Source organism: Malus domestica, chromosome 17, assembly GCF_042453785.1.
Source record: "Malus domestica chromosome 17, GDT2T_hap1".
Lineage (NCBI taxonomy): Eukaryota > Viridiplantae > Streptophyta > Magnoliopsida > Rosales > Rosaceae > Malus > Malus domestica.
This window is the reverse complement of record NC_091677.1, coordinates 16,161,507-16,230,567: the sequence shown is the minus strand read 5'-3', so window position 1 is coordinate 16,230,567 and position 69,061 is coordinate 16,161,507. Positions and strand designations below refer to the sequence as shown.

The window sequence follows — 69,061 nt, the reverse complement described above, 5'->3', positions numbered from 1 at the left end:
AGATGAGTACTTGAGAGCAATGTCAGGTAAGTAATCAGGTAAGGGGTTCCTGGCTGGAAGCTTGATTCCAAGTGCTGACTGATTGCTCTCTTTCTCCTTGTCTTGCAGGTAAGAACAAGGCCAAAGGAAAAGACAGGGAAAAAGCATGATATGGGATACTCTTGCTTTTAACCCTGATGATATGAGATATTCTTGCTCTAGTATAGCTTGTTTACAGAGGTATTATCGGGGGGAAAAAAAGCTGAATATTTCGAAAGGCTTCGTTAGGAGTACCCTCTCAGATAAGAGAAAGGGTTGAGCATTTTTGCAGGTCTGCTTGTCCGTTAGGGATGGAGGTCGACATATATAAGAGTCTCCCTAACATCAAGTAATAATGCTATTCCTTTACCCTGCTTGGTCATAGCACGGTAGTGGGAGCTGCCAGCTTCACATGTTTTAACTGTGTCAGAGCACTTTGAAAAAGTGGTCTGTGGTATCTGGAAAGCTGATGTTGCGTGTGAAGATTACAGACAAGCTTTATCCAAGGAGATCCAGCTCTTGAAGTTGGGAAAGTGGTGCCTCTTCGGTTTTCGAACAAGCAATCCTGTCGGGGATCTGGCTCTCGAGATTCGGAGAACGATGCCTTTTCGATGTTTGAGAAAGCAATCCTGCTGGGGGTTTGGCTCTCGAGATTCGGAGAGCGGTGTCTCTTCGATTTTTGAGAAAGTAATCATGTTGGGAGTCTGGCTCTCGAGATTCGGAGGGCAGTGCCTTTTCGATTTTGGAGCAAGCAATCTTGTTGGGAGTGTTTTCTCAAATGTGAGTAAAGGTTGGGCATGTTTGCTAGTCTACCTTGCCACGAAGCACAGAGGTTGACACACAGGGACTTTCCAATTATCCAGCAGTGGTACTGTTCCTTTACCCTCTTTTCGATTTTTGAGAAAGTAATCATGTTGGGAGTCTGGCTCTCGAGATTCGGAGGGCGGTGCCTCTTCGATTTTGGAGCAAGCAATCTTGTTGGGAGTGTTTTCTCGAATGTGAGTAAAGGTTGGACATATTTGCTAGTCTACCTTGCCACGAAGCACAAAGGTTGACACACAGGGACTTTCCAATTATCCAGCAGTGGTACTGTTCCTTTACCCTCTCTTCGATTTTTGAGAAAGTAATCATGTTGGGAGTCTGGCTCTCGAGATTCGGAGGGCGGTGCCTCTTCGATTTTGGAGCAAGCAATCCTGTTGGGTGTGTTTTCTCGAATGTGAGTAAAGGTTGGGCATGTTTGCTAGTTTACCTTGCCACGAAGCACAGAGGTTGACACACCGGGACTTTCCAATTATCCAGCAGTGGTACTGTTCCTTTACCCTTGTGGGTATTAATATGGTAGCTAGACCTTCAAAATTTATGTGTCTAAACTTTGTTAGTGTTGTTTCTTTGCAATTCTTTTACCCTTCTTGGTCAGAGCGATGTAGCGGGAGCTGCAAGCTTCACGTGTCTCAACTTTGTCAGAGAACTTTGGCAAAGTTATCTGTGGTACCCATGAGTTACTGTTGCGTGTGGGAAGTGGGTGATTGAACAGTACGATTCATGTGCTTTCTACTTCGCCAGAAATCTTCGACAGAATGCCCATAATTTCCGCAAAGCTGAGTATGCGTGTGACAGGTGCTGACAAGGCTGGAAAAGTAGGTGCCTCTTCGATTTCTGAGATCGGCCCCCGTGGTCTCTGAGCAGCCCAGCTTTTGAGAAAGCAAGCCTCTTCGATTTCTAAGATCGGCCTTCGTGGTCTTTGAGCAGCCCAGCTTTTGAGAAAGCAAACGCCTCTTCGATTTCTGAGATCGACCCTCGTGGTCTCTGAGCAGCCCAGCTTTTGAGAAAGCAAACGCCTCTTCGATTTCTGAGTAGGCGCCTCTTCGATTTCTGAAGCTTCGTCGAGTGTAGATTTTTATAGGGGCTAACATTAAGTTCCAAAGCACACTTGAATATCCACCAGTAGAAGCTCCATTCTTGCACTTCTAAGATCTTGATTTGTCCGACCTCTTCTCTCTTCAACACCTTTGAAAATGTCTGGCCCCTCCGACCGTCGTTTTGACTTGAACCTTGTTGAAGAGGCAGCCCCGCCTTCTCCAGACAACATATGGCGCCCATCCTTTGTTTCCCCTACTGGTCCTCTTACCGTTGGGGATTCCGTGATGAAGAATGATATGACCGCTGCGGTAGTGGCCAGGAACCTTCTCACTCCCAAAGATAACAGACTACTTTCCAAACGGTCTGATGAGTTGGCTGTTAAGGATTCTCGGCTCTCAGTGTTCAGTGTGCAGGTTCTGTGTCTAATATGGCCCAACGCCTATTTGCTCGAACCCGCCAAGTTGAATCATTGGCGGCTGAAGTGATGAGTCTCAAACAGGAGATTAGAGGGCTCAAGCATGAGAATAAACAGTTGCACCGGGTCGCACATGACTATGCTACAAACATGAAGAGGAAGCTTGACCAGATGAAGGAATCTGATGGTCAGGTTTTACTTGATCATTAGAGATTTGTGGGTTTGTTCCAAAGGCATTTATTGCCTTCGTCTTCTGGGGCTGTACCGCGTAATGAAGCTCCAAATGATCAACCTCTGATGCCTCTTCCTTCTAGGGTTTTGTCCAGTACTGAGGCTCCGAATGATCCCCCTCCGGTGCCTTCTCTTTCTGGGGCTCTACCGACTGCTGAGACTTCTCCTAAGCAACCTTTGTGAAGGCTCCCTCTTGTTTGTTTATTTTGACTCAAGTATATGTACATATTTGTAACTTATCGGGGATATCAATAAATAAGCTTTCCTTCATTTCAACGTATTGTGTTAAATACACAAAAGCCTTCTTTGCTAAGTTCTTTGAATTTTCTTTTGTTGAAGCTTGTATGTTGAAGCTTTGTGAGTGGAGCATGTAGGTTGAGGTAGTGTTCCCTTAATTTCCCGAGTGAGGAAAACTTCTCGGTTGGAGACTTGGAAAATCCAAGTCACTGAGTGGGATCGGCTATATGAATCTTAGAACGCCATTGTGTTCTGTCCTGTGTCATGTCCTCCGTTAGATCCAAGTACTCTAAGTCTTTTCTTAAGGTCTCTTCCAAAGTTTTCCTAGGTCTTCCTCTACCCCTTAAACCCTGAACCTCTGTCCCATAGTCGCATCTTCTAATCGGAGCGTCAGTAGGCCTTCTTTGCACATGTCCAAACCATCGTAACCGATTTTCTCTCATCTTTCCTTCAATTTCGGCTACTCCTACTTTACCCCGGATATCCTCATTCCTAATCTTATCCTTTCTCGTGTGCCCACACATCCAACGAAGCATCCTCATCTCCACTACACCCATTTTGTGTACGTGTTGATGCTTCACCGCCCAACATTCTGTGCCATACAGCATCGCCGGCCTTATTGCCGTCCTATAAAATTTTCCCTTGAGCTTTAGTGGCATACGGCGGTCACACAACACGCCGGATGCACTCTTCCACTTCATCCATCCAGCTTGTATTCTATGGTTGAGATCTCCATCTAATTCTCCGTTCTTTTGCAAGATAGATCCTAGGTAACGAAAACGGTCGCTCTTTGGTATTTCTTGATCTCCGATCCTCACCCCTAACTCGTTTTGGCCTCCATTTGCACTGAACTTGCACTCCATATATTCTGTCTTTGATCGGCTTAGGCGAAGACCTTTAGATTCCAACACTTCTCTCCAAAGGTTAAGCTTTGCATTTACCCCTTCCTGAGTTTCATCTATCAACACTATATCGTCTGCGAAAAGCATACACCAAGGAATATCATCTTGAATATGTCCTGTTAACTCATCCATTACCAACGCAAAAAGGTAAGGACTTAAGGATGAGCCTTGATGTAATCCTACAGTTATGGGAAAGCTTTCGGTTTGTCCTTCATGAGTTCTTACGGCAGTCTTTGCTCCTTCATACATATCCTGTATAGCTTGGATATATGCTACTCGTACTCCTTTCTTCTCTAAAATCCTCCAAAGAATGTCTCTTGGGACCCTATCATACGCTTTTTCCAAATCTATAAAGACCATGTGTAAATCCTTTTTCCCATCTCTATATCTTTCCATCAATCTTCGTAAGAGATAGATTGCCTCCATGGTTGAGCGCCCTGGCATGAACCCGAATTGGTTGTCCGAAACCCGTGTCTCTTGCCTCAATCTATGCTCAATAACTCTCTCCCAGAGCTTCATTGTATGACTCATTAGCTTAATACCCCTATAGTTCATGCAATTTTGTACATCGCCCTTATTCTTGTAGATAGGCACCAAAGTGCTCATTCGCCACTCATTTGGCATCTTCTTCGTTTTCAAAATCCTATTGAAAAGGTCAGTGAGCCATGTTATACCTGTCTCTCCCAAAACTTTCCACACTTCGATTGGTATATCGTCTGGGCCTACTGCTTTTCTATGCTTCATGTTCTTCAAAGCTATAACCACTTCTTCCTTCCGGATTCTACGATAAAAAGAGTAGTTTCTACACTCTTCTGAGTTACTCAACTCCCCTAAAGAAGCACTCCTTTCATGTCCTTCATTGAAAAGATTATGAAAATAACCTTTCCATCTGTCTTTAATCGCGTTCTCTGTAGCAAGAACCTTTCCATCCTCATCCTTGATGCACCTCACTTGGTTTAGGTCCCTTGTCTTCTTTTCCCTTGCTCTAGCTAGTTTATAGATATCCAACTCTCCTTCTTTGGTATCTAGTCGCTTATACATATCGTCATAAGCCGCTAACTTAGCTTCTTTCACAGCTTTCTTCGCCTCTTGCTTCGCTTTTCTATACCTTTCACCATTTTCATCGGTCCTATCCTTGTATAAGGCTTTACAACATTCCTTCTTAGCTTTCACCTTTGTTTGTACCTCCTCATTCCACCACCAAGATTCCTTTTGGTGTGGGGCAAAGCCCTTGGACTCTCATAATACCTCTTTTGCTACTTTTCGGATACAACTAGCCATGGAATCCCACATTTGGTTAGCTTCCCCCTCTCTATCCCACACACACTGGGTGATTATTTTCTCTTTGAAAATGGCTTGTTTTTCTTCTTTTAGATTCCACCATCTAGTCCTTGGGCACTTCCAAGTCTTGTTCTTTTTTCTCACTCTTTTGATATGTACATCCATCACCAACAAGCGATGTTGATTAGCCACGCTCTCTCCTGGTATAACTTTGCAATCCTTACAAGTTATACGATCCCCTTTCCTCATTAGAAGAAAATCTATTTGTGTTTTTGACGACCCACTCTTGTAGGTGATCACATGTTCTTCTCTCTTCTTAAAGAAGGTGTTGGCTAAGAAGAGATCATATGCAATTGCAAAATCCAAGATAGCTTCCCCATCCTCGTTTCTCTCCCCAAAACCATGGCCACCATGAAAACCTCCATAGTTGCCTGTCTCCCTGCCCACGTGTCCATTTAAATCTCCTCCTATAAATAACTTCTCTGTCTGAGCAATTCCTTGCACCAAGTCTCCAAGGTATTCCCAAAATTTCTCCTTCGAACTCGTATCCAACCCTACTTGAGGTGCGTACGCACTAATCACATTGATAAGTTCTTGTCCTATTACAATCTTGATTGCCATGATTCTATCTCCTACCCTCTTGACATCTACAACATCTTGTGTCAAGGTCTTGTCTACGATGATGCCAACACCGTTTCTCGTTCTATTTGTGCCCGAATACCATAGTTTAAACCCTGAGTTTTCTAGATCCTTTGCCTTACGACCAACCCACTTAGTTTCTTGTAGGCACATAATATTTATCCTTCTCCTCACCATAACTTCTACTACTTCCATAGATTTTCCCGTCAAGGTTCCTATATTCCACGTTCCTAAACGCATTTTGCTCTCTTGAACTCTACCCTTCTGTCCTAGCTTCTTCACCCTTCCCCGTCTAATAGGATCAAAGTACTTCTTTTGTGTGTCCCGTGTAAAGTTGATAGAAGCATATGCTCCCAAACAACTTTGAGTGGAGTCGTTCGAAAAGAAGTTTCTATAGCCCCCTTGCTCATTTAACACTGCATCCGGGTGCCGATGGAGATACAGCGACCCTTGCTCACTTATCACTGTGCTCGGGCCACACAGCGCGCCACTTACGGGTGACGCCCTAGCTTTAGCGCGATTTCGTTATGGATTCATTTTCATAAGGATTCGACGTGATCATGGAGTGCCGGCTGTTGACTACCTGACGCCCTCCCCCTCCTCCTTTATCCGGGCTTGGGACCGGCAATGTAAGATAAACTTACACGGCGGAGTTCTTCAATTCATCCGATCCGATGACCAAAAATTAAAAGAGTGTGAAAAGTAAAAAGAGATGTGGATATCACACCTCTGCAAGGAAATGAAAATAGAGATACGCTAGCAGGACTTGCCTCCTCTCCAACTATTTCTCCATTCGGTTGGGTTTTTTGGCCCAAGCACTTATTCGGTGAAAAGAAACTAATCCAATTTGAAGTTGATGTTTATACGGATTGATCTTAGAAGAAAAATTTTGATTTGTTCCATTCTGATTAAGCTTCCTTCCTTCCTATTAATCTGGAAGTTCTTCTCAGATACAAGGAAACGGTTCAGTTATAGAGCCAAAGGTCGTAGCTCTTGAACAAGCAATCGAAAAATACAACCAGTTGTTTAACAGCTGATCGCTCTACCATTGGGCTACTGATAAACAACGGACTTAAGGAAGTCGACTCATTCTTTTCACCAACCTATGAACAACTAAAAAAAATGGGTTCGTCACTCTTTTTCAAATACACCGGGAGAAGGGGTTAAGACAGCAAGCTCCTCCCTACTCGGATAGCCTCCAGGACAAGGGGGTGGCGACCTACCATACACTCTAGAGTCCCTTCACTTTCTTTCACCTATTATTTGGCAATATAATACGCTGCAATTTGGGCCCACTTCGAAACAATGGAGAAAACCAATTTTTACGCCAGATTCCGTGCATTAATGACATCAAAAGAGAACCCAAGAGCTGGACACTTCCGGTCAATCTGGAAACCAATCCGCCGCAGAATTGAGAGGCTGAGGGTGTTCTTTCTCATCCATTTAAAAATCTTAATCTTTTATGGAACAATGCTTGACTACTCAAAGATGAGTATGAATTCTTACTCAAAATTCTTCGTACTCGAATCACAAAACTTTGTGATTATGATCAAAACTGTTCATATTATGAATCACACTGTAAATATCATTTTCTGTAAAAAAAAAATTAATTAAAATTAAGGTCGTTTAATTAATCTATTCTAGCAAATACATAGGCGATTCATAATGATTTTACTAATTTCGTTCATTTGTTTTTATACAGTTCGACGACCAAATCACCTTAGTTTTAATTGATTTTTGGCAAAAGGGATATTTATAGAATGATTTATAATATAAATGATTCTAATTATAAAAATTGGGTTCTATAAATCAATTTATTTTGAGTAGGAACTACTACTTATTCTTTAAGTAGGCAAATATTGTTCTTTTTTATGTCTCATTTCTAATTAAATTGAATGAAATAAACATGTCAAAGAATAAATCAAGGGTGTTGCTATACACACACCATTTTTTACCTCTCATACATGTATTTCAATTTTCGAGTGCCATATCAAATGAATTAAAGTAATTCAGAGGATAAAAATCAATGTATGAAGTAAAAATAAGATTTGTGGAGCACCACTCTAAATCAAAGGTCCGATGAACATAATTTCATGGAAAACTAATACCATGGTCCATGGATCTCCAAGACCAAGAGGCAACACATCCTAAAGAGTTCCCATGCTTCAATACAGCCATAAATCATAGGGAAGTTCAACCTACTCCGCTTTGATGGATACGCAACTCTTCACCATGACTCTCTGTACACAAATCTTATTAAATTTTTGGGTGGTGGTTTTTATAGTCTCGTTATTTTTTTTCACGGCACCTTTTATTTTGTTGTTGTCTTGGAAAAAAAGAGGGAGAATGCAAAAATCACTCCCGTTCCTATATCAAAAGTTTGAGTTTTTTTTTTCCTTCCGTTACAAGAAAAAGAATACACTTTGAAGGGGGATTTGACCAAAAGATCAAACTTTGAGGGGCATTATTGTCATTTTCAGACGGTACCATTTCGAAATAAAGCTAACACGAAAGGGAGAGGTATTAACTTGGCTCATTCATTGTTGAGAAGGCTCATCTATTCATTTCATAGCCGATTCATAGAATTTCGACCTTATGATCGGAGTCATTAACATTATAAATCACTTTATTAATATCATTTTTGCAAAAAATTGATAAAATATGAGATAATTTATTCATCAAATTATACAAAAACAGATGGACGAGGTTCTGATCTTATTATCAGAGCTATTTATATTATAAACCACTTTGTAAATATCAAAACTTTGTCCATCTGTTTTTGTGTAGTTTGATGACTAAATGTTCTCAGATTTTATTAATTTTTTGCAAATATTATCTTTGTAGAGTGATTTATAACATTAACGATCTGATCAAAAGTTTGAAGTTTTATGAATCGACCACGAAGTCAATTGAGGAGCTTCCTCAACCATTGAGAAGGTGGTTGGGTATGTATAGAAAAAAAAAAAGGGTATTTTTTTGGTTTTATTTTTATTTTTTTCCTTAGAATAATTCTGGTTGTTGACTTTCAAGATTTTTTATGTTGGATACCCAATCAGTCCATTTATGTAGGGTGCAAGCCCAGACACAAGTTGCAAGGGCAGCTGAAAGGACCAAGCCCTTGGCCCAATTGCTCTCCATTTTTCCACTTGTAGACCACTTTTTTTTTTTGGAACCAAGGGCAATTTGACCTAATTTCCCGATCAATTGGGCAACCGATAGAGTTGGGGGTGGTTCGGACTTCGGATCGAGATCCTGATCCAAAAATGGTAACATGAATCTCGAACAAATCTCTCTTGGGACCAGATTCTGAAATTCTAAACCGAACCGAAATTTTATTAAAAGCATTATGAACCTTCTTGAAAAAAAAGAGGGAGATGAAGAAATTCTAAGCTCGTAATTCACACGGTAAAAAATAGATAGACGAATTTAGTAAACACATTATGAACCATCTATCTAGTTTTTTACGATTTATGCATTATTAACACGGAGTTTACTGAAAATTCTACTATACAACTGAGGACATATCACTCTTTTTATAGCTTTAATCACGTGATTTATTGATCACAAACTATATTATTGTTTTAATTTTTATTATAAAGAGAGAGAGAATGATTGAATCCGAGAAGCAATGGGTTTTGTTAATTGTTTTTCTCCAGACCTCCATTTTATATCTCCAGTCGGCGCACCCTCTTCCTCAGGTACTTGTCTGCTTTTGATTATATGTTGCGGCTGCTGCTTCCATGTTAAATGTGATGTGTTTATTTTATTCAGTATTTATTGTATGGGTGGTGGGTTGCAGGTGTATTTGGAGGCTTGGTTCCCAAATCCCGAAGGCCAAATGGGTTTTTATTCTTCAGCTAATTCATTCATACATGCTGCAGTAATCCAGGGTTTATGATGAGTGGCAAGCAGATGAAAGTAAGTACCCTTAATTTGATTTTTCCCTACATGTGTCTCTATCTGCTAAAACTTAGGAGCCGTTCTGGTCAGATATCAGTTTCATCACTTGAAACCTAAAATGCCAATACTCTAGGGCTCTTTTGGTGCCTAGTATTAGATTGCATTGCATTGCATTGCAGGAAAAGTTGAACTTTCATGGAAATAGTATGGAGATTTAGGTATTGTTTTCTACACAGAGGGCCAACCCAAATCATCAGAGCACTGCGCATGCTGCCTATCTGCCACTTTTCATCGCCAAAGATGTGTCCAACTAACAAAACCCAGGAAAATTTCCCGAAACTTTTTGACCGACAAACAAGTAAACTCAATCATCAAGATGTGCATTCCACTTTATTGAACTGCCCTTCTGATTTGATTGCACTGAGATTCTTCTTGTGGTGTGCCGGACAACATAATTTTTTTCACAATAAGATTGTGATTGATCACATGGTTGGTGTGATCAAGCGCGTGATGGAACAATACAGAACCGTTAAATTGGTTATTAGGGAACTAGAGAGCATGGGGTGTGTTGTAAAATCTCAAACATTTTTGCTGTTGTTGAGGATTTATTGGCGTGGCGAAATGTATACAATGGTCTTTGAGGCTATTGAGCTAATGGGTACTTATGGCTTTACTCCAAACACATTTGCTCGTAACATAATCATTGATGCGTTGTTCAAAATTGGGCATGTGAATTTAGCTATTAAGTTTCTGAAAGAGACCCGAAGGCCAAATTTTTTGACTTTTAACATTGCACTGTGTAATTTATGTAATATCAATGATTTATATCACATTGGAGATGTGTTTAGAATGATGTTGCAATGGGGATATAGCCCCAAAGTGGAGACATTTGAGATGATTTTGAGCTGTTTATGCAAAATGGGTAAAATAGTGGAGGCGCATCAAGTTTTGGGTCTATTGATTACTTTGGGTATTGCTGTGTCTGTAAATGTTTGGAGTATGTTGATGAATGGGTTTTGTCGGTTGCAGAGACTTGATGTGGCTGGTAAGTTATTGGAGAAGATGGTTGAGACTGGTTCTTCTCCTAGTATTGTAACGTACACGACTTTAATCAGGGGATTTTTAAAATCTAATATGGTTAGTGAAGCATTCAATATTCTAAATATTATGGAATCCAAAGGATATGCCCCTGACCTCGTTCTTTGTAATGTGTTAATAGACTCCTTTGCCAAAGCTGGGAGGTGTGATGATGCCATTAATGTTTTTGTTAGCATGCGATCACGGAACTTGGCTCCTGATTCTTGTACTGTCTCTTCATTATTATCTACCTTGTGTTTGTCTAGGAGGTTTGATATGTTACCCAAGTTGGTTCGTGGACTTGACATAGAAGCTGACTTATTGCTATGTAACTCACTTCTCTGTTATTTTTGTAAAGCCAAGTTTCCGTCTCTTGCTGTAAAGTTTTATAATGATATGCTTGATAATGGCCTTACCCCAGATAAGTATACTTTTGTTGGATTAGTAGATGGGTTATGCAAGGCAAAAAGAGTTGATGAAGCAGTTGATGCGTATCATGGGATTCTCCAGAGTTTCCCTGGACAGGATGCTTATATTCATACTGTGGTCATGGATGGGCTTATAAAGGTCCGTAAATTTAATGCGGCCATTAGAGTGTTTAGAAAAGCAGTTGAAGAGGGCTACACCCTTGATGTTGCAGCATACACAGTTGCCATTATAGGGCTCTTTATGGGTGGTAGAGCTGGAGAGGCTTGGTCACTCTATTGCCAGATGAAGGAAGTCGGCTTGGCTCTTACTGTACATACATACAATGTAATGGTCTCTGGTTTTGTTAAAGAAAGAGATCTTAATATGGTTAATTTACTGCTACAAGAGATGATAGAAGCAAAAGTAGAACTGAGCTCCAATACTTTCTTGAGATTATCAAAATTCCTCTGTAGACCATATCTTTCTAGTTCAGTTATTGAACTATGGATTGAGATGAGAAGTTTGGGTTTGATATCTTCTAAAGTAGTGCAAGAATTACTTTCTGATGAAGTTGCCAAAGGCATGAAAGTAGATGATGGCCTAATTGCAATTTCAGACGTTACTTCAGAAACTGATCGATCTGTGGAGGCATCTGGCTCTGAAGACGTTTATGATGTGGCTGCTTCAATGGCTTGAGATTTATAGTGGTTAAGATTTGCCTCTTCAATGTCTTCTCTTGGAATTGACAGTTTAAATGGCATTTCATCTAGCATGCTAAAGGTAATTCTTGTAACTTCAATTTCTTTCCTGTCTAATTGGTTATCTTTGAATTGCCTTTGGCCTTTGGGATTAATTCTTAAAACATTCAATTTGAATTTAAGAATTTATTTTGGATATTTGGGTTGCTGCTTGGTACCTTTTTTTTTCAAAAAAAAAGAAAAAAAAACTCATTTATCAAATGCGATAACCTTAAAGATGCTAGTTGTGATTTCTCCAAACAAAAGCTTGTTTCTCATTCCTAAAATCGTGTGGGTTTCACTTATTGTTTCAATTATTACTTATTAGGAGCACAAAATAGATTTGAACAGAATAATAATCTAACAACTAAAAGAGAAACTTGTTTATTTGTTTTCATTTTTTTCCCGAAAAGGGGAGCTTGTTTATTAGTAATTCGGGGAAAATGTACCATGCCTTATAATTTTACAAATTTATAACATTTAGAGGGGTACATCTCATTTATCTTGCACAATTTATTGGAGCAAATAAGGGAAGGGGCAAAACTCAGGAGTTTGTTTTTCATTCTTCACTTCTTTTAGTTGATGGTTCATATCACTATGATTCACTGTATGTTTGTCTCTGGCAGCTGGCTCCTATACTCGTCAGAGTTGCTTAGTTTGGGCTTATGTACGTGGTCAACAATCCTACAAATATCAGCATTAGTTTGCCCAGTTTATTAAAGTTGTGAGTTTTAATCATCAGATTTCTGCAAAGTTTCTGAAGGTGCTTTCTAGTTATCACCTTGCGATTTCCTCATTTTGAAGTATGCTTATCCCTTTGTGAATATTGATATATGTAGGTCATGACCTAGTTATTGTGGGGTTATGGATGCCCAATGAGAACGCGGGAGAACAGGGTTAACCATTTGACTTGAGCAGGTGCGTCGGCTTTTGGGGATAGACTTATACTCCCAACTTCATACCAATAGAGCAATTGGGCTTCATATCTATCTGCTTTGTGAGTGTCTCCACTTTTGATTAACACATTGATTACCCCTCGTCGTGTATCACTTTACAGAAAGACGATGTTGACCCCCCAATAATTCATTGAAACTCTTTTTCATCTTTGTTGTGGTACAGAGCAGTAATGACCTCCAGTTAAGGATTTGATACATATTCCCTAAAGATTATACTTTTGCATAATATGCTTGGTTTTATTGTTTTATAGATACCGTTGCTTTTCACTGAACTGCCAAAGTTCAATTCTTTCATAGAAGTTTTCGTATCTTCAATTCCTTCTAGATGATATACTTGGCAATGCTATTTAACATTTCTTTCTTTTTTTCTTTGCTGGAAAATATAATTAATACTCACTTGTTTACCTTTTTTTGTTTTCAGATTGGAAGATTTGTCTAGGTTTAACATCACATTATGTTTACATATGTAATTGCCAAATCCTGCCTTTCTTTTTTCCTAATTCCACTCATGTGTTGGTATAGGCATTTTCAAACTTTGGTTATAATTTGGTCTCTATACCTACAATGGTTCAATGTGGTACGCACTCTTAAGCCGATTATAAATTGAGTCTTCTGCTGGTGTTTTTGTTTTTTCTTTTGCAAATTCTTTGATGCTTTGTTGTATTTTTAAGTGGAAGCAATATCATACGGTATACTTGTTGGCAACAACATGCATGCTGTAAGCAAATATATAAGAATTGTTCTTTGTCGACGTACAATGTGTAACTTGATACTTTTACTATAGTATTGATTCATTTCCACCGAGATATGTGAAAACAAATATGATTCCCAAGCTATAAGCAAGAATTTAATGAGTGTGTCTCTAAGCATGTTTCTTGCCTTTATATCAAGCCTGCATGAAAATAAAGATGCTCTTAGAGAGTCTGTAACTTCCTTAGTAATAGGAACCTTGAAATCACAATAGTTCGATCATTTCAATTGCGACAAACAACTATTTCATCATTGATATATACCGTACTGTGTAGGTTAATATGGAACTTCTGAACATATAGAGTTCACTACAATAAGCTTCAGTCCATTGGTTCTCTGTGGCGTCACTGCCTTTCTCGGTTGCAGGCCATGTGGGAGAGGAAGGATGCGAATCAGTCTTGCACTCAAAACAAAACCACAAGAGGCCCAAAGGTTAGTAGTAAGGAAATGCAACTGTTGGTTTTGTATTTACATGTATGCTTGCTAACTATGAATAACTCTTGAATGTTGAAACAGTTTATTCTTTGTTTTTACAGGAAATGCAACTGGTTACTTGTTGGCAACAACGTGCATGCTGATTTGAGTCTTTTACATCTATGCTTGCTAACTATAAATGACTCTTGAATATTTGCAACTGGTTACTTGTTGGCGACAACTTGCATGCTGATTTGAGTCTGGATACTAATTCTTTTGAGGATACCATATTAAGATTGTGTTTTGTAAGAGAGTTGTAGATGTTATTTTTAATTACTTTAGTCTAAAGTAGAGTTCCGAATTGGCACTATTCATGTTGCCTATGGAATGGGGTCTCTATTTTGCTTTAATTACAAAGCTGCCATTGTGTGTGTGGGATGTGCTTCGGCCAAAACACCCCGATTGGGCCGCTACATTTGGGCCTGGGAAACGGCTCCTTTGGAAGAGAGAGAGAGAGAGAGAGCGCAGAGAGGAAGATGACGGAAATTGAGGAGGAGGCCCATGCCTGCAGAGAGTGAGTGAGATCTGACAGCTACCCACTAATTTAGGCTTCCAACTGTCGGTGATCGAGAGATTGCTGGGGTAGCTGATGGCCTGTTTCACATCGAATAGGTCAGTTCATCCAAATTTAGCAATTGACTCTCAAACTCTGAATCTGATTTCGTCTCCTTGCTGCTGTTCTCCTCCATTCCCCTCTTCTCTCTTTCTTCCATAAATTTAGTCAACTAATTCGATTATTCATTTTTTCTGATTGAATATCTGCGGCTCCACAAAAGATTCAGTTTTTGTCTGATCATTGTCAAACACTGTAGCAATTTTAAGTTAGTCAAAATTTATAGTTATGGTTATTGATTGCTGGAATTTTGGTCGTAGTGGTCCAGACTTACATGCTCATGGTCTTATCATTAATTTACTGTGAAAAGAAAAGATGGATAATTTAGTGCGAACTGTGCTTAATTCAATGGAGATTTGCTAGGTTTGAATACAATTAGGTTAATTGGATATTGGATATTGGATATTTTCTGTAAAGGGTTTTATCTCCTTCGGGTTACTTTATGTTTAGAATTTGTTGGATTTAGCATTCTTCACAAGCTTTGATAATTGTTTAATTTCTAAGTTTTGTTCCATGCATGGTTGATTTTTTTTTATAATTATTGAATCACTTCAATATTTGCTTGGTACTTAGGATCTGAAGCTTTTTGACTTTTGAAGAGCAGCTGCAGGGAAAGTATGAGGTACTCTTTTTATCTTTGTGTGTGTGTGTTTTATTTATTTATTTATTTATTTATTTTTATTTTTTATTTTTTTTAATTTCTATTTTTTCTGCAAGACATGAAATATATTGTAGGAATCAAATGTATGATTGTCTCGAAATGTGTATATCTTCTGTGGAATATTATTGGTGATTATGGTAATATCCAATGTATGGGTATGGTATTGCATAACTTTGTAGATTAAAATCCCGTAAAGGTGGTGTCGGTGAGGGAAAATATCAAGTGTGAATTTGTGTGATTAACACTCAATATTGAAAATAACAATACCAAGTACATCATAAATCCATTGTAACCTACTTGACCAAAAGTTCCAGACTATCTTTATACCAACTCCTGCAAAAAACACTATCTTTATACTAAGTGTTGCATAAAAACGATAGTTATCCCAGACTAACTTATCAGAATTTGTACAGCATTTAATGCTTATATTTTTTATTTTTGAAGCTCTTTATCTCATTGTTTCCTGACTAATTTTCTGGAAGTGAGGTTGATTACCAATTGGTGGTCTCTGGCTGAGATTTAATTCTTTTTAAACACTCCTCATAGGCCATTATGATTGATACTTTAATACGATAGCAGAGATGCCAAGTTGTGCTCCTTTAGTTTATGTCTATTAATTCGCTTTTAGAATTAACAATTACCATGCGTCCAATTCTAGGACTTTATGTTTACATGTAGGGAGTCGGGTTTTTTGATGCAGAATGTAAGTGACCCCACTTCACGTACTCTGAAAGTATCTAAGCTTGGTAATGATTTTGACGGGCATTTCTGATGCCTTCTTGGTATGATAGTTATATATGTCTGTTCTGTGTATGTTTTGTTTCTGTTTGTTCTTAGAGTGTACTCCTTATCCAGTGATGTGTAACAGAGACATAGCAAAAAAGAAGCTTGCATCGTTTTCGGTGAAAACGGATAAGAGGAAAAAAGTTTTTGCAGTTTCTATCTTCTGTATAGTTTCCCGATGGGTATGCAATATCTTTTAAATCCCACGGTGTGTTCGAAGTTAGAACTAAGTAGATTTGTTGCACATTCTTCGTTTGAAGATATCCTAAAGAGCCAGAATTATATTATGGGTGGGAGAAGCAAAATATATATGTGATGAATTTGGATTTTGCAGTCTCTAGATGAGGCAAGGCTCACGCCTCTTACTCTGGTGTTGTGGGATTTTTATTTAATTAATTTTTTGGTCATTTGCTTTGCCTTCCGTATAGTTTATATTGTGATGTGCAGCATTGGTGCACCAATGATATCGGGTGCTTTAGGATTGAGACTAACCTCTAAATTGATTGGTAAATCAATTATTGGATGCTAGCGTCAGCTAAATCCTCTCGAAAATTGGTTTAGTTAGTACATATTTGTATAATATTTTGATAGAAAATGTGTTATATTCTTTCTGTATTTGGTTTGCAAAGGGAGGGCAACATTTTTCAGGCTTTGGATATTAAAGACTAAAGATGATTTTACTTTGTTAATTAGTTTAATTAGCATGTGGTTTGGTGGGGTCTGGTACGTATTATGGAACTAAAGTGTGTGACAGAAGAATCACAGTTGGTATTATAGTTGACAGTGGATCTTTGTACGATAGACATCTTGCTGGATGAGTTGTGCTTTTACCAACCAACCCTAATAAAATTATATTTGAATCATGCTGTCTTTTGCCTATATATGCAAAAATCATTTCCAACTGGGTAAGTGTTTTGTGTTTGGTGTGTTTGGTGTGTGTGAGTGTGTGTGTGTGTGTGTGTGTTCATTGTAGGGAACTTAAAATGAAATAAAGGCTGAGTGGAGCAATTATTATTGAAATTTATGGGATTTGGAGAGAGAAAGTCTCTCCTTCTTCTTCGTTGAAACTAGAACAGCAGAAAAACATTTCAGAAAACTTGGGTTTTTAAGAAAAAAAACGCCAAGATCACCCTGAGTCGCTCCTCTGCCTCCTAGACGCGCTCCGGCAATGCCTCCGCCCACTCCTGCGAAACTAAGGCGGCAACTCTCACGCCCAGCCTCGGAGGCGCTCTGGGCTAGGTTCTTAAAACACTGGTGTTGATACCGAAAAAGAAGATGAATTTAAAAGAATATAGTTGCTTTAGGACCAACTGATGAAAAGGATTAGAGGCAAGGTTGTCGAATACACTCTTGGTCATGCATCTGTGATGTTGTGAGAGCTCTAAGACTATCGCTGTAACATGGAGAAAGGAAAAGTCCATGGAGGGTTTTGGTGCATTTTTGTTTCGTCTGAGTGTACATTGTTACATTTGATATCGAACTATACTCAAATGTATGAGACATTATAGGTTTCTGAAAAAACATAGTTGGGAAGTATAATACATCAATGAATTCTGTTTTTAACTTCATGTTACATGAACTATATAGAGCAACTCTGCTGAGTTGTTTGCGATAGAAATTTTCATTGGACACATCATACCATTAGGTTGAGTTGGCATTTCTGTTATGCACTGTCGACCGTCTGCCCCGGCTTAGGTGGTAACAGGATTAGGTGGTGTTGAGGTTGATTTTTGAGTCGAAGTTTAACCCATTAAAGATATATATTAGTGTCGCTAATAGCTTGAATTGACACAAGACCATATTCTTTGGTCATTACTTCTTATAAATGCTAATGCATACTAATACCTGCAATAAATAATGTTGAACCCTATCATTAGGTGTTTAATTAGTTGGTTGTTTCGTAATCAGATTGCTGAACAAAAAGTTTGTGTGATCAAGCATGTATCATTGCAATTGGAATTTGTGGCGTGATAGTGTTGTGTTGTTCATGCAGTGTTTAAATGAATAAATTTTCTATTTCATTTCCATTATAATTAGAAATTTAGAATCATACATGACATTAATTTCAAATAGCTCTTTAAAGTCTCTATTTTAGATTTGTGTATTTGTGATTTTGGATGACACTGAAATTATTAATGGGTTTGTTTTATTTAGTTGAAAATTAGACCTTTGATTGTAGGGTTTGTGTAACTGTTCTATTTATGTTTAGGTAAAATTGCTGTAATTAGTTTAGTTGCTTTGCAGGGTTGTTTAGTTGGACTTTTAATGGACGAATTCCAGTTTTCAGTGCTTTGGCCACCAACACTAGCAGCAGAATCATTTGGTTATAATTTTTGGAAAATTGAGCACTAGGTTATGTGTGTTTTTGCAAGAAAAGCTGGAACTTTTTTGTTGAGAAAGAAGATTGATACTGATTCATGGAAATAGTATGGAGATTTAGGTATTGTTTTGTGCCCAGAGGGCCAACCCAAATCATCAGAGCACTGCGCATGCTGCCTATCTGCCACTTTTCATCACCAAAGATGTGTCCAACTAACAAAACCCAAGAAAATTTCCCGAAACTTTTTGACCGACAAACAAGTAAACTCAATCATCAAGTTGTGCATTCCACTTTATTGAACTGCCCTTCTGATTTGATTGCATTGAGATTCTTCTTGTGGTGTGCCGGACAACATAATTTTTTTCACAGTAAGATTGTGATTGATCACATGGTTGGTGTGATCAAGCGCGTGATGGAACAATACAGAACCGTTAAATTGGTTATTAGGGAACTAGAGAGCATGGGGTGTGTTGTAAAATCTCAAACATTTTTGCTGTTGTTGAGGATTTATTGGCGTGGCGAAATGTATACAATGGTCTTTGAGGCTATTGAGCTAATGGGTACTTATGGCTTTACTCCAAACACATTTGCTCGTAACATAATCATTGATGCGTTGTTCAAAATTGGGCATGTGGATTTAGCTATTAAGTTTCTGAAAGAGACCCGAAGGCCAAATTTTTTGACTTTTAACATTGCACTGTGTAATTTATGTAATATCAATGATTTATATCACATTGGAGATGTGTTTAGAATGATGTTGCGATGGGGATATCACCCCAAAGTGGAGACATTTGAGATGATTTTGAGCTGTTTATGCAAAATGGGTAAAATAGTGGAGGCGCATCAAGTTTTGGGTCTATTGATTACTTTGGGTAGCGCTGTGTCTGTAAATGTTTGGAGTATGTTGATGAATGGGTTTTGTCGGTTGCAGAGACTTGATGTGGCTGGTAAGTTATTGGAGAAGATGGTTGAGACTGGTTCTTCACCTAGTATTGTAACGTACACAACTTTAATCAGGGGATTTTTAAAATCTAATATGGTTAGTGAAGCATTCAATATTCTAAATATTATGGAATCCAAAGGATATGCCCTTGACCTCGTTCTTTGTAATGTGTTAATAGATTCCTTTGCCAAAGCTGGGAGGTGTGATGATGCCATTGATGTTTTTGTTAGCATGCAATCACGGAACTTGGCTCCTGATTCTTGTACTGTCTCTTCATTATTATCCACCTTGTGTTTGTCTAGGAGGTTTGATATGTTACCCAAGTTGGTTCGTGGACTTGACATAGAAGCTGACTTATTGCTATGAAACTCACTTCTCTGTTATTTTTGTAAAGCCGGGTTTCCGTCTCTTGCTGTAAAGTTTTATAATGATATGCTTGATAAAGGCCTTACCCCAGATAAGTATACTTTTGTTGGATTAGTAGATGGGTTATGCAAGGCAAGAAGAGTTGACGAAGCAGTTGATGCGTATCATGGGATTCTCCAGAGTTTCCCTGGACAGGATGCTTATATTCATACTGTGGTCATGGATGGGCTTATAAAGGTCCGTAAATTTAATGCGGCCATTAGAGTGTTTAGAAAAGCAGTTGAAGAGGGCTACACCCTTGATGTTGCAGCATACACAGTTGCCATTATAGGGCTCTTTATGGGTGGTAGAGCTGGAGAGGCTTGGTCACTCTATTGCCATATGAAGGAGGTCGGCTTGGCTCTTACTGTACATACATACAATGTAATGGTCTCTGGTTTTGTTAAAGAAAGAGATCTTAATATGGTTAATTTAATGCTACAAGAGATGATAGAAGCAAAAGTAGAACTGAGCTCCAATACTTTCTTGAGATTATCAAAATTCCTCTGTAGACCATATCATTCTAATTCAGTTATTGAACTATGGATTGAGATGAGAAGTTTGGGTTTGATATCTTCTAAAGTAGTGCAAGAATTACTTTCTGATGAAGTTGCCGAAGGCATGAAAGTAGATGATGGCCTAATTGCATTTTCAGATGTTACTTCAGAAACTGATCGATTTGTGGAGACATCTGGCTCTGAAGATGTTTATGATGTGGCTGCTTCAATGGCTTGAGATTTATAGTGGTTAAGATTTGCCTCTTCAATGTCTTCTCTTGGAATTGACAGTTTAAATGGTATTTCATCTAGCATGCTAAAGGTAATTCTTGTAACTTCAATTTCTTTCCTGTCTAATTGGTTATCTTTGAATTGCCTTTGGCCTTTGGGATTAATTCTTAAAACAGTCAATTTGAATTTAAGAATTTATTTTGGATATTTGGGTTGTTGGTTGTTCGCTTTTTTTTATTTCAAAAAAAATAAATAAATAAAAAAAAAACTCGTTTATCAAATGCTATAACCTAAAAGATGCTAGTTGTGATTTCTCCAAACAAAAGCTTGTTTCTCATTCCTAAAATCGTGTGGGTTTCACTTATTGTTTCAATTATTACTTATTAGGAGCACAAAATAGATTTGAATAGAATAATAATCTAACAAATAAAAGAGAAACTTGTTTATTTGTGTTCATTTTTTCCCCGAAAAGGGGAGCTTGTTTATTTGTAATTCGGGAAAAATGTACCACGCCTTATAATTTTACAAATTTATAACATTTAGAGGGGTACATCTCATTTATCTTGCACAATTTATTGGAGCAAATAAGGGAAGGGGTAAAACTCAGGAGTGTGTTCATTCTTCACTTCTTTTAGTTGATGATTCATATCACTATGATTCACTGTATGTTTGTCTCTGGCAGCTGGCTCCTATACTCGTCAGGGTTGCTTAGTTTGGGGTTATCTACGTGGTCAACAATCCTACAAATATTAGCATTAGTTTGCCCAGTTTATTGAAGTTGTGAGTTTTAATCATCAGATTTCTGCAAAGTTTCTGAAGGTGCTTTCTAGTTATCACCTTGTGATTTCCTCATTTTGAAGTATGCTTATCCCTTTGTGAATATCGATATATGTAGGTCATGACCTAGTTATTGTGGGGTTATGGATGCCCAATGAGAACGCGGGAGAACAGTGTTAACCATTTGACTTGAGCAGGTGCGTCGGCTTTTGGGGATAGACTTATACTCCCAACTTCATACCAACAGAGCAATTGGGCTTCATATCTATCTGCTTTGTGAGTGTCTCCACTTTTGATTAACACATCGATTACTCCTCGTCGTGTATCACTTTACAGAAAGACGGTGTTGACCCCCCAATAATTCATTGAAACTCTTTTTCATCTTTGTTGTGGTACAGAGTAGTAATGACCTCCAGTTAAGGATTTGATACATATTCCCTAAAGATTATACTTTTGTATAATATGCTTGGTTCTATTGTGTTTTATAGATACCGTTGCTTTTCACTGAACTGCCAAAGTTCAATTCCTTCATAGAAGTTTTCGTATCTTCAATTCTTTCTAGATGATATACTTGGCAATGCTATTCTGGAAAATATAATTAATACTCACTTGTTTACCTTTGTTTGTTTTCAGATTGGAAGATTTGTCTAGGTTTAAAATCACATTATGTTTTTACATATGTAATTGCCAAATCCTGCCATTTTTTTTTCCTAATTCCACACATATGTTGGTATAGGCATTTTCAAACTTTGGTTATAATTTGGTCTCTATACCTACAATGGTTCTATGTGGTGCGCACTCTTAACCCGATTATAAATTGAGTCTTCTGCCGGTGTTTTTGTTTTTTCTTTTGCAAATTCTTTGATGCTGTGTTGTATTTTTAAGTGGAAGCAATATCATACGGTATACTACAAGTTTCATGATTCATGGAAATTGAATCTTATATGTTTGGTGAATAAACATGATGTAAGAATTGTTCTTTGTCGACGTACAATGTGTAACTTGATACTGTTACTATAGTATTGATTCATTGCGACCAAGATATGTGAAAACAAATATGATTCCCAAGCTATAAGCAAGAATTTAATGAGTGGTCTCTAAGCATGTTTCTTGCCTTTATATCAAGCTTGCATGAAAATGAAGATGCTCTAAGAGAGTCTGTGACTTCCTTAGTAAGAGGAACCTTGAAATCACAATAGTTCAATCATTTCAATTGCGACAAACAACTATGTCACCATTGATTTATACTGTACTGTGTAGGTTAATATGGAACTTCTGAACATATAGAGTTCTCTACAATAAGCTTCAGTCCATTGGTTCTCTGTGGCGTCACTGCCTTTCTCGGTTGCAGGCCATTGGGAGAGGAAGGATGCGAATCAGTCTTGCACTCAAAGCAAAACCACAAGAGGCCCAAAGGTTAGTAAGGAAATGCAACTATTGGTCTTGTATTTACATGTATGCTAACTACGAATAACTCTTGAATGTTTAAACAGTTTATTCTTTGTTTTTACAGGAAATGCAACTGGTTACTTGTTGGCAACAACGTGCTTGCTGATTTGAGTCTTTTACATCTATGCTTGCTAACTATGAATAACTCTTGAATATTTGCAACTGGTTACTTGTTGGCAACAACATGCATGCTGATTTGAGTCTGGATACTAGTTCTTTTGAGGATACCATTTTAAGATTGTGTTTTGTAAGAGAGTTGTAGATGTTATGTTTAATTACTTTAGTCTAAAGTAGAGTTCCGAATTGGCACTATTCATGTTGCCTATGGAATGGGGTCTCTATTTTGCTTTAATTACAAAGCTGCCATTGTGTGTGTGGGATGTGCTTCGGCCAAAACACCCGGATTGGGCCGCTACATTTGGGCCTGGGAAACAGCTCCTTTGGAAGAGAGAGAGAGGGAGAGAGATTTCTTGCACGAATTGGGGGAGAGAAAGAGGGTTTCACGGCATCATTTGGGGGAGAGAAAGAGAGGGAGTTGGGTGCATGATTTGAGGGTAGAGAGATGGGGGAAGGCCTCACGCAGATAATGTGGCTGTGAGCCATGCCGTTGCAGAGAGAGAGAGAGAGAGAGAGAGAGATGACGGAAATTGAGGAGGAGGCCCATGCCTGCAGAGAGTGAGTGAGATCTGACAGCTAACTACTAATTTAGGCTTCCAACTGTCGGTGATTGAGAGGTTGCTGGGGAGCTGATGGCCTGTTTCACATTGAAAAGGTCAGTTCATCCAAATTTAGCAATTGACTCTCAAACTCTGAATCTGATTTCGTCTCCTTGCTGCTGTTCTCCTCCATTCCCCTCTTCTCTCTTTCTTCCATAAATTTAGTCAACTATTTCGATTATTCATTTTTTCTGATTGAATATCTGCGGCTTCACGAAAGATTCAGTTTTTGTCTGATCATTGTCAAACACTGTAGCAATTGTAAGTTTGTCAAAATTTATAATTATGGTTATTGATTGCTGGAATTTTGGTCGTAGTGGTCCAGATTTACATGCTCATGGTCTTATCCTTAATTTACTGTGAAAAGAAAAGATGGATAATTTAGTGCGAACTGTGCTTAATTCAATGGAGATTTGCTAGGTTTTAATACAATTAGGTTAATTGGATATTGGATATTTTCTCTAAAGGGTGAGAATTTTTATAGAATTGATAAGTTTTATCTCTTTCGGGTTACTTTATGTCTAGAATTAGTTGGATTTAGCATTCTTCACAAGCTTTGATAATTGTTTAATTTCTAAGTTTTGTTCCATGCATGGTTCATTTTTTTTTATAATTATTGAATCACTTCAATATTTGCTTGGTACTTAGGATCTGAAGCTTTTTGACTTTTGAAGAGCAGCTGCAGGGAAAGTAGGAGGTACTCTTTTTATCTTTGTGTGTGTTTTTATTTTTTTTATATATATATATTTTTTTTAAAACTCCGCCTATGTCTTACATGGCCGGTCCCAAGCCCGGATAAAGGAGGAGGGGGAGGGCGTCAGGTAGTCGACAGCCGGCACTCCATGATCACGTCGAATCCTTATGAAAATGAATCCAGAACAAAATCGCGCTAAAGCTAGGGCGTCACCCGTAAGTGGCGCGCTGTGTGGCCTGAGCACAGTGATAAGTGAGCAAGGGTCGCTGTATCTCCATCGGCACCCGGATGCAGTGTTAAATGAGCAAGGGGGCCATAGAAACTTCTTTTCGAACGACTCCACTCAAAGTTGTTTGGGAGCATATGCTCCTATCAACTTTACCCGGGACACACAAAAGAAGTACTTTGATCCTATTAGACGGGGGAGGGTGAAGAAGCTAGGACAGAAGGGTAGAGTTCAAGAGAGCAAAATGCGTTTAGGAACGTGGAATATAGGAACCTTAACGGGAAAATCTATGGAAGTAGTGGAAGTTATGGTGAGGAGAAGGATAAATATTATGTGCCTACAAGAAACTAAGTGGGTTGGTAGTAAGGCAAAGGATCTAGAAAACTCAGGGTTTAAACTTTGGTATTCGGGCACAAATAGAACGAGAAACGGTGTTGGCATCATCGTGGACAAGACCTTGGTACAAGATGTTGTAGATGTCAAGAGGGTAGGAGATAGAATCATGGCAATCAAGATTGTAATAGGACAAGAACTTATCAATGTGATTAGTGCGTACGCACCTCAAGTAGGGTTGGATACGAGTTCGAAGGAGAAATTTTGGGAAGATCTTGGAGACTTGGTGCAAGGAATTGCTCAGACGGAGAAGTTATTTATAGGAGGAGATTTAAATGGACACGTGGGCAGGGAGACAGGCAACTATGGAGGTTTTCATGGTGGCCATGGTTTTGGGGAGAGAAACGAGGATGGGGAAGCTATCTTGGATTTTGCAATGGCATATGATCTCTTCTTAGCCAACACCTTCTTTAAGAAGAGAGAAGAACATGTGATCACCTACAAGAGTGGGTCGTCAAAAACACAAATAGATTTTCTTCTAATGAGGAAAGGGGATCGTATAACTTGTAAGGATTGCAAAGTTATACCAGGAGAGAGCGTGGCTAATCAACATCGCTTGTTGGTGATGGATGTACATATCAAAAGAGTAAGACAAAAGAACAAGACTTGGAAGTGCCCAAGGACTAGATGGTGGAATCTAAAAGAAGAAAAACAAGTCATTTTCAAAGAGAAGGTAATCACCCAATGTGTGTGGGATAGAGAGGGGGAAGCTAGCCAAATGTGGGATTCCATGGCTAGTTGTATCCGAAAAGTAGCAAAAGAGGTATTAGGAGAGTCCAAGGGCTTTGCCCCACACCAAAAGGAATCTTGGTGGTGGAATGAGGAGGTACAAACAAAGGTGAAGGCTAAGAAGGAATGTTGTAAAACCTTATACAAGGAGAGGACTGATGAAAATGGTGAAAGGTATAGAAAAGCGAAGCAAGAGGCGAAGAAAGCTGTCAGAGAAGCTAAGTTAGCGGCTTACGACGATATGTATAAACGACTAGATACCAAAGAAGGAGAGTTGGATATCTATAAACTATCTAGAGCAAGGGAAAAGAAGACAAGGGACCTAAACCAAGTGAGGTGCATCAAGGATGAGGATGGAAAGGTTCTTGCTACAGAGAACGCGGTTAAAGACAGATGGAGAGGTTATTTTCATAATCTTTTCAATGAAGGACATGAAATGAGTGCTTCTTTAGGGGAGTTGAGTAACTCAGAAGAGTGTAGAAACTACTCTTTTTATCGTCGAATCCGGAAGGAAGAAGTGGTTGTAGCTTTGAAGAAGATGAAGCATAAAAAAGCAATAGGCCCAGACGATATACCAATCGAAGTGTGGAAACTTTTGGGAGAGACAGGTATAACATGGCTCACTGACCTTTTCAATAGGATTTTGAAAACGAAGAAGATGCCAAATGAGTGGCGAATGAGCACTTTGGTGCCTATCTACAAGAATAAGGGCGACGTACAAAATTGCATGAACTATAGGGGTATTAAGCTAATGAGTCATACAATGAAGCTCTGGGAGAGAGTCATTGAGCATAGATTGAGGCAAGAGACACGGGTTTCGGACAACCAATTCGGGTTCATGCCAGGGCGCTCAACCATGGAGGCAATCTATCTCTTACGAAGATTGATGGAAAGATATAGAGATGGGAAAAAGGATTTACACATGGTCTTTATAGATTTGGAAAAAGCGTATGATAGGGTCCCAAGAGACATTCTTTGGAGGATTTTAGAGAAGAAAGGAGTACGAGTAGCATATATCCAAGCTATAAAGGATATGTATGAAGGAGCAAAGACTGCCGTAAGAACTCATGAAGGACAAACCGAAAGCTTTCCCATAACTGTAGGATTACATCAAGGCTCATCCTTAAGCCCTTACCTTTTTGCGTTGGTAATGGATGAGTTAACACGACATATTCAAGATGATATTCCTTGGTGTATGCTTTTCGCAGACGATATAGTGTTGATAGATGAAACTCAGGAAGGGGTAAATGCAAAGCTTAACCTTTGGAGAGAAGTGTTGGAATCTAAAGGTCTTCGCCTAAGCCGATCAAAGACAGAATATATGGAGTGCAAGTTCAGTGCAAATGGAGGCCAAAACGAGTTAGGGGTGAGGATCGGAGATCAAGAAATACCAAAGAGCGACCGTTTTCGTTACCTAGGATCTATCTTGCAAAAGAACGGAGAATTAGATGGAGATCTCAACCATAGAATACAAGCTGGATGGATGAAGTGGAAGAGTGCATCCGGCGTGTTGTGTGACCGCCGTATGCCACTGAAGCTCAAGGGAAAATTTTATAGGACGGCAATAAGGCCGGCGATGCTGTATGGCACAGAATGTTGGGCGGTGAAACATCAACACGTACACAAAATGGGTGTAGCGGAGATGAGGATGCTTCGTTGGATGTGTGGGCACACGAGAAAGGATAAGATTAGGAATGAGGATATCCGGGGTAAAGTAGGAGTAGCCGAAATTGAAGGAAAGATGAGAGAAAATCGGTTACGGTGGTTTGGACATGTGCAAAGAAGGCCTACTGACGTTCCGATTAGAAGATGCGACTATGGGACAGAGGTTCAGGGCCGAAGGGGTAGAGGAAGACCTAGGAAAACTTTGGAAGAGACTCTAAGAAAAGACTTAGAGTACTTGGATCTAACGAAGGACATGACACAGGATCGAGCACAATGGCGTTCTAAGATTCATATAGCCGATCCCACTCAGTGACTTGGATTTTCCAAGTCTCCAACCGAGAAGTTTTCCTCACTCGGGAAATTAAGGGAACACTACCCCAACCTACATGCTCCACTCAGAAAGCTTCAACATACAAGCTTTAACAAAAGAAAATTCAAAGAACTTAGCGAAGAAGGCTTTGGTGTATTTAACACAATACGTTGAAATGAAGGAAAGCTTATTTATTGATATCCCCGATAAGCTACAAATATGTACATATACATGAGTCAAAATAAGCATACAAGAGGGAGCCTTCACAAAGGTTGCTTAGGAGAAGTCTCAGCAGTCGGTAGAGCCCCAGAAAGAGAAGGCACCGGAGGGGGATCATTTGGAGCCTCAGTACTGGACAGAACCCTAGAAGGAGGAGGCATCAGAGGTTGATCATTTGGAGCTTCGTTACGCGGTACAGCCCCAGAAGACGAAGGCAATAAATGCCTTTGGAACAAACCCACAAATCTCTGATGATCAAGTAAAACCTGACCATCAGTTTCCTTCATCTGGTCAAGCTTCCTCTTCATGTTTGTAGCATAGTCATGTGCGAGCCGGTGCAACTGTTTATTCTCATGCTTGAGCCCTCTAATCTCCTGTTTGAGACTCATCACTTCAGCCGCCAATGATTCAACTTGGCGGGTTCGAGCAAATAGGCGTTGGGCCATATTAGACACAGAACCTGCACACTGAACACTGAGAGCCAGCGAATCCTTAACAGCTAACTCATCAGACCGTTTGGAAAGTAGTCTGTTATCTTTGGGAGTGAGAAGGTTCCTGGCCACCACCGCAGCGGTCATATCATTCTTCATCACGGAATCCCCAACGGTAAGAGGACCAGTAGGGGAGACGAAGGATGGGCGCCATATGTTGTCTGGAGAAGGCGGGGCTGCCTCTTCAACAAGGTTCAAGTCAAAACGACGGTCGGAGGGGCCAGACATTTTCAAAGGTGTTGAAGAGAGAAGAGGTCGGACAAATCAAGATCTTAGAAGTGCAAGAATGAAGCTTCTACTGGTGGAGATTCAAGTGTGCTTTGGAACTTAATGCCAGCCCCTATAAAAATCTGCACTCGACGAAGCTTCAGAAATCGAAGAGGCGCCTGCTCAGAAATCGAAGAGGCGTTTGCTTTCTCAAAAGCTGGGCTGCTTAGAGATCACGAGGGTTGATCTCAGAAATCGAAGAGGCGTTTGCTTTCTCAAAAGTTGGGCTGCTCAAAGACCACGAAGGCCGATCTCAAAAATCGAAGAGGCGCTCGCTTTCTCAAAAGCTGGGCTCCTCAGAGACCACGAGGGCCGATCTCAGAAATCGAAGAGGCACCTACTTTTCCAGCCTTTTCCAGCCTTGTCAGCACCTGTCACACGCACACTCAGTTTTGCGGAAATTATGGGCATTCTGTCAAAGACTTTTGGGGAAGTAGAAAACACATGAATCTTACTGTTCAATCACCCACTTCCCACACGCAACAATAGCTCATGGGTACCACAAATAACTTTGCCAAAGTTGAGCACGTGAAGCTTGCAGCTCCCACTACATCGCTCTGACCAAGAAGGGTAAAAGAATAGCAAAGAAACAGCACTAACAAAGTTTAGACCCATAAATTTTGAAGGTCTAGCTACCATATTATTACCCACAAGGGTAAAGGAACAGTACCACTGCTGGATAATTGGAAAGTCCCTGTGTGTCAACCTCTGTGCTTCGTGGCAAGGTAGACTAGCAAACATGCCCAACCTTTACTCACATTCGAGAAAACACTCCCAATAAGATTGCTTGCTCCAAAATCGAAGAGGCACCGTCCTCCGAATCTCGAGAGCCAGACTCCCAACATGACTACTTTCTTAAAAATCGAAGAGAGGGTAAAGGAACAGTACCATTGCTGGATAATTGGAAAGTCCCTGTGTGTCAACCTCTGTGCTTCGTGGCAAGGTAGACTAGCAAACATGCCCAACCTTTACTCACATTCGAGAAAACACTCCCAACAAGATTGCTTGCTCCAAAATCGAAGAGGCACCGCCCTCCGAATCTCGAGAGCCAGACTCCCAACATGATTACTTTCTCAAAAATCGAAGAGACACTGCTCCCCGAATCTCGAGAGCCAGACCCCCAGCATGATTGCTTTCTCAAAAATCGATGAGGCATCGTTCTCCGAATCAATCGAAGAGGCGCTCGCTTTCTCAAGAGCTGGGCTGCTCAGAGACCACGAGGGCCGATCTCAGAAATCGAAGAGGCACCTACTTTTCTAGCCTTGTCAGCACCTGTCACACGCACACTCAGCTTAGCAGAAATTATGGGCATTCTGTCGAAGACTTCTGGTGAAGTAAAAATCACATGAATCTTACTGTTCAATCACCCACTTCCCACACGCAACAATAGCTCATGGGTACCACAAATAACTTTGCCAAAGTTCTTTGCCAAAGTTGAGCACGTGAAGCTTGCAACTCCCACTACATCGCTCTGACCAAGAAAGGTAAAAGAATAGCAAAGAAACAACACTAACAAAAGTTTAGACACATAAATTTTGAAGGTCTAGCTACCACATTATTACCCACAACTGTAAAGGAACAGTACCACTGCTGGATAATTGGAAAGTCCCTGTGTGTCAACCTCTGTGCTTCGTGGCAAGGTAGACTAGCAAACATGCCCAACCTTTACTCACATTCGAGAAAACACTCCCAATAAGATTGCTTGCTCCAAAATCGAAGAGGCACCGTCCTCCGAATCTCGAGAGCCAGACTCCCAACATGACTACTTTCTCAAAATCGAAGAGAGGGTAAAGGAACAGTACCATTGCTGGATAATTGGAAAGTCCCTGTGTGTTAACCTTTGTGCTTCGTGGCAAGGTAGACTAGCAAACATGCCCAACCTTTACTCACATTCGAGACAACACTCCCAACAAGATTGCTTGCTCCAAAATCGAAGAGGCACCGCCCTCCGAATCTCGAGAGCTAGACTCCCAACATGATTACTTCCTCAAAAATCGAAAAGACACTGCTCTCCGAATCTCGAGAGTCATACCCCCAGCATGATTGCTTTCTCAAAAATCGAAGATGCATCGTTCTCCGAATCTCGAGAGCCAGATACCACAGACCACTTTTTCAAAGTGCTGTGACAGAGTTAAAACATGTGAAACTGGCAGCTCCCACTACCGTGCTATGACCAAGCAGGGTAAAGGAATAGCATTACTACTTGTTGTTAGGGAGACTCCTATATATGTCGACCTCCATCCCCAACGGACAGGCAGACCTGCAAAAATGCTCAACCCTTCATCATATCTGAGAGGGCACTCCCAACGAAGCCTTTCGAAATATTCAGCTTTCTTTCCCCCCGATAATACCTCTGCAAACAAGCTATACTAGAGCAAGAATATCTCATATCATCAGGGTTAAAAGCAAGAGTATCCCATATCATGCTTTTTCCCTGTCTTTTCTTGTGGCCTTGTTTTTACCTGCAAGACAAGGAGAAAGAGAGCAATCAGTCAGCACTTGGAATCAAGCTTCCAGCCAGGAACTGACTGCCTGGAACCCCTTACCTGATTACTTACCTGGCATTGCTCTCGAGTACTCATCTTCAACATCTTATGTTTCCAGGGAAGATTCCGCATCTGCTTGAGGAACAGATAGGGCAAGTGCGAAGGATACAAGGAAGCATGTGGAGACAAGCGTAACAGCACACGTGCCGATACATTCATTACTCTGTCAAACGCAAAAGTATCCCATATCAGTAGGGTGGAACGTACTCTAGATTTGATGGACTTGTTTTGACCCTCAAATTCTTCAGTCGGCCTTATACTCTGGAGGAAACCAGAAAACCCTCCAGCTCAGTTCAAGAATAAGCCTGTGGAAAGTTACTTCTTCAAAAGCAAAAGTATCTCATATCATCTCTTTTCATTTTTCTTCTCTTTATCCTTCATGCTGCTGCAAGATGGGGAGAAGGTGAACAATCAGTCGGAGCTTTGATTGCTTACCTTGTCTGTCACCTCTTTCAGCAGACCCCCTAGCTCGGCGACTTGGGGGACTCCTACTACATGGTTTGTATCGCGCTTGACCAAGCCTGAAACTACAAGTAAGCTTCAAGTGAAATTGATACATTACCTTGTGCATCTCCACCAGTTAAAGATACCACCCCTGGATGGAGGAAGAGTACTTCCAGAGAAGATGCCACATCTACCTATGAGACAGATAAGGCAAGTCAAGACGACACCACACTCCGATACTTAGAAGTTTCGTGATTACGAGATCATTCTCCCACAATATTTCCTAATGTCATTTGTACTAAATCATTCACTTGTACTCACTAAATGAGAGCTTGAACCTATGTACTTGTGTAAACCCTTCACAATTAATGAGAACTCTTCTATTCCGTGGACGTAGCCAATCTGGGTGAACCACGTACATCTTGTGTTTGCTTTCCTATCTCTATCCATTTATATACTTATCCACACTAATGACCGGAGCAATCTAGCGAAGATCACAAAAAGCGATCGTTTTCGCTACCTAGGATCTATCTTGCAAGAGAACGGAGAATTAGATGGAGATCTCAACCATAGAATACGAGCTGGATGGAAAGAGTGCATCCGGCGTGTTGTGTGACCGTCGTAGGCCACTGAAGCTCAAGGGAAAATTTTATAGGACGGCAATAAGGCTAGCGATGTTGTATGGCACAGAATGTTGGGTGGTGAAGCATCAACACGTACACAAAATGGGTGTAGCGGAGATGAGGATGCTTCGTGGGATGTGTGGGCACACGAGAAAGGATAAGATTGGGAATGAGGATATCCAAGGTAAAGTAGGAGTAGCCGAAATTGTAGGAAATATGAGAGAAAATCGGCTCCGGTGATTTTGAACATGTGCAAAGAAGGCCGACTGACGCTCCGGTTCGAAGATGTGACTACGGGACAGAGGTTCAGGGCCGAAGGGGTAGAGGAAGACCTAGGACAACTTTGGAAGAGACTCTAAGAAAAGACTTAGAGTACTTGGATCTAACGGAGGACATGACACAAAACCGAGCGCAATGGCGTTCTAGGATTCATATAGCCGACCCCACTTAGTGGGAAAAGGCTTTGTTGTTGTTGTTGTTGTTGTATATATATTTTTTTTAATTTCTATTTTTTCTGCAAGACATGAAATATATTGTAGGAATCAAATGTATGATTGTCACGAAATGTGTATATCTTCTGTGGAATATTATTGGTGATGCATAACTTTGTAGATTAAAATCCTGTAAAGGTGGTGTCGGTGAGGGAAAATATCAAGTGTGAATTTGTGTGATTGACACTCAATATTGAAAAAAACAATACCAGGTACATCATAAATCCATTGTAACCTACTTGGACGAAAAGTTCCAGGCTATCTTTATACCAACTCGTGCAAAAAACACTATCTTTATACCAAGTGTTGCATAAAAACGATAGTTGTTATCCCAGACTAACTTATCAGAATTTGTACAGCATTTCATGCTTATATTTCTTATTTTTGAAACTCTTTTATCTCGTTGTTTCTTGACTAATTTTCTGGAAGTGAGGTTGAATACCAATTGGTGGTCTCTGGCTGAGATTTAATTCTTTTTAAACACTCCTCATAGGCCATTATGATTGATACTTTAATACGATAGCAGAGATGCAAATTTGTGCTCCTTTAGTTTATGTCTATTAAGTCGCTTTTAGAATTAACAATTACCATGCATCCAATTCCAGGACTTTATATTTACATGTAGGGAGTCGGGTTTTTTGATACAGAATGTAAGTGGCCCCACTTCGCGTATTCTGAAAGTATCTAAGCTTGGTAATGATTTTGACGGTCATGTCTGATGCCTTCTCAAACATGAATAGCCTGTGGGGTTTAAAAGATTGATATCAATTCCAAATTGTGGAATTGATATCAAAGGCTGATTGTAAAACTGATATCAAAGCCAATAGTAAGTGTTTGGGGGCTTCTTGGTATGATAGTTATATGTCTGTTCTGTGTTTGTTTTATTTCTGTCTGTTCTTAGAGTGTACTCCTTATCCCGTGATGTGTAACAGAGACATAGCCAAAAAGAAGCTTGCATCATTTGCGGTGAAACCGGATATGAGGAAAAAAGTTTTTGCAGTTTCTATCTTCTGCATGGTTTCCGGATGGGTATGCAATATCTTTTAAATCCCACGGTGTGCTCAAAGTTAGAACTAAGTAGATTTGTTGCACATTCTTCGTCTGAAGATATCCTAAAGAGCCAGAATTATATTATGGGTGGGAGAAGCAAAATATATATGTGATGAATTTGGATTTTGCAGTCTCTAGATGAGGAGAGGCTCCACGCCTCTTCCTCCGGTGTTGTGGGATTTTAATTTAATTAATTTTTTGGTCATTTGCTTTGCTTTCCGTATAGTTTATAGTGTGATGTGCAGCATTGGTGTAGGCTCCAATGATATCGGGTGCTTTAGGATTGAGACTGACACAGCACGAAGCAATGAAAGGGTTACCAGCGTAATCCCTTACAGAACAAAGTTACTGGAGTCCACCAGTTTGATAGAAATCCCAAAGGATAATTTGATTAATTGATTGAAAAGTGTCTAGATGATTACAAAGCCATGGCTTAAATAAGCCTTTTACAACCTTTTGGAAAACTCAAAAGACTTAGGAAATTAAAATGAAAATAACTACATATAATAATGCCCTTGAAACCCTAAAAGACTCCATTTATTAGTAGACTGTTGTTTCGATGATTTTCTGTAAAAGATGGCTCTAGCCACTTTCGTGGGAGAATTGAACACCTCTTCTACGACCGCACCAGAAATGAAAGTAGCGTTCATTCAACAAGAAAAGTTCAAAACATCAACTTTCGAGATATGACCGTAGCAAATAATCTATTAACACGTGAATTACCAATTCTCCAATCATTTTTATTTATTGCTCGCCGTTTCCTTCTTTTAGTTTTATTGCATGTGAAATAATCGGATTTCTGTCCTACATCAGAGACAAACCTCTAAATTGATTGGTAAATCAATTATTGGATGCTAGCGGCAGCTAAATCCTCTCGAAAATTGGTTTATTTAGTACATATTTGTATAATATTTTGATAGAAAATGTGTTATATTCTTTCTGTATTTGGTTCGCAAAGGGAGGGCAACATTTTTCGGGCTTTGGATATTAAAGACTAAAGATGATTTTACTTTGTTAATTAGTTTAATTAGCATGTGGTTTGGTGGGGTCTCGTACGTATGATGGAACTAAAGTGTGTGACAGAAGAATCACAGTTGGTATTATAGTTGACAGTGGATCTTTGTACGATAGACAGACATCTTGCTGGATGAGTTGTGCTTTTACCAACCCTACAACAACAACAACAACAACAAAGCCTTTTCCCACTAAGTGGGGTCGGCTATATGAATCCTAGAACGTCATTGCGCTCGGTTTTGTGTCATGTCCTCCGTTAGATCCAAGTACTCAAGTCTTTTCTTAGGGTCTCTTCCAAAGTTTTCCTAGGTCTTCCTCTACCCCTTCGGCCCTGAACTTCTGTCCCGTAGTCACATTTTTGAACCGGAGCGTCAGTAGGCCTTCTTTGCACATGTCCAAACCACCGGAACCGATTTTCTCTCATATTTTCTTCAATTTTGGCTACTCCTACTTTACCTCGGATATCCTCATTCCCAAATCTTATCCTTTCTGGTGTGCCCATACATCCCACGAAGAATCCTCATCTCCGCTACACCCATTTTGTGTACGTGTTGATGCTTCACCGCCCAACATTCTGTGCCATACAACATCGCTGGCCTTATTGCCGTCCTATAAAATTTTCCCTTGAGCTTCAATGGCCTACGACGGTCACACAACACGCCGGATACACTCTTACACTTCATCCATCCAGCTTGTATTCTATGGTTGAGATCTCCATCTAATTCTCCGTTCTCTTGCAAGATAGATCCTAGGTAGCGAAAACGGTCACTTTTTGTGATCTTCGCTAGATTGCTCTGGTCATTAGTGTGGATAAGTATATAAATGGATAGAGATAGGAAAGCAAACACAAGATGTACGTGGTTCATCCAGATTGGCTACGTCCACGGAATAGAGGAGTTCTCATTAATTGTGAAGGGTTTACACAAGTACATAGGTTCAAGCTCTCCTTTAGGGAGTACAAGTGAATGATTTAGTACAAATGACATTAGGAAATATTGTGGGAGAATGATCTCGTAACCACGAAACTTCTAAGTACCGGAGTGTGGTATCGTCTTGACTTTCCTTATCTGTCTCATAGGTAGATGTGGAATCTTCTCTGGAAGTACTCTTCCTCCATCCAGGGGTGGTATCTGAAACTGGTGGAGATGCACAAGGTAATGTATCAATGTCACTTGAAGCTTACTTGTAGTTTCAGGCTTGGTCAAGCGCGATACAAACCATGTAGTAGGAGTCCCCCAAGTCGCCGAGCTAGGAGATCTGCTGAAAGAGGTAACAGACAAGGTAAGCAATCAGAGCTCCGGCTGATTGTTCACATTCTCCCTATCTTGTAGGCAGCATGAAGGATAAAGAGAAGAAAAATGAGAAGAGATGATATGGGATACTTTTGCTTTTGAAGAAGTAACTTTCCACAGGCTTATTCTTGAACTGGGCTGGAGGGTTTTCTGGTTTCCTCCAGAGTATAAGGCCGACTGAAGAATTTGAGGGTCAAAACAAGTCCATCAAATCTAGAGTACGTTCGACCCTGCTGATATGGGATACTTTTGCTTTTGACAGAGTAGTGGATGTATCGGCACGTGTGTTGTTACGCTTGTCTCCACATGCTTCCTTGTATCCTTCTCACTTGCCCTATCTGTTCCTCAGGCAGATGCGGTATCTTCCCTGGAAGCATAAGATGTTGAAGATGAGTACTCGAGAGCAATGCCACGTAAGTAATCAGGTAAGGGGTTCCAGGCAGTCAGTTCCTGGCTGGAAGCTTGCTGACTGATTGCTCTCTTTCTCCTTGTCTTGCAGGTAAGAACAAGGCCAAAGGAAAAGACAGGAAAAAAGCATGATATGGGATACTCTTGCTTTTAACCCTGATGATATGAGATATTCTTGCTCTAGTATAGCTTGTTTACAGAGGTATTATCGGGGGGAAAGAAAGCTGAATATTTCGAAAGGCTTCGTTGGGAGTGCCCTCTCAGATAAGAGGAAGGGTTGAGCATTTTTGCAGGTCTGCCTGTCCGTTGGGGATGGAGGTCGACATATATAGGAGTCTCCCTAACATCAAGTAATAATGCTATTCCTTTACCCTGCTTGGTCATAGCACGGTAGTGGGACCTGCCAGCTTCACAAGTTTTAACTGTGTCAGAGCACTTTGAAAAAGTGGTATGTGGTATCTGGAAAGCTGATGTTGCGTGTGAAGATTACAGACAAGCTTTATCCAAGGAGATCCGGCTCTTGAAGTTGGGAAAGTGGTGCCTCTTCGGTTTTCGAACAAGCAATCCTGTCGGGGATCTGGCTCTCGAGATTCAGAGAACGATGCCTCTTCGATTTTTGAGAAAGCAATCCTGCTGGGGGTCTGGCTCTCGAGATTCGAAGAGCGGCGTCTTCGATTTTTGAGAAAGTAATCATGTTGGGAGTCTGGCTCTCGAGATTCGGAGGGCGGTGCCTCTTCGATTTTGGAGCAAGCAATCTTGTTGGGAGTGTTTTCTCGAATATAAGTAAAGGTTGGGCATGTTTGCTAGTCTACCTTGCCACGAAGCACAGAGGTTGACACACAGGGACTTTCCAATTATCCAGCAGTGGTACTGTTCCTTTACCCTCTCTTCGATTTTTGAGAAAGTAATCTGTTAGGAGTCTGGCTCTCGAGATTCGGAGGGCGGTGCCTCTTCGATTTTGGAGCAAGCAATCTTGTTGGGGGTGTTTTCTCAAATGTGAGTAAAGGTTGGGCATGTTTGCTAGTCTACCTTGCCACGAAGCACAGAGGTTGACACACAGGGACTTTCAAATTATCCAGCAGTGGTACTGTTCCTTTACCCTCTCTTCGATTTTTGAGAAAGTAATCATGTTGGGAGTCTGGCTCTCGAGATTCGGAGGGCGATGCCTCTTCGATTTTGGGGCAAGCAATCTTGTTGGGAGTGTTTTCTCAAATGTGAGTAAAGGTTGGGCATGTTTGCTGGTCTACCTTGCCACGAAGCACAGAGGTTGACACACCGAGACTTTCCAATTATCCAGCAGTGGTACTGTTCCTTTACCCTTGTGGGTATTAATATGGTAGCTAGGCCTTCAAAATTTATGTGTCTAAACTTTGTTAGTGTTGTTTCTTTGCTATTCTTTTACCCTTCTTGGTCAGAGCGATGTAGTGAGAGTTGCAAGCTTCACGTGTCTCAACTTTGTCAGAGAACTTTGGCAAAGTTATATGTGGTACCCATGAGCTACTGTTGCGTGTGGGAAGTGGGTGATTGAACAGTACGATTCATGTGCTTTCTACTTTGCCAGGAATCTTCGACAGAATGCCCATAATTTCCGCAAAGCTGAGTGTGCGTGTGACAGGTGCTGACAAGGCTGGAAAAGTAGTCTCAACTTTGTCAGAGAACTTTGGCAAAGTTATATGTGGTACCCATGAGCTACTGTTGCGTGTGGGAAGTGGGTGATTGAACAGTACGATTCATGTGCTTTCTACTTCGCCAGAAATCTTCGACAGAATGCCCATAATTTCCGCAAAGCTGAGTGTGCGTGTCACAGGTGCTGACAAGGCTGGAAAAGTAGGTGCCTCTTCGATTTCTGAGATCGGCCCTCGTGGTCTCTGAGCAGCCCAGCTTTTGAGAAAGCAAACCTCTTCGATTTCTGAGATCGGCCCTCGTGGTCTCTGAGCAGCCCAGCTTTTGAGAAAGCAAACCTCTTCGATTTCTGAGATCGGCCTTCGTGGTCTTTGAGCAGCCCAGCTTTTGAGAAAGCAAACGCCTTTTCGATTTCTGAGATCGACCCTCGTGGTCTCTGAGCAACCCAGCTTTTGAGAAAGCAAACGCCTCTTCGATTTCTGAAGCTTCGTCGAGTGCAGATTTTTATAGAGGTTGACATGAAGTTCCAAAGCACACTTGAATATCCACCAGTAGAAGCTCCATTCTTGCACTTCTAAGATCTTGATTTGTCCGACCTCTTCTCTCTTCTACACCTTTGAAAATGTATGGCCCCTCCGACCGTCGTTTTGACTTGAACCTTGTTGAAGAGGCAGCCCCGCCTTCTCCAGACAACATATGGCGCCCATCCTTCGTCTCCCCTACTGGTCCTCTTACCGTTGGGGATTCCGTGATGAAGAATGATATGACCGCTGCGGTAGTGGCCATGAACCTTCTCACTCCCAAAGATAACAGACTACTTTCCAAACGGTCTGATGAGTTGGCTGTTAAGGATTCTCTGGCTCTTAGTGTTCAGTGTGCAGGTTCTGTGTCTAATATGGCCCAACGCCTATTTGCTCGAACCCGCCAAGTTGAATCATTGGCGGCTGAAGTGATGAGTCTCAAACAGGAGATTAGAGGGCTCAAGCATGAGAATAAACAGTTGCACCGGCTCGCACATGACTATGCTACAAACATGAAGAGGAAGCTTGACCAGATGAAGGAATCTGATGGTCAGGTTTTACTTGATCATCAGAGATTTGTGGGTTTGTTCCAAAGGCATTTATTGCCTTCGTCTTCTGGGGTTGTACCGCGTAATGAAGCACCAAATGATCAACCTCTGATGCCTCCTCCTTCTAGGGTTCTGTCCAGTACTGAGGCTCCGAATGATCCCCCTCTGGTGCCTTCTCTTTCTGGGGCTCTACCGACTGCCGAGACTTTTCCTAAGCAACCTTTGTGAAGGCTCCCTCTTGTTTGTTTATTTTGACTCAAGTATATGTACATATTTGTAATTTATCGGGGATATCAATAAATAGGCTTTCCTTCATTTCAACGTATTGTGTTAAATCACCAAAGCCTTCTTCGCTAAGTTCTTTGAATTTTCTTTTGTTGAAGCTTGTATGTTGGAGCTTTGTGAGTGGAGCATGTAGGTTGAGGTAGTGTTCCCTTAATTTCCCGAGCGAGGACAACTTCTCGGTTGGAGACTTGGAAAATCCAAGTCACTGAGTGGGATCGGCTATATGAATCTTAGAACGCCATTGTGTTCTGTCCTGTGTCATGTCCTCCGTTAGATCCAAGTACTCTAAGTCTTTTCTTAGGGTCTCTCTCAAAGTTTTCCTGGGTCTTCCTCTACCCCTTCGGCCCTGAACCTCTGTCCCATAGTCGCATCTTCTAATCGGAGCGTCAGTAGGCCTTCTTTGCACATGTCCAAACCACCGTAACCGATTTTCTCTCATCTTTCCTTCAATTTCGGCTACTCCTACTTTACCCCGGATATCCTCATTCCTAATCTTATCCTTTCTCGTGTGCCCACACATCCAACGAAGCATCCTCATCTCCGCTACACCCATTTTGTGTACGTGTTGATGCTTCACCGCCCAACATTCTATGCCATACAGCATCGCCGGCCTTATTGCCGTCCTATAAAATTTTCCCTTGAGCTTCAGTGGCATACGGCAGAAAAACATTTCAGAAAACTTGGATTTTGAAGAAAAAACGCCCAGATGAACGCCCTGCGCTCCAGCGACGCCTCCGCCCACTCCCACGAAACTGAGGCGGCAACTCTCACGCCCAGCCTTGGAGGCGCTCTAGGCTAGTTTCTTAGAACATTGGTGTTGATACCGAAAAAGAAGATGAACTTAAAAGAATAGAGTTGTTTTAGGACCAACTGATGAAAAGGATTAGAGACAAGGTTGTCGAATACACTCTCGGTCATGCATCTGTGATGTTGTGAGAGCTCTAAGACTATCGCTGCAACATGGAGAAAGGAAAAGTCCATGGAGGGTTTTGGTGCATTTTTGTTTTGTCTGAGTGTAAGTTGTTACATTTGATATCGAACTATACTCAAATGTATGAAACATTATAGGTTTCTGAAAAAACATAGTTGGGAAGTATAATACATCAATGAATTCTGTTTTTAACTTCATGTTACATGAACTATATAGAGCAACTCTGCTGAGTTGTTTGCGATAGAATTTTTCATTGGACACATCATACCATTAGGTTGAGTTGGCATTTCTGTTATGCACTGTCGACCGTCTGCCCCGGCTTAGGTGGTAACAGGATTAGGTGGTGTTGAGGTTGATTTTTGAGTCGAAGTTTAACCCATTAAAGATATATATTAGTGTCGCTAATAGCTTGAATTGACACAAGACCATATTCTTTGGTCATTACTTCTTATAAATGCTAATGCATACTAATACCTGCAACAAATAATGTTGAACCCTATCATTAGGTGTTTAATTAGTTGGTTGTTTCGTAATCAGATTGCTGAACAAAAAGTTTGTGTGATCAAGCATGTATCATTGCAATTGGAATTTGTGGCGTGATAGTGTTGTGTTGTTCATGCAGTGTTTAAATGAATAAATTTTCTATTTCATTTCCATTATAATTAGAAATTTAGAATCATACATGACATTAATTTCAAATAGCTCTTTAAAGTCTCTATTTTAGATTTGTGTATTTGTGATTTTGGATGACACTGAAATTATTAATGGGTTTGTTTTATTTAGTTGAAAATTAGACCTTTGATTGTAGGGTTTGTGTAACTGTTGTATTTATGTTTGGGTAAAGTTGCTGTAATTAGTTTAGTTGCTTTGCAGGGTTGTTTAGTTGGACTTTTAATGGACGAATTCCAGTTTTCAGTGCTTGGCCACCAACACCAGCAGCAGCACCATTTGGTTTTAATTTTGGGAAAACTGAGCATTAGGTTATGTGTGTTTTTGCAAGAAAAGCTGGAACTTTTTTTTGTTGAGGAAGAAGATTGATACTGATTCAGACATGCGTTTACATTTTTATTTTCAACTTTTTGTTAGAGATTGCTATGTGAGACTACTACTAACTCAACATTTGTTTTCCTTAAGATTTTTAATCTTATAGATTAATAATGTTAGTTTCACTAACTTGGTATGTGATCAAGTACATGATTGGGTAATGGCAAATTTAATGTTTGTTTTCTACCCTTTCTTATGTTGCTATATTGTTTTATGTTGTAGATGATAGTTATCAACTATATATTTTATGAAAAGTGTTTCTATATAGCCACACACAATACATATAATCCATTTAACATTCTTGTGGCAACGCAGACTAAATCTTTGGACAAATAAACATCTTTCATATTTTGTCAATAATTCTTTTGGGAATTTTTTCCTCGTTAACGTATGTCTCCTTGCTCTTCATCAAATTTACTGCTGGCCTTTCAGTTTTCTCCAACTTGTCAATTAATATGGCTTATGAATATTTGGAAGAACATCTTGAATATTGCTAAAAGAACACCTTATCGATTTAAAACCAGCAACATCGCACAAGGCTCAATTGTTAGTGATAACTAGAATGTAAAAATTGTTGTTTTGTGAAATACAATGTCTTAATGTCTAGGAGTATCATTTTTGTCCCTAAAACTGCACACACAGATGGAATGGCATGACTATGAGTATCATTGAGAAAGAGGATGATACTAAAATTTTCAGTCTTAGAGGGATGCCATTACCGTAAGATATTCAGTCCTGAAGAGTGGTTGTGACTAAGTGCTTATTAGTCCTTATAAGGTACGACGTTGTCTGCTGCTAGCACATCCAACTTATCTGTAACTGCATCTATCTCAAAATCATTCACGCCATCGATTTGCTCCGGCACGTCGCTTACTTTTAGCCTACAAGTATTGCATGAACAGATGAAATTCAACTTGAGAGCAATGAAATAAAGCTTCATTTTTGCCTTAGAGAGATAGGATTGCTTGAGCTACGAGTTTTGGTGATCGTAAAATACGAATTTATCAAATGCATGTCAACAATTCTTTATATAGTAAACATAATATATTAATATTACTCTAGTTGAGAGAGGATTCTTGAGGACGAAAACACAACACCCTAGAAAGGAAATAATACAAAATCCAATATCATCAGGAAAAATTGAAAATAACTAAAATTGCAAAGGGAAAAATTAACGAAACTATAGTCGTCTTGTGTTTAATGTTGGTGAATCGGGCAACCAGCCGGCCGGCGATTCCGTTTTGTCAAGGTACCTGTTTGAAAAGGTACCTGTTTAACTCCATGCTCCTCAACATGTTTTCCTATGTTTCCATCATCACCAATCAGAACACCATCGTCGCCACCCCTCCTTTTAGTCCTACTTCTGCTAGTTCTGTGGCTAATTTCGCGGTCCTTGTCACGTTTGCCTTTCTTCCCATCGTCAGCAATCACTAGCATCGTTGCCACGCTGCCTTTTAGTTCTACTTCTATGCACTAGGCTAACTTCAGGTTCCTCGTCAGATTCCTCCAACTCTTGCGACATCTTGTGCATCCGCTCTGCTTGCTCCGTTTGTTCCGTCTTCCCCATTCGACCTATATGACGCATTCGTTGCACATCTCTATCATCGCCACCACCCCGTCTTTCGCTTCTACTTCTTCTCAGCCTTGCTCAATTAATTTCGTGTCCACCAACATGTTCGCTTTCGTTTTCATCGTCGTCACCAATCACAACACCATTGTTGCTACCACCCCATCTTTCAGTTCTACTTCTTAAAAGCACCGGTTTAATTTTGTTAGCATTAGCGGTGCAACCCATTATTTGTTTACATATTCTTCTACTAAGCCATCCAAACAACCCACCACCTCCTTTTCTGCCACCACTTTTACTAGTCTCACCAGCACCCATGATCTTGAGTTCGTTGTTGAGTTCGACTTGACTGTTTGTTGAATCCTTTTGATTCCATAGCTCTATCGTCTTGACTTGGTGTAAATTTTTAAGCTCCGCGACGAGTGTCTGTGGATCGAAGTCGTCCGTCACGCCCAGAACCAACTTCCCTACCTCTCTGAAGGGAGATTTGTTAAGCACGCCATCAGAATCACCACTTTCAACAGCTTCTTCCAACATCCCATGCATGAACAACCAACATAATGAAGCTTCTGGCGATCACTACTCATGCTTTTTTCTGCGTGAGAGAGAGAGAGGTCGGTGAATACAAGCGTCTGAAGATTTAACGACTGTATGCAATTGCATGCATCTCAAACGCATGCATGTTTATATAGTAAACAAAATAACTCTACTTGAAGCAGGAATCCCAACTAAAAGGGAAAACAAAACGCCATGAAAAGGGAAACGTACGTCAAGTCTGAATTCATCAGGAGAAACTTAAAAGCACCATAAAGTTCTAATAAAAAGGGAAAAATAAATCCCAATTCATCCCAGTTAAAATAAAAATAAAAATAAAATAAAAAAAACCAACACAGTAAGGATAACTTTTTATTGTAAGATTTACATGACACAAATATATTGTCACAGTGGTATCTCGTGTTAATAACACGACTATTAGTGGAAGTGTTTCTTCACATGACATTATAGTATTGGCACGAGACGCCACTGTGGTAGTGTACTCAATCCATGTAAGTCACTTTCCTAGTATTAATAAAGAAAATTTATGATACAAGAGATTCCAAACTACCTACGAAAAAAGAAAAAAAACTAACACGTCACCTTAACCAACTAACATAACCAGCGTCTCTTGGAATTAAAATCATCATAATGCTTAAGATTAAGAACCAGAGGCCTGCCCAAAAAATGTACTTACATGTCACTACCAGCGTGACATCTTCAATCCAACAGTATAAAATTAATGTGTAAATTTTGCTATATATGACATTATACTATTGAAACAGGACGTGACGTAAGAATGAAGATATATCGTTCAATTCAAGTTGCTTAAATTTTGAAAAATTGGGTCTTGGTTATAAATGGCCGGTCGATTTGAAAGCGGGTTAAAAATATGAGATCAAAAACCCAGAAATCGGAGTCTTCCGGGTCCATATCGGAGAGAAGTCGAATCCGAACCATTCCCATTCCTTTGGCGGTTCGATGGTTGAATCGTAAAACTTGGAATAAAACACTCTTGAGGTAGAATCTTTAATCTTGGGGTTGTCTCAATATTCACCCGAGGAATGATTTGTAGTAATTTTGCTTAACTTAGTCCCCTTTTGGTTTGATGGGTTCTTAGATGAGAGTAAATATGATGCTGCTGCGACTCAATTACCTGGAAGTAGAGGGTTTTTTTTTTTTTTTTTTTCCCTTGTCAGTGGGAGATTGGGACAGTTTGATACTTATGATTGCTCTCTGCCGCGGATGCTTACTGTTTTAGTTCATTGCTCTCCTGTTTATGTGCATAACTTTGTGTTTTTTTTATCTTATAGACACCAACATGTCGTCCTATGAGAATGTCGTTGGTGGGAAGCTCAGTCTTTAAGGGAAAGCTGCTGCTGCTGGAATGAGCTCAATCTCATTTCCGTCTTTAGGGTCTTCTGACTTCCGCTTCTTCCTCTAAACCTTCGTGTGGCCATCTCAATGTCATTACTTGGCTCAAAGTAAACTGCTTTTCGGGTAGCCCGTCTCTGAAGAATGACCGTTTTGTCGACTCGGCGATTCATAAAAATGAAGATTCTAAAGAGACAAGTGAAACTGTCAAAGGAACCGAAAACTCGTAATGATACAAATACCTTATTGTTTAACTGCACAAATAAGGAATGGCATTTAGTCTCTTATTCTGGGCAAAAACCCCAAGGAAATGACAGGAATATAATAACTGAAACTATAGCTACACATTCCAACTAGAGCAAGTGCCACATGAGCAAAGCCGGAGTGGCATAAAAAACCCTAACACTGTCCTTCTTCGTGCACAACAAAAACAATTCCACGGACCATGCGATTTATAATAGCCACTCGAATAACCTTAAACCCATTGTTTGGAGATGTTCAATCACCGGGTTTCATCCTCAAGAGCACGGAAACCACTTGTGAGGTCCTCGTGTAGCTTCTTAAATTTTGCCACAAGAGCTTCTTCCCCTTCAGCTGGATCCTCAAACTTTTGAGACCTGCGTGTAACAGGTAAGAGGGTTAAGACCAATAAGATTTGAAACGTTTCCTGTTGTTCAGCATTATGAAGTTACTTACACTAGGCGGTAAAAGAGATCTCCCAAACGGTGCTTGATTAGGCTGTAACTTATCTTTTGACCATCCATGCCTGCAGCTCTCTCTACAGCCTGCATATTGAGCACCACATAAAATCAGTAAAGGGCCGACGACCATTGCTGATTCAATTAGCAACTCCAAGGTGAACTCATAAGTTATATATGTATGATAGAAAGCTTGGTTGCAGTAAAAAGTTGAAAATAAATTTTTTTATCAACCTAGATAATAATTCTTTAGACATCCCAAAGATATTGCTAACGCAGAAATGGTAGGTCATAACAGGAAAGGTAAATAAATGGACAAATAGTTCACCTGATTGGCCAGATTAAAGTAATGGATGATATTCCGCATCATCCAGACGGACTTGTAGAATGGGCAGAACTTGTCATATCTATCCACCCATGAAAAACATGTAACAGATGAGTAAGCTTACCAGGCCCAACCAAAAACTAAAAGGAACATACTTGTCATATCTATCCACTCACGGAGTAAATGCGTTCTGTGCAAGATAATCCTCCCTCAAGAGCTTTGCAGTCTCTAAGGTGATCTTATCTCCTTCAGCCAAAGCATCCTTTCCTACAAGCTGATTAACCACAGATATCAGTTTAGGACCATCCAACTATCCATATATCAGCTAAACCTTGGACATCTTTCGAACCAGATATCGATCTGATATTACAAAGCCTAAAATGTCACCCTACTCCTGAAATTTACACGTTCTATAGGACTTATCATACTAACAGATGAAATGGTTTCTGTTTTTGGGATTGGAGAACCTAATCCACATAACAAGAAATAAAGACGTACTTGGACAATTTCATTGAGATCATCTTCTCGTTGTAAAACCTCACGTGCCTTTGTCCTGATGTTGATAAAATCAGGATCGAATTGATCATAGAAAGACTCTAATGCCTGCAACCAACAAAAAGGAATGAACAATTAATACCGCTCAATTAGTGATACCAACAAGAAAAGGGGTAACAGTCTATGAACATACCGTTGAGTACTTTGAGTAGGAAATAAGCCAGTTCACAGAGGGGAAATGCTTCCTCTGAGCAAGTTTTTTGTCCAGACCCCAGAAAACCTGGAAAAAAGGTAAACTCGCATTGGTGAGAATCATAGAAGGCATCAACACGAAGTCTCTTATTTGGAATGTCATGCATAAAAATGAGATTGCAAATTATACCTGAACAATGCTAAGTGTTGCAGATGTCACAGGGTCTGAGAAATCTCCTCCTGGAGGAGAAACAGCACCAACAATTGTCACACTGCCATTACGCTCTGGCCCACCAAGACATTTTACTTTACCCGCCCGTTCGTAAAATGATGCTAAACGTGCTGCCAAATAAGCAGGGTATCCACTATCTGCAGGCATTTCAGCCTGTATATAAAAGCAAGAGAAATGCCATTAAGGGGATGAATGTTATATTTAAATTACAAAAAAAAAAAAAAAGCAAAACTTCCTAAGTAGTTTGTGAATAAAAATATGCCATGTGCGTTAAAAAGTGAGAGTCCAAACCAATAAAAACGCATCCTGCATAAAAATAAATTATAAGAGAGAATTACCAGCCGCCCAGAAATCTCACGCAATGCCTCGGCCCATCGAGATGTTGAATCTGCCATCATGCTCACATTGTAGCCCATATCTCTGAAGTATTCAGCAATAGTGATTCCTGAAAATTTCAAAGACAAAAGGTAAAGAATATGAACACACTTCCAAAATAATATTTGACTCAGTTCACCACACAAGACCAGTAACATCAGCAAGGAAGTTACCCAAATATAAGTAAACTTCCCAGAAAAATTCAATGGAAGAGTTCAATTCCTATTTGAGCCATAGCTATGTCTATACTTTTCCAGGCATATGTAATGGACCATCAAAGGTGGTGAAGTGGATTATAAAAATAGCATAACATCCTCTTGCACCCGAAAGTTTTTAATAGATCAGTGAAACCTTGGTGAGACATAGCTTAAAAGGTTTACCAGTGTAGATTGAAGCTTCACGAGCGGCCACAGGCATGTTAGAAGTGTTGGCCACAAGTGTTGTGCGCTTCATGACAGATTCTTCACGACCATCAGGCAAAGTCATTGTCAATTGAGGGAAATCCATAAGCACCTGGATCATTGATTAGTTTCAATTGATCAAATCCAAGACAGTCAAAAAGTGTAACAAATGATCTGATTATAGAATGCATACCTCTGCCATTTCATTTCCACGTTCTCCACAACCAACATAAACCACAGTGTCTGAGTTTGAGTACTGCAGACAAGAAAAACATCTACTATGAGTTCCAGTGTATAAATAACTATAGGAAGTCTTTAATAAATAATGACATGTTTTTACCTTTGAAAGAGCTTGACTAATAACCGTTTTTCCACAACCAAAAGCCCCAGGAATGGCACAAGTTCCACCAAGAACAGAGGGGAAAAGGGCATCAAGAACGCGCTGATAAAAAAAAAATGGTCAGGAACCAGTAATCCCAAAAGATAGAAGATATAAGGCAAAAATATAATCTACCTGCCCAGTGAGTAGAGGGGTATCAGCAGCAAGCTTTGATGCAACAGGCCTAGGTGTACGTACAGGCCAAGTCTGCAATTATGTAGACCAACTTAAATACAGTTTACAATAATGATCATAGTGGTAAGCATGAATACTCTGAAAGCACAGACCACAGAGCAAACCATACAGACCTGAAGCATAGTAAATTTCTTTTTTTGTCCTTGAAACTCAAGCTCTAATACAGTATCCTGCAAATGCATACAGGAAGAGTCAACTCGCACCGTTCAAAAAAATCCATTCATGACTCGAGTAGTGCTTGCTCTACAAAGACAAACCAATATTGTGTATATACATGCAAATGTATAAACATACTCATAACTTACTAAACAAACCATGTTCATAGAACTATAGTAAATTTTAGTTACAATGATGACCAGAGAAATGGATACCAAATAGTAATTTAAAGTCATAATCAAACCTTCAATGAATATTGACCAGATGGTGCGACATAAGTAACTTTTCCCATAGCATCAGGAGGAAGTGCAACTCGGTGCTCCATCAAACTATTTTCGAAGACAGTCTGCGATGCAAATGATACACATGCCCAAACTTAGATGCAAAAAGAATCATACTTGAATAGTACAATATATTTCAGAAATTTTTTTCACAAACCAAGAGTTCAATGCTACAGAACTTACAGCATACAAGTCTCCACCAGTAAGATGATCACCTTCACCTGCCACCCACGGTTTAAAATTTTCAAAATCGAGCCATAATAAAAACAATTTTTTCTTTCTGATAAACAGCTATACATAAATTTGATTTAGGTTACCTATTTTTTTTGGCTGAAACTCCCAAAGTATATCTTTGTCAAGAGCTGGGACAGATACACCACGTGGGATATAGACATCACCAGATCTCTTTGCAATAGTTTTCAAGGGCCTCTGTCATGATATAAAAATAATAATAAAAAAATTGAGAATAAGAAAAGAACGAGTAAGCATAGAAAATTGCTCCAATCTAAAGATAATTTTCTCAAAACTTTTGAGGTTTGGTGTTGATTAAATATAATACGCAGTATAAATGAAATTAGATTAGTTTGGAAAACAATATAGAAAAAGGGATAGCTGCAAAGTAATATAAACAAACCTGGATTCCATCAAAAATATTTCCCAATATCCCAGGTCCCAACTCCACTGATAAAGGCTGAAACACCAACATATGAAATATTAGCTGATGCAGTTGAAGCAATAGAAAACAAAGAGGGTAAAACAAGATGTCAAACCCACCTTGCGAGTACGTAGAACCGGATCGTTCACCATCAACCCAGCTGTTTCCTCATAAACTGAAATGGACAGAAAAACTTATGGTTATGCCAAATCCAAATGTAAATTCGCTGATTATTTACTTTTCTGAAACGTGGCAAGCCACACATGAATAGATATGACTGCAAACACGAAAGAATGAACAAGAAATAACAAGTAACCTTGAATTGTGGCAGAATCTCCTTCTAACCGAATAATTTCACCGATCAAATTATCATGTCCAACACGAACCAGCTCGTACATAGCAGCTCCAGCCATGCCATCCGCAACGACGACTGGTCCAGAGACCTGTCAATTATATATTTTCCAAATCCAATTAGCCACCAATACAGACACACAAAACTTTTAACCAAACCTTTTTGTACATGAATCAAATCAACAACCCCAAAAATACGAAGATCAATGTGATTTGCGATTAAAGAAGCTGGAAAGTACTCAAATTTTGCTGCTCCAGCAACAAAGATCACTGAACAAATTAAACTTTAATATTTCTTTTCCCCTCCAATTAATCAATGACCCAATTTTGGAGCAATGCAAATCATATCAGCAAAATTCATCGATCAAGTAAACATATTGATCACAATGAACATAAATTCCACTACTTTAATCAATTGAACAAAACTAAATATTTTCAATTAACCATCTAATCTGAATAATCACAAAATTCACATCAACAGAGCACTGATCCAATCACTTCAAAATTCAATCAGCAACAACACAAACAAAACAGATCGAATTTAATATCGAATTGGATGAATCTGATCCGTTCAAATCGAGTGTGGAAGTGGGACGAACCTTGCGGACGTAGCCATACTCGCTCTCCTTCTCGGAGTCCTCAAACGTGGTCAATCGGGCACCGTACACCGCCGGCATTTTGGGCGCGGATCGGGTGGATATATCGAGATCTGAGTCTAAAAGATCGACCAAAACCTTAGGGTTCCGACCGAATTGCAGAGACGTTAAGAGAGAGAAAGAGAGAGCAGGAAGATAAAGAGAGAAAGCTTTCAGTATAATTGGCAGAGAGAGCACCGCGTGCAATCCGCTGCGGGCGATTGTATTATATTTAGCGGCGTGTGCTTGGTAGAATCCGACACGTAATGGAGATCCTACGATTCGGAGGATAACTGATGGCCTGGCGAAAGTTTGTTGAGTGGTGTGTACAAGAGGATCCAACGGCGCTTTGCCACGTGCCTGGTGTGTGATGGTTCCGCGAACGTTGTTTCGGTTGGTTTTTTTCGTGTTTTTTTTTTTGGATGTGTACTGTCGCTGGACTCTTACCATATCTTGGCCTGACCAGTAATTAACTTTACATGTTCCATGAGTTTGTTTTTACTTGGGTTAATAAGTTAATACTTGCAAAATGAGCGAGCCAGATATATTTGCAAGGAGTGCTGCTAGGCTCACCCTTTTGTTCTTAATTTTCCACCCACCTTATTATTACGTGTGTTCCTTATGAAAAGTAAAGCAAATAACCTTACTAGCCACTTAGGACTCGTTTAGCAGCTGAGATAGTATTGATTATTTCAGTCAGATAGGATAATTTATCATCGGATAGTACTGACTAAATTAGTCGAACATTTGGTGTAATATCGGACTACTATTGTCACAGCCCGTCCCATAAATGTACTTTATTTTATCATCGTGGTTGTGAAAAGACAGATTTACCCTTGAGCGTTGGATGTGTGTTGGTGTGGAATTAAAGAATTGAGTCAAATTGAGTCAATTAGTTCTATCCCTAACTAATTAGACCCAATTAGAACTAAAAGATTAAAGAGTTGGGATTGGTGTGCATTTTTGGACCACACAAATCCATACCCTTCTCTCTTTTTCCCGTGCTCTCTCTCATCTCGCAGACTCTCTCTCTTCACTCTCCTCCGTATGGACCACCTTGAAACTGAGCCAAATCTTCATAGATCGAGGAAGAACATGGTACCATTGTGTTCGTGATGACCCTACGTGTTCAAAGGTACCCATTTCAGGTAAGAACTCGTTCGATTTCACATTGAAAACTCAAGCTCTGAGTTGAACACTATTCATGAACTTTTGAATGGTTATGTTTTAGGACAATCCAAGCTTTCAGCGAACTCTAGGAGGTTCTCACGAAGCAGCTTCATTGGCTTGGTTTTGACGTCGGGATCACAAGGTTCGAAGGTGGCCGGTTTTGTTGAGATTTTTCCGACGTGTTTTCGAAGGATTTGAGGCTCCAAAGAGGTATAACCTTCTTCCTCTTGAAATTTGTGACATTTGGGTGAAAATTTCGTAGAAAATGGTGCAGAAACGAGAAAGAAATGGGCAGTTGCAGGTTTGCCCAGAATCTGGTGCCGGTGGCACTATTCCGGCGTTTGGAGGTTAAAGGTGATGCACGTGAGGGCGCGTGATGCCATGCCCCCCCCCCCCGGCACGTGAGGGCGCGTGAGCTATAGGAAAGTTTTTCTAAAAATATCACGATGTTCGTGAGGTTGTGTAGGTCACGTTGGTATATTCATATACCTATTTTGAGCTATGTATGAGAAGTTATTAGCTAGTTTTGCCTATATGCTTTAAAATAACGTTTTTATAGTTAATTTGCATATAGGTGAGACTTATTCCGAGGACGAGCGTATCCACAGGCGACTCGGGGGTTACGACCCGTCGACATATCAGTGAGTCGACTTTTGTTTTCAGTATATATTTATATACTTGATTTATTTCCCAGAAATGTGTTTTAAATGAAAGTATGTTTTGAAACAATATGCCAAATGACTTGATATTTTGAATATGCATTTCCATGGTTGCATATATATATAAATGTGGTGCTGTGGAGGCACAATTAAGTTCAGGTAAGTTATGTTTGATTAGATAAACTACGAACGGCTTGATCCCTATTTAGGGTATGTAGGCAGTCTAACGAGAGGTTAGATGCAGTCATTCAATAACTGAGATGAACATGTTGATTTTCTATATGAGATGTGTTTAAGACAAAGGCCTTAGTTGTGAATAGAATGATTATAAATGTATTGATGAACCTTGAACTCATAACCTGCACCTGGGTGATTGCGATTTAGCCAGAGAGAGTTGGCACATGCCTGTATATTATGTCACTTCCCGCATCATATACTCACATTGGATCGAATTTAAATGCACAGTTTTGTCGTACAGACTACTATAGGTGATTCCGACTCGTATGTGATTAACGATTTATCGCACAACTAGCATAAGGGCGTAGCATTGAGCATAACTATATTACACCCAACCTTGTCGTACATACCATTTCAGTGGTTCCGACTTATATGCAGTATATTGCCGTATAGGTCATGGAAGTGACTTCGGCTAGATTGAGTTTGAGCTAGGAATTCAGCCATACAGACTACCATAGGAGTTCTAGCTAACATATCACATTTCTATGAAATTATTCTTACTTAGATTGTTTACCCTGTTATATTTTGGTATGGCATACATATGAAAATGATTATGTGAAGCATGAACTGAATTGTTATGATTTCAGATATATATATATATATATATATATATGCTCATATCTTGATTCTAGAAAAATTATACATGTTTTACAGTGAGGGGTTAGTTATGCTAGATAATGAAATGGTTTTGTAAAACATTTGTTTTTGCCCACTCACGCTTTCTGTTTTACGCCCCTCTAGGTTCTAAGTAAGATTGCTGTTGGTGGCTCGGGATCTTTAGTAGTTCTGACCTATTTGAATAATAGTAGGACATTCCTGGTACTGTGTAACTAGTACTTGTCCTACTGGACTGCACCTAGACTTTATGATCTGATTAGGAGTGTTTATTGTTGTAACTAACTCTTATCACTTTCTGTTTAGTGTACTCTAGTAATGTGGTTTTTAATTATTCATATATTTGCTATCTTTATCGCTTCCGCACTGTGCACATGACTACATCACTCTTATGTGACGGCCAGAATGCCTTGGCCTCAGTCGGGGTGTGTCAACTATCGTATTGTTTATACTTTGTTTGGTACTGGATGTGAGAACTTCGAAATATTATTACTTTTAAAGAAAAAGAAATGATGGTTAATGGAAAAGAAAATGGGGGGAAAATAAATTTCTGACTAGTATTAGCAAACTTTTCTTCTAATTTCTCAAAATTCTTTCACCCAAAAGTAATTTCAACAACAAAGCCAGAACCAAACAAACTTACCATTTTACAAACAACCCATATTACCAAAAGGATTAAAATTCCCAGATTGAACTTCCAAACATGCTGAGGACGATGAAAAATGAAAGTAAATTGTAAAACTAAACAAAAAACAAGTAAATAAGAACAGGGGACGAAGAAGAAGGAGACTCTAAAATTCCCAGATCAAACTTTGAAACATGATGAGGACGATGAAAAATGAAAATAAACTGTAAAACTAAACAAAACAAAAAATAGGTAAATAAGAACAGGGGTCGATGAAGGAGGATACTCTGTTAGCTTGCAAGAGGTCAGTCCTTGTTGAGATCTTTGAGCTTCTTCAAGATCTGTTTGGAAGCCATAGGTCAACCTCGCATATCGTAATGGATCTAAGGATGGATGGAAGGGGCGTTGCCTTGACAGAGAGGAGAAGAGAAAGACTGGGTAAGAACTTGACGAAGCGGTCGGATTAATAATACGTTTTTTTTGGGGAGGATAATAAGCCGGGTGAGAGGAGTTTTAAAGTGGTTGGGCTGGATATTTAGTTTGAGTACTATTTAGTACGTTAGAGCACCAAACACCCGACTCTGTATTATTAGTATTATCTGATGCTATATACGACGTACCAAATGAGGTCTTATTACTACTATCTGGTGGTATTCATCTTCACTGTGAGTGAGAGGTCTCAGGTTCGATTTTCGTCAAAGACGAATTTGAACTACATTATTGTTAACCTATTGTGAGGCTTAACCCACTCCCTCACTTCTTAACGTAGATAATATTATTTGTTCCAAAAAAGAAAACAACAACCCTACTATATTCCCACCCGTTATATCTCCAAAATACCTTAATAATATGAGAATGTAATCTGGTGATCCAAACCCCTGGTCACCAGCATGCCGCTCCGCCTTGCGATCCCTATTTGACAGCTTTGAATTCCAAATTCTGTTCACTAGCCATATCCCCGACCCGATTGCCACTTCCTTGCACTTTCACTTGCTGATTAGGGTAGGTTATGACAAATTAAAATGGATTTGAGTCAAGTCCTTTATTTGTTGTGTCAAAATGTGAAATGGACAAGACTGGACTTAATAGTAATTATGAATCCACAATAAAGTAGTTACCTAACCTATCGGCATACATGGTTTACAAGTCCAATTTTACATGTCCTTGTCAATCCAATCTTATTCCTAAAACTCAACCTCACCCAACTCACCAAAGAGGGCCTAAAAGCATGCCCATTTATATTCCCCTTTCTTCCCAGATCTTTGCTGTCTTTCCTTCCCCTTTCTAAGATCCCAAATCAAAAATCACCTCCCCTTCCAAATCCCGTAATTTTCATTCAAAGGTGGGCGGTGAAATAAGTGGGTGGGTTTATCACCACATTTTTGTAAATTTGTACAATATATCGATGTATTAAATGCATAAATAGTTAAACTGAGATTCCTTAAATTTTGACATATAAACCTCGTCCAATATATTGGTGTATTATAGAATTTTCTTAGTAATATTTTATTTACATCCAAGTTCTCCTTATTTCATTTTATTTGATAGACCAAATGGTAACACAAAAACATAACTGAATTGAAAGGAAAAAGTCTTTATTTTCTTCTCATTTGTCCTATTTTGTATGTTATCAATTATCGTTCATTGCACTTGAATTTAAAGCGCTCTTCTAATAATGTTAAAGAGTTAGATCAAATGATTATGTGTTTGCCTTATTATAAGAAAATATACACTATGTTTGGATGAAAAATGTAAGATTACTAAGGAATTTTAATGTGACGGAAATTGAAACGACGAGATTTCATTTTTTAGAATTTGTGAATTTTCTTATTTGGTTAACCTAAAGAATAAAAGAATTGATTACAAAAATTGTTATTTTTAGGTTCTCAATCATATAATTAGGAAAATTACACATATTTACATGAAATTTAAACTTGAGAATTGGAAATCCCAAATTCCAAGTTTTTTTACACGCGAAATTCTAAATTTCTATGTTTATAAATCTACACAAGTGAATTAGTGTATATCAATTTATAAATTTTAACTTTTATCTAACTTTCAAGTTTATATTTATCACAACATAGTGTAATGGTTATGATTATCTTAAAGGAGTGGAATTAGTAGAGTCGAATGAATAACATGACTACTCTACTGAACACTATCTCTACTCTTTTCAACATATTACTTGAGAAAGTGAAAAAGCTATTATTTCAGTATCTTTTTTATAAGGTAATGATTGATAGACTAATTTTTTAGATTAACTTTGTAAATTATGTGTTGTAACACTAGTAGAACATAAGTATATTAATCAACACGTAACTAATAATTTAACTATCAACAATCTCGTCACTTATTTGCAAACTATAATTTAAATAGATGGTCTTCTTAACATATATATATTTTTTAAATATGGTTTCTGATTCCATGTCAGAATGATTCTTTTATTTTTGTATATTTAAATATTTTGATTTTTTGCCCCATCTTCAAAAAAAAAAAAAAAAAAAAAGTATATTTTGATTTTTTTTAGTTAGATTTGTGATCAAGGTGCGGTGTGGTGTGCATGAGTGGAAAATGACAAGATACTGAAGAAGGCAAGTAGGGAAAGGAAGTGAGGTGGCACATGCTAGTCCCCGTCCTATTTGTCCTTATCATCTTTATTATCATTTATTTTTGTATCATGCATATACTGCTAAATTCAATTAAATAAAGCACTGTTCAGATTTCTGTAGAGTATGTTTCAGTGTGAGTGAGGATAATCTTGTTAATTGGTCCACTGGGTGAGCACATTACACATAAGGGGTGATTATCACATCTAATCACTCATAACCTCCTATCTCTATTTTCTATGTTGTATTATATCTAATAATCAGCTTTTGTCATACAATGTAACTTGAATTATCACTTCAGTAAAAATTAGGTCTTTAAATTATTTTTTTTTAGTAAAGAAGTCCCTAAATTTATTAAAAATTACTAATTTCATTCATATTATTATATTCAAAGCTATTTTATCCAATTTTTCATCAACTTAAGTCACTTGACACACTTTAGAGTGTACTACCGTTATTTCTCACCTATAGGCCATTAACATTTTCACATAGGTTGCGAATCTAATATCTAATATCTAATTTACCCTCCAAAGTTAACTTCATACACGATTTCCTTATGAAAAATTACCAATCTATTATCCAATGTATATCGCATGCAAGTAACGTGACTTAAGTTGATGCAAATTGAATATAGAAGCTTTAAATCTAATATGAAGGATGTAATTGCATATGTGTATGATTCAAGGGCTGATTTTTCTAGAAAAAAAAAAGTTTGGGAACCTAATTTTCACTCAAGTAATAATTCACAGACTAAATTGGCTTTTGAATTTTGATTTGGATTTGAATTTTGAAACAAATTTTGATTTCTTATGAAAAAATATGTACCCTTATACAAAAAAATGTACCCGTGAAATCAAATGTACCCACAAGAAGTAATCCACCCACGAGAAGAAAATGTATCCCAAAAGGGCATGGTTCTGAAAAGCCGTTAGGCGCTATTCAGGTGGTGGGCAAAAGCCTAATCTAAGCGTCTAGGCAAGGATCTAAGCTGCTTTTTTAATTTTAATTAAATCTTATAGCATATATAAATAATTGTCTACTTATACTTTAAAAAATAAATAATTGTATTCAGATCTAAGTTGCATCATAGAGTGATATATAAGTTATAAAGTACTATAACGTATTGAAAACATGAAAAACAAACATATAATGAGTGTTCATCCAAGTATCCAATGAGTCTCTTACAATTTATTGAAAAAAAATGCAAAATGAAGGTTATCTATTTTTGTCTAAATGAGAGTCGCGAGTTAGGTGGGCCTAGGCTTTCTAGGCTGTTCTGGGCGCATTGTTTTTTTTTTTTTTTTTAAATGTCGAGGGATTAATCGTGGCAGCCACTAACCACTTAGTGCCTCCAAGGCACTAGGTGGAGATTTTTAGAATAGTGCATAAGAGCAAAAATAAAATTTTAAAAATATGGGGAAAAAAGAAATTCAATATATGGGAACAAATTAAAATAGAAATATACAATACAAGCCATAAATATGAATATACCAAATTTAACATTTTTAAAACTAAATGGATATATATGAAAATGGTTAAACAATTTTTAATTAGAAAGACTTTGATTGCGGTTTCTAGCTTCCAATGTTTTTTTACTGAAACCTTATTAGTTTTCAAATTTTGGCCGAAATGTCTGAAATTAATGTATTTCTATGTCGTTTATTATATTTTAGATTAACAATTAAACTTTACAGTTGCTTATATTATTGAAATTTAAAAAAATAAAAAATAAAAATCTATGATTTGCAAAATTGAAAATAGCTAAAGATAAATTATACTACCCCCACCTTGTAGAAAAAAATTCAAAATCAATAGAAAATCATGCTTTGTCATAACAAGTGTGTACATATATACATAAACATGGGTACATTTATAAAACATAACAAAATAACTATTGTGTGACAGCCCGTACCGAAATATATTTTTTGATGGTGTGAAATGACTTTTATACCCTTGAGCGTTAAATTGTGTATGTGTGTGTAAATGGGCTAAGATTTGGACCAATTAGTTCTATTCCTAAGTAATTGGACCCAATTAGAACTAAAGGACTTAAGGTTTTGTTTGATTGGCTGCAAACTGGACCATACACACACCCAAACTCCCGTTGACTCTCTCTCTCTCCTCTCTTTCGGATTTTTCCATTCATCCATACAACCCGTACGGTCATCATTCAACCAACACCATCCCTCACGAATCGACGTAGAGGATGTGGTTTTCGTGTTCCTTGTGAGTCTAGGAGTTGAACCATAGCTTTGGTTGGACGTGAGGACGTCGGAATCTCGAGAACCAAGAAGCTCCAAGGAGGTGCACAGTAGCTCAGTCGTGATCGCGGACTTTTCTTCGTGTTTTAAGGATCTAGGGAGTCTTATAATTGCTTCACAAAGCTTTTAGAAGAATTTTGGAAGGTTTTGAACGTCGAGAAGCTCAGGTTTAGTGAGTTGCAGGGTGGCCGGATTCTCGTGATTTTTTCCGGCTAGTTTCCGCTGATTTTAGGTCCCCAAAGTGGTAAGGTTTTGTTCCTCTCATCCTAAGCTTCAATTTGGTACAAATTTCGTGAATTTCGGTTGGGAAATGAAGAAGATATTGAAGTTGTAAGATTTTCTAGAAACTGGCGATCGTAGCGGCACCGGCGCCGGACTCCGGCGAACCAAGGTTGAAAGAGGAGAATATTTTGTCAACTTTGACGGTGTTTATACCATATTTAGGGTCTCGTATTTAGACCTCGTACAAATATTCGGGGACTTAAATGTAATTATGTGATAAATGAAAGGGTAAATATGTAATAAGTGAGGAGTCCTTATTCTATAAAAGGACCCCTCACCCTCACAATTAGGGAAGACCTCATTCTCAACATCAGAGGCCATTTCTGAAGCCTTCTAACCCCTCTCATATTTAGAGGTTCTCTCACTCACCTCTCAGATAAATACATATTCAGTGTGAACGTAGCTCAAACCTTGGGGTGAACCACGATACATCTTGTGTCATTTACATTACTTGCAGATTCACGGTCGGACTTACGTTGTTCCAAGACCTCCGATTTTGTGCATTAACATTTGGCACCGTCTGTGGGAATCGATACAAAAAGTTGTGTCGGTTCTTTCTCAATTTTTCACCTCCACCGTGAATCTGCAAAATCACAAAAACTCAGAAACCCAATAACCTCTCTCTGTCTCCTACTTTCATTTCCTTTCGTCGACTGTTCACCAACTGAAGTCTAGTCAAATCCACTACCACTACGCAAGTCCAGGTGCTGAATATTAATTGGTTGCAGAAGAAACTGAACGGGAATGACGAGGGCTAGAAAAAAAAAACCCATCTGAGAAATAAATGAGATACAAGGAGGAGGAGGAGGGAGAAGAAAATCCAAGCTCAAGAAGAAGATCGGACTCCTCCGCCGCCATGTGGAGCATTCCCCTTCTGGGAAACGACAAAAAAGCCGACGTCGTCTTCCTTAAAGTTTCCTCCGCGCATGGTTCCCTGCTACAATTCCAGATCCAAACCACCCGTAGATATGCAAATATACACTGAAACGCCACCTCTCACCGTCAGCTATGGCCGGGAGACCAGACAAACGTCTGCCGTTCTCTTCTCTCTGATAAACCCTATCTTTTGACGCATCGCTTCTGCCTTCGCAAGTCCCCACCTAGTTCAACAGCATCACCGAGTTCAGCAGTCATCAAATCCGCCAGCACCTCCAATGATTCAGGCCATTCTGCAATTAAAGCATCAACATTTGATCTGCCCTTCTGCTTAGCAGGATCCAACTCCCTCAACGGCGTGCCTGGTTTCCGATTCGAAACCATACCGGTGAGACTCTGAAGAAAAAAAACCCAGAAAAGCTCCGCATCTCTCTCCTCCTCTCTAATATCCCTTTCAGAAGAAAAAGGGGTTAACCCTTTTTGTCAAATTTGACCCGCGGATTCCCCTCTATTTACGCTTCCTTGCCATCCCCCACGGCATAAATCTCCGAATGAAGCCTTGGAGTCTCAACGCTTTATGGTGTTGGTGGTGATTTGGACCAATACGGCATAGTTTTGGTTCTGCGGTGAAGCTTCCAGTTTCTAAGGCTGGAGACAGTGATGTTTTTTGTTCTGTAAATATTGAGAGATCTAATGGCACAGATTTCAGGGACCTGCTTGAAGCGTTCCTCATCAGAGAATAAACTCTTTGACGCGTCAAGATATGAATTTTTTTGGTCAAAACTTGGTGGATGAGTCAGAGACCGTGTCGCGAGTTGCCATCCCAGCTCTCCAAATCGGAAAGTCGAGCTTCTACGATGCCTTCGTTCTGAGAGGTATCCGAGTCGAGCGAGTCAGAGCCGCTTTGCTTAATGGGTTGCCACTTTCATTATTGTTTTTGCCGGGAAGACTCTGCTTTTGCTCTTGGGAAGATCAGCAAGGATTTTCTATTATTAACTATGTTATTATTGCCTGCCATTTTCTAAAAGAAAACGAAAGCAAAGCAGAAAGTGAAAAGAAAAAAAAAAAAAAGGATGCATGTGAGTATGTCTGCAGGTGAAAAGAAAAAGCATGCATTTATCCCTCACAGCTCAACCACTCCCACGAAAGCAAAAGCAAAGCAGAAAGCGAAAGAAGATAAAAAGAAGCAGACATAATTGCGGTGGTGATGCAGAAAAGGGAATTATAAGCGTGACCCATTAAGCAGAGGATTAGATTTATTTCTGAATGATGTAAATTATTTTTCTTATCTTTCGGAGGCATCTGTATAAACCCCATCAAAGGGTAATAGTAAAAAAAAAAAAAGCCCAAAATAATGGGCTGCAATGTCATGTGGAGGGCGAAGACCTATATGCCCAAAAGAGCCAGGCCCTCTATTATCACCAACCAGGTGACCAAAAGTACGCCCAGTACTCCAAAATTATTCGGCAACCTGCCGCTATTACCACCAACCAGGTGATCAAAAGTACGCCCAGTACTCCAAAATTATTCGGCAACCTGCCGCTATTACCACCAACCAGGTGATGAAATGTACAACCCGTACTCTAATATCATTTGGCAACTAGCCATTCATGCCACCAACCCGGTGATGAAATGTACAACCCGTACTTTAATATCATTTGGCCACTTGCCACTTATACCACCAACCAGGTGAAGAAGGAGCTCATCTTCATGAGCATGAGCACTACTCATGTCAATCATACATAAACATTCATGAGCATCACTCATGTCAATCATACATAAACATTCATGAGCATCACTCATGTCAACATTCATGAGCATCACTCATGTCAACATTCATGAGCATCACTCATGACAACATCCATGAACATCACTCATGTCAATCAACATAAACATTCATGAGCATTACTCATGTCAATCAGCTTCAAAAGCTTCATTTACAGAGCTCCAGCTTCAAAGCTTCACTTGCAAAGCTTCACCCACAAAGCTTCAGTGCAGGATATACAAATACCGTCTCCGAACAACCACCACTTCGGCCCATACATGGATTCAATTTGAAGTCTCCAGCCAACAGACTATATTGACCGAAGACTTGGGGACTACATTATGTACCATATATTGGGCCTCAACTGGGTCTCATGAAAAATACTTGGGGGACTTAGCCTATTATATATGTATTGAGGAGCGAACCCTTATTCTATAAAAGGGACTCCATCATCATCATTAGAGAGCATCACTCCTAGCCCATCACTTATGTATTGAGGAGCGAGCCCTTATTCTATAAAAATGACTTCCTCACCTCCAACGCCACAAGTCGAGCCAACCAAGGCAACATAAGCCACAAGCAGAGCAGCCTCGCAACATGTGCTACTTATAGTTGAGCATCATTTCACTTTGAGCACCGCCTTATATCAAGTATCAGTTCAAGATGACATCTAGTTACTTTGGCCTACACATGGACTGAATTTCAAGTCTCCAGCCAAAAGACTCTCTTGACTGAAGACTTGGGGGACTACTGTTTATACCATATTTAGGGCCTCGTATTTAGACCTCGTACAAATATTCGGGGACTTAAATGTAATTATGTGATAAAGGAAGGGGCAAATATGTAATAAGTGAGGAGTCCTTATTCTATAAAAGGACCCCTCACCCTCACAATTAGGGAAGACCTCATTCTCACCCTCAGAAGCCATTTCTGAAGCCTTCTCACCCCTCTCATATTCAGAGGTTCTCTCCCTCACCTCTCAGATAAATACATATTCAGTGTGGACGTAGCCCAAACCTTGGGGTGAACCACGATACATCTTGTGTTATTTACTTTACATGCAGATTCACGGTCGGATTTACGTTGTTCCAAGACCCCTTCGGTTTTGTGCATCAACAGACGGAATATGCTAACGGCATTAGGTATAATTAACGGTATATGCTAATTTTTAACGAAATATTCCCTAATTCTGTTAGGGAATCCGTCAGTATGCTAGGCACGTGCCTTGGCCGGCGCGTGAGGGCGCGTGGGTGCTCGGAAATTTTTTCTAAAAATATGGGGTTGTTCGTGAGGTTCAGTAAATTGTGTTAGTATATTCAAACACCCCATATGAGCAATGTATGAGAAGTTATTACCTAGTTTTGTGTATGTGCTTTAAAATAACGTTTATATAGTTATTTCGCATATAGGTGAGACCTATCATGAGAAGGAGCACAATCAAGCGAGACTTGGGGGCTACGACCCTTCCACATATCAGTGAGTGGGCTTTTGGTTTTCAGTATATACTTATATACTTGGTATTTTTCCTTGAAAATGTGTTTAAATGAAATTATGTTTTGAAATACCATGCCTATTGATTTATGTTTAGACTATGAATTGGTATAGTATTTGCATATATCCATGTTCGACATTGTGGACACTTAGGTAAGTACAGGTGAGTTGTAGACTGTTATTGTAAATTGATGATTATGTGAGATGTGTTGAGGGCTCATAAACTTGCACTCCAGTGTTAGTGCTCCCGCCTGTGGTTAGGGCCACAATCCTTCACGTGATATTCACCTCCCGCACCATACTCTCACCTTGGATCCAAGTTAGATGCACAGTCCTGTCGTACATACCACTATAGGTGGTTCCGACTCGTAGGTGACCCGCGATTATTCGCATAGTCTTCATGTGATCGTAGCACTAGAGTGTATTTATTTACACCCAGTCCTGTCGTACATACCACTATAGGTGGTTCCGACTCGTGTGCATGCATACTTGTGGAGTTATAGATTCAGCCGTACATGCCACTTGAGGTGGATTTGACTGATCTGTTATTTCTCATGAGTTATTTCACCTGAGTTACTTATTCTGTCATTTTGAGATATTTGGCATGACATACTTATGAATATCGTTTTCTGAGCATGGTTTTGTAATATGTTTATATATTCTATTTTTTGGGAAATTATACAGGTTTTACGGCGAGGGGTTAGAACTTTGATAAATGAAATGGTTTTGAAAAGCTTTGTTTTTGCCCACTCACACTTTCTATTTTGTGCCCCTCCAAGTTTTAGGTAGGAGTACTTGTTGGTGGCTTACGAGGAACTCACGGTAGCTCTGACAGATTATCACCAATGTAGGATTACCTTTGGTGTTGTATAATTAGTATTCGTCCTGCTAGATTGCACTTAGACTGCTTATGCTCTGGTTGTGCAATCACGCTTTATATCTCACTTGCACCTTAACTTATCTATTGCTCTAGTTGGTTTGGTTTTTGTTTATTCGTATTTCTTATATCAATTTTGCTTCCGCACTGTGCACATGGCTACGTCACCCTCATGTGACGGCCAGCATGCCTCGATCCAAGTCGGGGTGTGTCAGTTTGGTATCAGAGCCTAGGTTTGGCAGTCCTGCATATCTTGTGAATATTCTAATTATCTTGGTGTCTTCTATCAGAACTATACCGCCTCGTAGAGAGCCACGTCCTTCAGCTAAGTCTGGTTTCCCTGATATAGCTCAGTTAGGGGAAACTATGGCTAATACTATTCAGTCATCATTTCGCCCTCCCCAAATGACTCATCTGGAAACTGTGTATAATTTGAAGTTAAATCATTTCATGGGTAGTGAAAGGTCTGAAGGAGCAGAGAAATAGATTAATCATCTTGAAAAGACTTTCCATTTGATGCATAGGCAGAGGAATCTTCCGGAGGATAGGTAGGTTGAGACGACTACCTGGTTTTTAGGTGAGCAGCCTGCATCCTGGTGGAGACAGGAGTCTTATCAGTTGTCACCAGAGGAAGCTGCTGATTGTGAAGTTTTTAAGCAGCTATTTCATAAGAGATTCATTCCTCCAGAGTATATCGATCGCAAGAAACAAGAGTTTACAAATTTGAAGTAAGGTAAGATGACGGCTAATGAATACTACATGAGGTTTACTGATTTATCTCGCTATCACCCAGAGGTTGCTGTTAATCCGGTTGAGATGCTCCGTTGTTTTAGGTTGGGTACTCGGAAGAAGTGGCGTTCTATGGTGGCCACAGCTTCATATGCTACTTATCAAGAGTTTTATAAGGTTCTGCTGAGAATTGAAGATTAAGAGAATATGCCTAGTGAGAGTGAGGAGGAAGAGAATGATGGAAATCAAAAGAAAGATGATAAAGGTAAAGGTCAATCATCTTTGAGACATCACAAAACTCAGAGCTTTAAGAGAGGTGGAGCTAGTTCTAGTTATTCTAGCGGATGCATGAGTTCCACTGGTTAGAGAAGAGGTGGTAGATTTTCTGGAGGCCTTCGTTTTCAGAAACAGAGGGATTCTGGTGGCACAGGTGCACCTTTATGTCATAGGTGTAATAATCGACATTTTGGGGGAGTGTAGGCGAGGTAGTAGTGGATGTTATACCTGTGGTCAATTGGGACATAGGGCTATGCATTGTCCTCAGAATCAGCAGAGGCCCCAGCAGCCTTCCTTACCACCATCAGTGCCGATTCATCAAGTTTCAGGATCCAACAATTATGGTCAGACGGTTATTCTGCAGGGCAGTATCAGTACCCACAGGACCCGTATTAACGGATTGGTTATCCTCAGTATCCTGGAGGTTATATGCCATATCCGCCGTATTTAGCTGTGGATCTCAGTGGTATCCTGGAGGACAGTCCTAGCACGTGGAGGTTACTTCTAGTAGTGTGGGATCTTCAAGGCAGCCTGGTCAGCCAAGTCAGGGGCGAGGTGTGCAGGGGCGAAGTAATCAAGCTAGCAGAGGTTGTGGTGAAAGATAGCAAACCTAGAGACATATTCACCACATGACATTGCAGAATGCTCAAAATAATCCTGATTTGATCATGGGGACGTTGAATATTCTTGGTCATTTTGCTAGAGTATTAATTGATTGTGGTGCTACGCATTCTGTTATTTCTCATACGTTTGCTCAGTTGACACAACCTCATCCTACACCTCTAGGGTATGATTTAGAGTTTGCTATGCCTAGAGGGGAGAGATGTTATGTTAGTTGTGTATATCCAGGATATCTCGTGTTAGTGGATGATGTAGTTATGCTAGCTAATCTCATTCCATTAGACATTGTGGATTTTGATGTGATTTTGGGCACAGATTGGTTGCATTACAATTGTGCCAATATAGATTGCTACGGGAAATCAGTTACTTTTCATCGTCCTGAATTACCTGAGGTTACTTTTGTGGGCGAGTGTAGTAGGGTAAGGCATGGTGTTATTACTGCCATAAGAGCTAAAAAGTTATTACAGAAAGGTTATCAGGGATATTTGGCTCATGTAATGTTGAATGATAATGTTCCTAGCAGTGTGGAAGATGTGTGAGTAGTCAAGCATTTTCCTGACGTATTCCCTAATGATTTACCTAGATTGTCGCCAGACTAAGATGTGGAGTTCACTATTGATTTACTTCTAGGTACAGATCTTATATCTTTAACTCGTTATCCAATGGCTCTTGCTAAATTGAGGGAATTGAAGATTCAGTTGCAAGAATTAGTTGATAAGGAATTCAGCCTAGTACTTCATCCTGGGGAGCTCCGGTGTTATTTGTGAGGAAGAAAGATGCAACTTTGAGGCTATGTATTGATTATAGGAAATTAAATCGGGTAACGATTAAAAACCGTTATCCATTACTGCGTATAGATGATTTATTTGATCAGCTTCGAGGTGCCTGTGTGTTTTCTAAAATTGATTTGAGGTCTGGTTATTATCAATTGAAGATTAAAAGTGAAGATGTTCCTAAGATAGCTTTTAGGACTCGATATGGTCATTATGAGTTTCTTGTGATGTCATTCTGGTTAACTAATGCACCTGCAGCTTTTATGGATTTGATGAATCGAGTATTCCAGCAATATCTAGATAGGTTTGTCATTGTTTTTATTGATGATATTCTGGTGTACTCTAAGTCTAAATCAGAGCATGTTCGACATCTCACTTTGGTGTTGAAGAAATTAAGGGAACATCAGTTGTATGCTAAGTTTAGCAAATGCCAATTTTGGCTATATCAAGTGGCATTTGCTCAAGGTATTCAGGTGGATTCTCAAAAAGTGGCAGCTGTTGAAAATTGGGAGCAACCACGAACTGTCACTGAGTTACGGAGTTTTCTTGGCCTAGTTGGTTACTATCAACGGTTTGTTAAGGATTTTTCAGTTATTGCATTACCACTGACGAGGTTAACCAGGAAGGATGTTAAGTTTGAGTGAGATGATAATTGTGAGCAGAGTTTTCAGCAGTTGAAGTATTGTCTCACTCATGCACCTGTTTTGGCTCTTCTTGATGATAGTGGTAATTTTGAGATCTACAATGATGCTTCCTTGAATGGTCTGGGATATGTGTTGATGCAGCATGGTAAGGTGATTGCTTATGCTTTGAGATAATTGAAACCTCATGAGATGAATTATCCTACTCATGATCTTGAGCTAGCTACTATCGTCTTTGCTTTGAAGATTTGAAGACATTATCTTTATGGCGAAAAATGTAAGATCTTTACAGATAATAAAAGTCTTCAGTATCTTTTCACTTAAAGGGATCTTAATTTTCGACAACAAATGTGGATTGAATTGCTCAGTGATTATGATTGTACGATTGAGTATCACCCTGGTCGTGCAAATGTAGTGGTGGATGCACTTAGTAGGAAGCCTCAAGCGAGAATTAATGTTTTGTACACTTGTCATGTTCCTTTTCTTGTGGATTTGAGGTCTGTTTGTACCATACTTGACCAGTCCCAAAACTACTAAGCACCGGTTAACGTTATACCATCAAGGACCCAGAAGAGTTTCCCTCAAACCAGGAGGCCAATCACAGCGCGACACGTGTCGACATCAGAAGTCAATCATAGCGCAACACGTGTCAACATTAGAAGCCAATCACAACACGACATGTGTCAAAGTCAGAATGAAACTAGAAACTCTCTTCTATAAATAGAGATCATTCTCTCACAATATTTCCTAATGTCATTTGTACTAAATCATTCACTAGTACTCACTAAAGGAGAGCTTGAACCTATGTATTTGTGTAAACCCTTCACAATTAATGAGAACTCCTCTACTCCGTGGACGTAGCCAATCTTGGTAAACCACGTACATCTTCTGTTTGCTTCCCTATCTCTATCCATTTACATACTTATCCACACTAGTGACCGGAGCAATCTAGCGAAGGTCACAAACTTAACACTTTCAGTTGTACCAAAGTCCTTCCTGATTTTGTGCATCAACATTTGGCACCGTATGTGGGAATCGACACGAAAAGTTATGTCGGTTCTCTCTCAATGTTTCACCTCCACCGTGAATCTGCAAAAACCCAACAACCCAAAGCTTTCCCAGAAAACCCACGGAGCCACCACATCTCCCACTCTAACTTCTCTGAGTCCACGGAAGCTGTTCTCAATCTTGTTTGCTATTTCTGTGGCAAACCTTGCCGATCCAAAACTGAAAGTGATTTGCACACCAAAAGAACCGGACCGAGTTCGCCCTCTGCTGTAAATCCCGCCGTCCAAAGGAAAGAACCAGCGAAGCGGCCCACCGTTAAGAAATCCTTCAAGCTTAGGCCTGGCTCTTTTGCATTGAGTGGGTCTTCTTCTAGCTTTTGAGGTCCGGTTTTCGAGTCCAAGGAGGAAAACTAATTTCACACCAGGACAAATTTGAGGTCCGGTCTTCGAGACCACCGATAAATTTGAGGCAGAGACTTGGACACGCTCTCCCTCTGCATGCATTTTTTTGCCCAACCTACCAGCCTCGGACACTCTACCAGGCACAGGTTTCCACAGGTCTCCAGTGCATAGAATCAGCTATATACAGGTCTCCGGACTCCCCGCCCATAATCCTAGCCCACAAAAAGTCCAAGAAGCCCATGAAATCCACATAATCTAAAATGTTTAAGCTGTTAGAAAATTGGGCCAACAACATATATAGATCAGCATCATCTTCCACGGAAGCCCCATCGTGCTTATAGAGATGCAAGTATAAATGCAGACAAGAAACACATGGTTGCAGCCCCATTTCTTACACCATACAATCCCACATTTCAAGCTTCAATCACGCTCTCAGAATCATAAAAATGGCGAACAGCAAGTCAGTGGTGGCGCTGATCAAGACAATGAAGCCGACCTTTCGCTCTAGCAACGACAACGACAAGGTCACCCTAGCCGTCCATGCCTACTTCTTGGCCTCCGGCTACGACCTCATCACCACTGGTCCCCACGCCTTTTCCCCTGTCGCCCTCAACTCTTCTTTCACAGATGAAGTGCGTATTAAGGGATGGAACGAGCTCGAAGACCAGTACGTATTCGTGTACGTGAACCTGGAAGAGGGTTCGAAGAAGGTCCGGGTCAAGTGCCTTGTGATGGAGGATGAACTGCATGTGTTTTGCGCTCTGGCTGATGGGTCTTCTAAGCATGTCGAATTAGACGTTGGGAATTATGTAGAGGAAACCGGGGGCGGAAATTACTCTAGACAGTTTAAGAATATGGAGTGGCTGGTGAAAATTCTCGACTCTTTGCACCCCTTGATCAAGAGGGCCCATGATCAGCCCTAGTGCCTCGACAAATTACAGGGAAGCTAGTGCAGATCAAAGATGCTCTGTATGCTGCAGACAACCTGCTGGATGAGATCAATGACCCATCCCCTGCATCTTCATTTTCTGAGAAAGCAAAAGAAAAAGGGAAAAGAGAAAAGAAGAAAAGCAAAAGATCTTCCTATTATTATGATTCCTTCTGTCTACCAGGTGAAGAGATAGAGAGAGTGCATCAGAAAAACACAAGCAAAAGCAAGGAATAAACATCCACACTGCAAAAGCAAGGAATAAACACCCCACCAGAATG

At 39.7% G+C, this 69,061-nt stretch overlaps 4 protein-coding genes across 15 annotated transcripts; 3 read left to right on the top strand and 1 right to left on the bottom strand.

The window, feature by feature from the left end:
- The first annotated feature begins 8,950 nt into the window (after window positions 1-8,950).
- LOC103417281 (putative pentatricopeptide repeat-containing protein At1g16830) lies at window positions 8,951-41,280 on the top strand. 12 transcript variants are annotated; one of them, XM_070817427.1, is made up of 16 exons: window positions 8,951-9,281; window positions 9,383-9,501; window positions 9,720-11,748; window positions 12,332-12,429; window positions 12,545-12,702; window positions 13,184-13,238; window positions 13,687-13,843; window positions 13,948-14,497; window positions 15,072-15,120; window positions 18,187-20,429; window positions 21,021-21,118; window positions 21,234-21,391; window positions 22,376-22,531; window positions 22,629-23,336; window positions 23,929-23,977; window positions 40,924-41,280. In XM_070817427.1, the coding sequence occupies exon 3, from the start codon at window positions 9,751-9,753 to the stop codon at window positions 11,662-11,664; it is 1,914 nt and encodes a 637-aa protein (XP_070673528.1). In that variant the 5' UTR covers window positions 8,951-9,281; window positions 9,383-9,501; window positions 9,720-9,750; the 3' UTR covers window positions 11,665-11,748; window positions 12,332-12,429; window positions 12,545-12,702; window positions 13,184-13,238; window positions 13,687-13,843; window positions 13,948-14,497; window positions 15,072-15,120; window positions 18,187-20,429; window positions 21,021-21,118; window positions 21,234-21,391; window positions 22,376-22,531; window positions 22,629-23,336; window positions 23,929-23,977; window positions 40,924-41,280. The 12 variants fall into 12 exon arrangements, with proteins under 12 accessions (XP_070673528.1, XP_070673531.1, XP_070673532.1 ...); XM_070817431.1 differs by having other exon boundaries at window positions 9,158-9,281; window positions 10,513-11,748; XM_070817424.1 differs by having other exon boundaries at window positions 9,158-9,281; window positions 9,663-11,748.
- On the top strand, window positions 19,638-20,345 carry LOC139193392 (putative pentatricopeptide repeat-containing protein At1g16830). Its single transcript, XM_070816390.1, has one exon. The coding sequence runs from the start codon at window positions 19,638-19,640 to the stop codon at window positions 20,343-20,345; it is 708 nt and encodes a 235-aa protein (XP_070672491.1).
- A 3,519-nt stretch (window positions 41,281-44,799) lies between the features above and the next one.
- LOC103443346 (V-type proton ATPase catalytic subunit A) lies at window positions 44,800-50,237 on the bottom strand. Its single transcript, XM_008382173.4, has 20 exons — window positions 49,904-50,237; window positions 49,270-49,396; window positions 49,073-49,128; window positions 48,933-48,989; window positions 48,616-48,727; window positions 48,482-48,519; window positions 48,262-48,363; window positions 47,975-48,031; window positions 47,802-47,873; window positions 47,628-47,729; window positions 47,481-47,543; window positions 47,267-47,399; window positions 46,850-46,956; window positions 46,470-46,664; window positions 46,281-46,367; window positions 46,091-46,195; window positions 45,769-45,866; window positions 45,596-45,674; window positions 45,266-45,354; window positions 44,800-45,186 (listed from the first exon to the last, which is right to left on the bottom strand). Exons 1-20 carry the CDS (start codon window positions 49,979-49,981, stop codon window positions 45,072-45,074), a joined length of 1,872 nt encoding a protein of 623 aa, XP_008380395.2. The 5' UTR covers window positions 49,982-50,237; the 3' UTR covers window positions 44,800-45,071.
- An 18,061-nt stretch (window positions 50,238-68,298) lies between these two features.
- Window positions 68,299-68,775, top strand: LOC114822449 (probable proteasome inhibitor). The gene has a single exon (XM_029096803.1). It carries the CDS (start codon window positions 68,299-68,301, stop codon window positions 68,773-68,775), a length of 477 nt encoding a protein of 158 aa, XP_028952636.1.
- The last annotated feature ends 286 nt before the right edge of the window (window positions 68,776-69,061 follow it).

Bases quoted from the DNA above. Each gene is read 5' to 3' on its own strand.
- LOC103417281 (XM_070817424.1), top strand. From the start codon at position 9,679: ATGGAAATAGTATGGAGATTTAGGTATTGTTTTCTACACAGAGGGCCA.
- LOC139193392 (XM_070816390.1), top strand. From the start codon at position 19,638: ATGCTTGATAAAGGCCTTACCCCAGATAAGTATACTTTTGTTGGATTA.
- LOC103443346 (XM_008382173.4), bottom strand. From the start codon at position 49,981: ATGCCGGCGGTGTACGGTGCCCGATTGACCACGTTTGAGGACTCCGAG. The intron at 48,364-48,481 runs GTAAGTTCTGTA...TTTGCATCGCAG, and splicing joins CTGGTGGAGACTTGTATGCT to ACTGTCTTCGAAAATAGTTT. The intron at 47,874-47,974 runs GTCTGTATGGTT...ACATAATTGCAG, and splicing joins AGAAATTTACTATGCTTCAG to ACTTGGCCTGTACGTACACC.
- LOC114822449 (XM_029096803.1), top strand. From the start codon at position 68,299: ATGGCGAACAGCAAGTCAGTGGTGGCGCTGATCAAGACAATGAAGCCG.